The 71,623-nt window shown below is 39.7% G+C and overlaps 5 protein-coding genes across 6 annotated transcripts in view; 4 read left to right on the top strand and 1 right to left on the bottom strand.

Moving 5' to 3' along the window:
- Window positions 1-12,720: 12,720 nt before the first annotated feature.
- Window positions 12,721-25,111, top strand: hao2 (hydroxyacid oxidase 2 (long chain)). Its single transcript, XM_078262517.1, has 9 exons — window positions 12,721-12,768; window positions 15,262-15,317; window positions 17,729-17,881; window positions 18,945-19,096; window positions 19,825-20,108; window positions 21,277-21,498; window positions 23,994-24,152; window positions 24,492-24,561; window positions 24,684-25,111. The coding sequence occupies exons 2-9, from the start codon at window positions 15,301-15,303 to the stop codon at window positions 24,737-24,739; spliced, it is 1,113 nt and encodes a 370-aa protein (XP_078118643.1). The 5' UTR covers window positions 12,721-12,768; window positions 15,262-15,300; the 3' UTR covers window positions 24,740-25,111.
- Window positions 25,112-26,263: 1,152 nt separating this feature from the next.
- On the top strand, window positions 26,264-40,998 carry LOC144525566 (kelch-like protein 9). The gene is made up of 11 exons (XM_078262516.1): window positions 26,264-26,354; window positions 27,942-27,998; window positions 30,356-30,498; window positions 30,803-30,990; window positions 31,502-31,634; window positions 32,496-32,692; window positions 32,975-33,050; window positions 33,329-33,886; window positions 34,249-34,428; window positions 35,048-35,161; window positions 39,882-40,998. Exons 2-11 carry the CDS (start codon window positions 27,994-27,996, stop codon window positions 40,376-40,378), a joined length of 2,091 nt encoding a protein of 696 aa, XP_078118642.1. The 5' UTR covers window positions 26,264-26,354; window positions 27,942-27,993; the 3' UTR covers window positions 40,379-40,998.
- Window positions 40,999-44,323: 3,325 nt separating this feature from the next.
- On the top strand, window positions 44,324-48,615 carry hsd3b1 (hydroxy-delta-5-steroid dehydrogenase, 3 beta- and steroid delta-isomerase 1). Its single transcript, XM_078262879.1, has 3 exons — window positions 44,324-44,646; window positions 46,069-46,233; window positions 47,567-48,615. The coding sequence occupies exons 1-3, from the start codon at window positions 44,496-44,498 to the stop codon at window positions 48,373-48,375; spliced, it is 1,125 nt and encodes a 374-aa protein (XP_078119005.1). The 5' UTR covers window positions 44,324-44,495; the 3' UTR covers window positions 48,376-48,615.
- A 1,814-nt stretch (window positions 48,616-50,429) lies between these two features.
- On the top strand, window positions 50,430-59,749 carry pla1a (phospholipase A1 member A). The gene is made up of 11 exons (XM_078262878.1): window positions 50,430-50,496; window positions 51,184-51,409; window positions 51,985-52,162; window positions 52,269-52,377; window positions 54,921-55,022; window positions 55,485-55,577; window positions 56,084-56,266; window positions 57,417-57,506; window positions 58,261-58,366; window positions 58,605-58,760; window positions 59,333-59,749. The coding sequence occupies exons 1-11, from the start codon at window positions 50,430-50,432 to the stop codon at window positions 59,421-59,423; spliced, it is 1,401 nt and encodes a 466-aa protein (XP_078119004.1). The 3' UTR covers window positions 59,424-59,749.
- Window positions 59,750-60,246: 497 nt separating this feature from the next.
- popdc2 (popeye domain cAMP effector 2) overlaps window positions 60,247-71,623 on the bottom strand; it is a 13,136-nt gene continuing 1,759 nt past the window's right edge. Inside the window, exons 1-4 of one of the 2 annotated variants that reach the window (XM_078262515.1) lie at window positions 71,441-71,623; window positions 66,969-67,077; window positions 64,584-65,025; window positions 60,247-61,605 (exon numbers count right to left, since the gene is read on the bottom strand). The exon at window positions 71,441-71,623 is cut by the window's right edge and continues 1,759 nt beyond it. In XM_078262515.1, the coding sequence (XP_078118641.1) occupies window positions 61,523-61,605; window positions 64,584-65,025; window positions 66,969-67,077; window positions 71,441-71,623 (817 nt within the window). In that variant the 3' untranslated portion in view covers window positions 60,247-61,522. Of the gene's footprint in view, window positions 61,606-64,444; window positions 65,026-66,968; window positions 67,078-71,440 lie in introns of both variants that reach the window. The other variant, XM_078262513.1, reaches the window with a different exon arrangement.

Genomic DNA, 71,623 nt, shown 5'->3' with positions numbered 1-71,623 from the left:
GCTGTGTCTGCCTGGTTCAGCTCTGAGATTTTCTCACATTGCCCAGCCCTAGCTGCCAAAGCTCCGCTGCTTTCTTCAACCCTCTCCGTCTCTGGTCCTGCGCTCTGCTCGGTCAGTGTGCAGTGCGAGAGGGGGAGTGGCCAGCGGTTAGGGCAAAAGCCAATGTGTGCTTCTTTTACCAATATATATTTAACAATATCTTTTGCATTTCTAATCCACACAACGTCAAACTTGGCACTGCACTTACTTGGACCCGTAGCAAGACACCTGTCAAGTTTGAAATCCATCGGACTAACGGTTCGAGAGATATGCGCATAACACACACACAGACAGACAGACAGATGTTCCTGCAATTTATAGATAGATGTTAAAGCTATAGTGCGTAGTTTCTGTCGCCCCCATGAGGAATTCTAACTAATGACAACAAAACTTTTGGCGTGTCCACATGATACAAGCCTTGCGTGATCGAGCACCACCCCCACGCAGTTGCTAGTAGCCAAGGAGGACATGGAGGATTAAAAAAAAACATGATGGACTCTTCAGAAGAGGTAATTATCTTCACCCAATTTTCTACGCACGAAAGTTGCCGGACGACACCAGTTTCTGAACATAGCGATACTGAGAAATACAGAGAAAGTTTTGTGGAGCTGATAGTCTTAATTAGCTTTGTATCAACTCATTTGGCAATGGCTTGAATGTAACGGGCGTTCATTAATATAAAAAAGTTACACACTTAAAGCTTTAAACCAATGATTTAACTGTGATTTTGAAATAAATGTGTCACACTGCGGCTATTTGAACAGTCATTCTCACACTGTCAGTGGCTGTTGCCGTGTTGCTGTCAGGCCAGGGCTGCTGGAACAGGTTAGGGGTTAAGTGCTGCGCTCAGAGGCACATTGGAGCCGTATTAGTGCAGGACATTCTGCTTTGATTTCTGTGTTTGTGGCGAAATAAAAGGCTTAACGAAAAGTATGGGTCAAGTTAGGATGATTGGCTTGTTGACAAGTGCATTGATTAGAGCTTTTACTGTGGTAAAGTAGTGATGATTTGTGATTTTTTTTTTTTTAAACAGCAGTTTGTGGGTAAGGAGTGTTGACTGTTCAATTTCCAGAAAAATGTTGACTTGGGGGAAAAAAATGTCAGAATTACAAAATCCCGCATTTAAAGATGGACTGTGTAGTGTGTGAGAAAGAATGCAAAGTGCCCAAACCATTCTTCTCCATGATTATAGGCCATAGGGTTTAGACTGGAGATAAGTCTATATCCACGACGTTCCACTTCCAGGATTGCTCCGGTGCTGCCGGAAAGTCCACCGGATCACGCTCTTTTCGCTGAGACCATCTGTATATCAATCTCAATTTTCCGTTGCACAACTAAAACAACCTTTAAACCTACACGTTCCAACAAAACAAGTTCCTTCCTGAGGTTATTTTGCGATTGGTTTGAAGAAATGCCAATAAACCATCCCAGAAAGCTGTGTGGACTAGCCAGACCTGCAGCGCTGTGGAGGAAGGTCTGGCAATGCAAGACTAGACTGGAGATAATCTACTATCTTTCACTGTCATACCTTTATCCTTTTTATTTTGAATTCTTTTGAAACCTTGATTCAACAGGATGGTCTCTTGAGAGTAAAATTTCAGGTGAGTCCTGGACAAAATTTAGCTGAGCATGTGGTATGTTTTGTTACCTCAATACCTTTCACATTCATATATTTATTTTAACAGTGCAGTCTTCCCCCTCAGCAGCTCCACTACATCCACCTTGCTCCTGCACATCTCTGGTAATTGCTGACTGGGCATGGAGGATGAGGAATTCTGCAATTTTCCCCAATGTGGGCAGGGAGAAAGGGATTCCTAAAGAGATGTTTACCAGGAAGCCACAGGGCTTAAACAGCCTGTCGGAGGATTACTGCAGGATCTCCTTAGAGCAGGGCTGACAGAGAAATATGGCTTCCAACACATCCATGCTTCTTTTATCAACCATGGCAAGTAAGACGGGCATGTGGGGCTTTTTTTTTCCTCATTTCTTTCTTTCTCTCTTTTTTATGGAAGAAGGGGAAGGAAAGGAGGTGAGGAGAGGCGGAGGGCAGCGTTCCTTCTTTCCATCAGAGATGCGGAGCTGAGGACTTCTGCCAGCAAGCAGAGCTTTGAAAGTGAAACGTAAGAATGGCAGATCAGAGAGGCCAAAGAAAAATGATATTCTCTTCGTTACAACTCCCCCGGCCAGGGCCTTTGTTGTGGGGGCTTCTGCTTTTAACTGGAAACAGGTCCAGGCGCCTCCTGTGTTTCTGCAGTGTCCCACACTCACACACACACGTGTGCTTCGGTGTACAGTACGTTCGGGCACGCACGCACATTACAACTCTCCATCATTTCACCATCCCCTAAAGCCTGGTGACAGCTTGTTAAACCTGATGCCATGTGCAGAGCCTCGCTCTCTGCAGGATCTTTGTCCTCACCTGTCAGTGAAGACACCGGGTGGCCAGGTGGGGGCGTCCTACCGTAGATGGCAGGTGGAAACCAAAGGCCACGTTGCAGGTATGATAGCAGAATTCAGTGCAGAAGGAGAGGAGCCTCTAACATCCCTCATGTATAAATAAATCTGTCAACACCATCCTGTTCTCGCTTTCTATCTCCTCCGACATAATATTTCACAACCTGAGATCTGAGTCCATGTGAACTGGTCACTGAAATGTTTCTTTTTGAGATTTGTTGCCAGATATTGTGAAGAGAAGTGTGATGTGGGAATGAAAAAATAAAAACCCACCAGTATCTATTTTGCCCTTTATCTGGAATGATAATAAAGATTAAGATCAAAAGATAATTTGAGCAAACTTACTAACATACTGTACATGTGTCCCGTGTCCCACTGGAAATAAAGTGTTCTGGGGACGATGGGATACAGTGGTGCCTTCATTCTCTCTGCTTTATTTACACACTTGGAGCTGCTGGTTCCCACAGAGTCAAAGCGATTGGCACTGGAGCAGACTTTGTAGTAGAGTCTGAGCCGGTATTCCTGGTTTGGATGTTTTCCTCACTCTGCAAAAGACACAAACCATGTGAACAAAACATTTAGTCTCATGGTAAAACTTGAAATTGTATTTTATCTCATTATGCCAAGAGGAGAGACAATTCCACTTTATTTCAGCACAGTTTTACCTGTTATATCAGATCAGATCGCTTCACAAAATAAGACTTATAAAAAGCTGTTCTGCATCAGAAATAGATTTTCTTTTTCTTCAATAAAGTGAGATTGCAGGTCTCTGTAATGGATTAAATGACTTCTTAAAATGGATACTTCATGTTTTTTTTTTGCAGCGCTTAAATGAAACACCCCAGAGCCAAGTACAGCACAACATCTCACTTCATCCTTCGAGGGGTACCCCCCCGCCCACACACATATACACACACACACACACACACACACACACACACACACACACACACACAAACACACGCACACACACACGCACATGCACAATAACATTCATGCTTTCCATTTGCTATCTGATATGGCAGATTTTTGTGGATTTAATGCTTTGTTGAATCGAACAGAAAAAGTGTAAAACTAATGTGGCGCCACTTTTCATTTGGTAAATATGCTTTGTGTGCCCGGCGCCCTGGTTCCATATTTTGGGGCGGGCAGCAGACCAACGCGCTTCAGAGGCAGTGCCAAAGCCTGTGGCGAGGTGGGCGTTGCTTTAGCATGTGAGCACTCATCTTTTTGGAATTAAAAGAGGAGGTGATTGACAACGTTAAGTGATGGCCGGAGGGGAGATTCAGAGACTTTATTTTGATTCAGTCATTGCATGCTTACACACAGAAACAAACGCGTCCACATGAATACCGTTCCCGAGCCAACTGGTCCTGAGAAAAGCGCACAATTTGTCCAGATTTTATCAGAGTAGAAAATGAATGCTTAGCATATTGTCTGTAATGCATAACAAATCCTTAGCCCCCTCTGCCAAACCATACAATCAAGGCCCGGATTTGACCAAAACAACTAGTCTTTTTGATGTTAAACCCAGTTATTTGCCCCAGTAAAACACATTTAACCTTTTACCTCTTTAATGGTAACTTAAACGTCTGCTATTGCCTCTCACTGGTTTCATATTGGCAGTCACAGAGTCGGTCAGTAAAGTGATTCCCATGTCTCTCGCCTCCATCTAGTTCCACATCTGCTGCATATCATTAAATGGAAAAATCCAGTAAAAAAAAATATATTTACTTCTCGCTCGGCTCTTTGAGCTAAATATACTTTTCCAGTTGTGTTCGGATTGATTAAGCTCTGAGAAATGGTGATGGTCTTTCTTGTGCAGCTGTCACAAATCAGGTGTTTGATTTTCATCCTGTGATAGATTAGTGTTGCACAGCAGAAAGCTTGGACCAATGTAGAGACTGAGGCCTTCTGCCATTTACTTCCAGAGACACAAACAGACTTTTTTTTTTTTCTTAACTATTTTTGCTCATTTTAACATATTACATGCTATCCTCAACCCATCTATCCTGTTCTTCTTGACATGCTGTCCATATTACAATCTCGCTTTCTGCAGAGAAAATGTCACTTTCACTATTTTTCACTCATTCCTCCAAAGTTCCAAATGAGTCTCCTAAATGAGGCATGTTACTCCTCCATCACTTTGGTAATACGGAGGATACGGTTTCTTTTTTTCCCTCTGAATTAACTCGGCATAACACATTTCCAAAGTAGCCTAACGTTGTGTGCGATTCCAAGGAACAAATTATGCTAAGTGTATTCACAGCTGCAATATTTATTTGGTTTCTGCTTTTACATCAAAAGATAATTTGTTACAGCATTAAGGTTTTTAATAGATGTGCATAGCATTCTGCTGGAACTAATACTCCCAAAAGCGAGGGTAGTTAGGAAGGAAAGTGTATTACAAATAATATAAACACAATTCAAATTTTAATACAAACAATCTGCAACTGATACCACATACTTCGGTTGAAACAATATCTCAACTTCTCAAAGATTCAGCTAATATTTAAGTAACAAAAGTACCAGATTTTGGTAAGTGTCTTCACTGGCTGCCCATTTGTTTTGATATGTTTCAGTGTTTCAAAGACTTTAAGTCATGTGCAAGAGCGTAGGTATTATTTGCATGTGTATGCATGTTGCCATGGGTGTATGCATGTATGTGTCCACCACAAATGAGCGTACCTGGCTGTCTCTATTCAACACCATCCAGTTTTCAGCCGAGTGAAAACGTGAAGATCAGACCCTCCGCTCAACTAGCAGATGTAGACAAGAACAACCAATTTGAATACTGGCAATGCAGCGTCTTGCTATATCCCACAGTCATGTACAATATGTATCGGTTGTGGCCCCTTTCTCCCCTCAAGAGGGAAACAAAAAAGCACTGGGAACGAGCAAGGTTTTGACTTTGGTTTGATTCTAATTGGTCAGGTTATTACTTTGTGATTTGCATAATTTTTACGAAGGGAAAGGCTCGGAGAGAGCTGATTAGAGAAAATGTCACTGTGGATTCACATTTCAGCAGCAACTGATTGGATATGAAGCTTTCCAAATGAGCCTCGAGGACATAGGAAAAGTCTTTAGATGATGAGAAAAAAAAGAAAAGAAAAGACTTGGAAGAAAGAAAAGAAAGCGGGCGAAGAGGGCAAGCTGGAGAGTGTTGTTATCCCATTCTTATTTCATGGAGGCATTCAATCAAGGCTTGCTGGATGTTCAATGATCAGAAAGAATCATTTCAAACTATTTATTGCTTATCATGACGAAGAAGCGCTGCAGTCCATGAGTTTTATGTGTCTTTTTATTTTCATACAAGTCTTTGTGTTCCAAAGTCAGGTTCAAGTATTCACCCCAGTAAAAGGGTTCACACAGCCAGGCATGAGGACACAAAGTTTCAAGCGGGTTATTAGACAAGTCGAGCTTTTGCTCCCCCCTCAAACTTCAAAGGGTTTCTTTTTTAATATGGAACATTATTTCCTCGAGGAGAAAATAAGTGATTGATCTGCAGTGTTTTGCTGAAAGACAGAGAGAAGCAGAATGACAAGAGCAGACACACTAACAGTCTCTGAAGCTGCTGGCAGGCACTTTCCTCATCTGTGCCCACACTGCAAACACCAAGTTATCAGTCACGTTACTTTCAACAGTGATTTAATGTGTAATCTGTCACTCCACACTGCTAAAAGAAAGTAGGAAATCGTCTGATTTGCCCTAAATAGGCAAGAAAGTTGCAATATTAAAGTATGGTTGTTGCTGCATCTCAGATACCTAAATCTATGCTCACCTCACAAAATCCATCATTTTACTGGCTGTTCTGATTCATTTAATTATAAATATTTATGCCAGCCTTAATTGTTAGGTTTACCATTCTCTGAAGAACAAATTACAGTAGATTAAACCCAGCTACATCCCAGCTTACAACTATTAATCAATATTTTATTTTTATTTGTTTATATATTGTTCTTGTTTTATCCCCTAACATAAAATGCAAACTCCTGCAGGTAGGACCAGAACCAGTACTCACTTAAATAATTTAAATTTAAAATAATAGCGTATATATATATATATATATATATACATGGATGTTGATATATATACATATAATCAACATCCAAAATGCAAAAGCAAGGATCTCTTGTTAACGTTGTTAACTTGTCCACTTGTCTACTATAAAAGTATTCTTAAATTATGAAATTAGCCCCATCATTAAAGGTCCCATATTGTAAAAAGTGAGATTTCCATGTATTTCTTGATTATAAACAAGTCAAAGTGCCACAGAAATACTGTGAAAGTATTAAAATACTCAATCCACAGCGAAATGCACACAGCCTGTTTTTAGAAACTGTGCCTTTAAACGAGCCGTTAGGACTTCTGTACGGTTGTGATGTCCCAACTATACTACATGTATATGTAGGCAGAAAAAGGATGCTACAGGGCCGGTAAAACAGGAGTGTGCTTAAACAACAGATTCTCACTCCCATCTCGTAAATTACGGACGCTTGGTCAGGTGCCTTTGTCGTTGTTATTGACGCTAAAAGTCTCCTTTAGCGTCATATCTAAACGCGCTTTATCTAAACGCGCTTGGTCGGGACTATTGGCATCACTTTTGACACAGTTAGGTTAAGGAAAAGGTTGTGGGTGGGCTTACGTTTCCATGACACACAGGAAGAACGGGACGGTTGGGTTTAGGAAAAGAAGAACGGGATGGTTGGGTTTAGGAAAAGAAGAACGGGACGGTTGGGTTTAGTAAAAAAGCGACGGTTGGGTTTAGGAAACGTGACATGCGGGACACGATCCCCGGTCTCCTGGATGAAAGTCCTGTGTTGTTTGACCCATCCACCACCCCAACCAACCTCTATGCGGATTTTCGGCCTTTCATACTACTCGGTACCGCAGTCGCTCTTAGTGCTACGTCATCTTCAAACCCCGTGTAGCTGCTGCTCTCCCTGGTGTGTTCTACAAACACACTGAAGGGCGCTTTTTTCGTTGCTTTAGACGCTGACAGCCACTGTCCAAGTGAGTGAGAACAGGTTGGCTTAAATAGTACATTTCAGAAAAAAAGTGGGTTTTTTTTTTACTTTAAAGCATGTAAACCCAAATGTTCTAGTATAAACCCAAAATACAAGCAAGAACCTGAAAATGAGCATAATATGGGACCTTAAAAACTGTGACTAACATGTCTCAACCAGATCTGGTCCTCATCAGGACTTTCAGTACTTTCAAATCAGATGTCTAGCAGATCCACATTTACATTTTTGGATGCTGATATTCTACTACTTACAAATATCAATGTGTGTGCTGGATTTGTTCCCTTAAATGACCTAAAGTTGCATTTTTTTACAAAACAGACTGGCGGAGATACTTGATTGGAGAAGTGTTTGAAGCAGAGGTGAGGAAGTAGTGTTTCTCTTCTTCGTCCTTAGTTGCTGTCAGTCAAAAAAGACACTGAAGAAGTAGAGCTGCTCAACGCAGCCATCTGTGGTGGACAGCTACAGTATGAAGTATCACACACACACTTTCCTTCAGGCCATTTCTGCATGTTCTAATGCAGCGTTCAGATTAGTAATAAATGAAAAACTAGATATCATTGAGTGTTAATAAGAGATGACAGTAAATTATAACAACACAAAGACCTGCCAACTGTCTTGAGTTTCAGCCTCCTGTCGCCACAGATTTACAAACTAGATGACAAAACTCTGCTCCTCTTAAGACTAAAACTACAGAACTAAACCCTCTGATGACATGCAGGGTATTGGAAAAGTCCCAGTATTGCATTCTGGGATTTTCCTATAAAAACATTTGGTTGATAATTGGTCTGATGCTGCACTTTATGAGTTGATGGTTAAACCACCTTTAAAGTGGATTCACCCTGTATCCATCACAATGGATAAAACAAACAAGTGTGATTCCACATACGTACACACACAATTCTGTGTGCACCAGCATGTGTAAACAATAATGATAATAATAATAATACTTGTATTTATATAGCACTTTCAAGCATTAAGCACAAAGTGATTTCCAGATTACAAAATGTACAAGATATGACTTAGGATTCAGAAACCCACTTCATTAAACAGTGAAAGTGCATGAAAAATGAATGGTAATGCATCTAAATGATAATACAAATCAAGCATAATTTAAATACGTAATGACATTGAAATTCAAATAAAGCATAAAAGTCAAACAGTACACAGAATCAGGTCATTTAGCTAAGCTTTAGGTGTCTTAACTTTAAAATACATTATACTAACCCTTTCCTGGAAAACATTGACTTGTACTCTGACTACTCAGTTCCCTTTTACATAACTTCACAGGAAAGGGCTCCAAACAATCTCTGGGCACATGAATAAAGAGAACACTTCCCAAAGAAGCAAAACTTAGACAGTCTATCAAAAGGAGCAGTGAGGAGGAGGAAATGGCGTTTATGTGCAGCATGGAGACCAAAGTGAAAGTTAATGTCTTAATGCACTCGCAGAAGAGTTCACAGTCATCCCAGTAGCTTCAAGCACCTCAGGGAGGAATATACGTTCACACGAATAATACTTTCACACAAGACCACCACCCCTTTGTTAGATGTGAGCAAATCATCCGCTGCTGTATGGATTGAATCATAAGAGTCTGAAATGGCGTGACTGCAGACTGAGTTACGCCTCCCAGACATCAAATGCTCTGGACATCCATCACTCATCCGCTACATGACATTTACAGCCACTGATGTGTTTGCTTCTTTGCCTTTGCTTTGGCAACCTGGACAATGCTGCAGCTACTTACTTCCAGATATAAAAAGAAAGCTTTCTACATCAGCATCTCTATAAAAAAAAGAAAACTTTAAATTCTGTTAACTTATAATTCTAGCTTTTAGCCATTAAAAAAAGAGCCTAAACTTCTAACTCCTACTTTAATAAAATATACTATATAAAATACTGTTAATATTTTAGGTACATACTGTTTTAGTATAATGATCCCATATACATCAAGAAAGTCTAATATCCATCCATCTTGTAATAATAATACTGTGCAATTCCACTACTGTGCAATATCTGTATACTATGCAATATCATTACTCTCATTGTCCAATATCTATTACTCATTGAATATGATCACCACTATTGGGCAATATTCAAATAATGTGCAATAACCCTCACTGCATATCACACTGCATATAAAACCATACTTATTTTTTCATATGTATATAGTGTCTCAACTGTGCACCTTACTCCCTTCCCCCCCCTTTTAATCTCATTGTACATGTGTATAGTGACAATAAAATGCATTCAATTCTCTTCTATTCTATCCTGTCTTGTGTTCAGGTGAAACGATTGCTCTGTCTATAAGAGAAGCAGTTCATTTCCCACAACTATAAATAAAGAGACATTTTTAAAAAATACAATTACAAGATGTATTCTGGTTTTAGGCTAGAGAAGAAGAAATAAGAAAAAAAAATCAGTCAAAGGTATGATGATATTTCACATTGATTCCAACACAAATTTGTGTTTTAAGAATGTTTTACAAGCAATCTATTTTTTTTATCATCAAGGTGTTGACAATAATTTCCAGAAAATTCACAAAATAAGAAAAACTTAACTTAAAAGTTTCTTGATTAGGTTTGAAATTTCCGGTCTTTTAAAGTTATCCTTTTCAAGCAACAATACCACACAGACATAAGTAAGCCCAAATTAATATAATGTATTTCTAGCATGCATGTGACTAACTCAGTTATATTAAAATCTCAGCCTCACCAACTCATGTAACTCCAACACATGAAAATAAGTCAGAATACATTGCAGTCCCACACACACCAACAATTTATTTTGACAATCATTTTCAAAGACAATAAAAGACAATGACACCATCTGTTCCAATGACCTGAGACCCTGAATTTAGAAAATCGAAGGTCTGAGAACAGACGGTCTTATCATTTATACTTTCAACCTGTTACTTTTGTTGTTTGCTGTTGGTCTTGTCTATATTTATATTGCTCCTTTGTCCTAACTTGTGTGGGAAAGCAGGAAACATGGGGATAAAACGCTTTTATTGAGTCATTCCCACCGCACATAATGTCTTTAGCATATCTTTGCTCCTTTTCCCGCTAAAATAAAATTAAATACATGAATCAAATTTCCCCTTCTCTTGCCTGCATTTAAAATGTTAAAACCATGAAGGGCAGCCATTGGGTTTAGGCCTTCCTGCAGGAGAAATTTGCTGCATGAATTTGCGGCCCATGTCCGCAGACTCTGCTGTATTTAGTCTGATAATAAACCTGGGAGAGACAGAGGTGGAGGAGCCGAGAGCCTCGCCAGGGCATGATAACACCTTGACAATTCAACACACATGTGCCGCGGCGTGCTGGGCCGCAGCCTGGGGGCAGAGCCTCAACCAGCATGTGGAAGAGGTTTTCCACTCAGCTGAACGTCCATTACCTCCAGTACAGCGGCCCCGGAGCCAGAGCTCACTCTACAGTATTAAGCATCGAGGCCAGCTGTGGATTAACACAATTTGCACCTTTTCTCGGTGCAGGTAACACCCGCACATCCACATGGAGGTCCAAGTCGTCCGATTTGGCCTTTGCCTCCACCTTCACAGCCTTTTGTGTTAAAGCCAAAATAAAAAACACAAATTCAGATAAACACTGAAAGACGGACGTCTCTCAAGGAGCCAGGTTTTGTAAACCGAAGATATTATATTTACAAAGAGTGAATTCAATTCAAAAGCTGTAATGAAATAATGCGAGAGAATCTAATTTAACATCACTGCACCCCACTGCTGTTTTAAAATGCTTGAACAACTTCTCGGGGCGTTTTGTTTCGTCCGCGGTGAACTGAGACACTGTGGCATTCATACCATTTTCTCTCACATCCTGCCATCGATCCATCACTTACGGGTGGGGACCCTAACATAACAAGCTCATGATATCAAAGGTTGGGACATCTGTGTTTTATATGTAAAGACCCTCAAAACACCTGTCAAAGTCCACACTCCACTTGACAAGTTTGACATCTCCAGAAAGAGCCCTGGCACCTCACAGAAGATGTTTGTTTTTTAGCCGTTGTCTCTTACAGTATGTTTGATCAAAGTTGGATTAAGTCTATTAGGCTACTCCCAGACTCCTTAATCTATCTGTGAGGGACATATGGCTAACTAAAACGTACATTTTAGTCATTCACACTTGACGAGCTCTAAGGAAACAGATCTAATGACTTATCAAAATAAAAACTGCTGTTTATTTAGCTGTTTTCGTTTCCTTGCGCAATGAAGATAACTGTAACTAGGAAGAGTTCAGTTAACTTTGGTACAATCATTTCTCAAAGACACACTAGGGATGGTAATAAATAACTGTTTAACCGTTATCTGACATTAGGAATTGCTATCAGTTTAACATTTCTAACATTAAACAGTTAAAAACAGGGGGGAGAAACCCAAATTTGAGTGTCTCTGCCAAATAACTTTAGGCTAACTGACTTTTTAGCTAGCTAGCAAACAATGTAATGTTTTGTTTTGTTTAGGAATAGCTGCAGGAGTCACTGACTTTTAGCTAGCAAGCAAACAATGAAAGGTTTTGTTAAGGAATAGCTACAGGCTAACTAACTGTTTTTTAGCAAGCTAGCAAACAATGAAATACAGTATTTTGTTAAGGGGGTTAAATATTTTGTTCATTTTGTTAAGGACTCTTATATAAAAAAAAAAGACATTTAGTAATTTTAAAAAACACAAGAAGGACGAGAAGTTTGCAGGAAGAGAAGGAGACAAGAAAGGGGGAAAGGGAGAGAAAAGAAGAGTGACAGAAAGGGAGGAAAGAATTTAAAGAGGAAAAAGAAAAGGAAGAAAATCAAAGGAAGGGATTGGAGGAAAGGAAAGAAGGAAGGAATGATGGATGAGCAGACCAAGTGAGGGAGAAAAGAAAAAAAAGTGAGGAAAGATGACGCAAGGGAGGGAATGAAGGAGGATGAAAAATGAGAGAAGGAAGGAAAGATGATTGAAGGGAGAAGAGATAACGGAAAGTGTTTGTTGCTGCTACATACAGTTGACCTGGTCGAGCTTTTGGTGTTTTTCGGCACACAGAGAGGCCGGGGCTCAGAGTGCTGACGAGAGGCTTAGCCGGTTTAGCCGGTCTGGTTGAGCCACAATGGGCGGAGCATCACACTGTGAGAGGGGAGATGGGTGGGATGGGGGAGGTCGGATGGGAGGGGGGGGAAGGGGGCTGGCCTGCCCTCTGACACGACCCTGTCATATGAGAGGGGAACCAACACGTAGGCCTGCCAAAAAGCTCAGGTGAAGGTAAGATACTTATTTTATTCACTTCAGTAACTATTTATTCGCACTGTGTGCACTTGGGATTCTACTTTTTTCAATTGTTTATCTTAATGTTGACACCAAGTGTGTTTCCACCAGATAAATTAATAATAGCAACAAAGCGTCAGGACATGTTTCTCTGCTGGTGATGAGCAGCACACCTTACCAGTGTGACAAAAACAAAATAATCTCTAACAGAAGCTGGTTAAATCTTCAGCTTGTTTAGCATTGCACACTAAATATGATACACTAGGTATTCTAGAAATTCACCTGGACAATGTGCTCTCAGCAGCCATTCAGTCGGTCTGAATGACCCGACACCTCTCACAGCCTACACAGGACAGAGGCTGACATTCATCACACACAGCCACACTGAAAACCTACACTCAATAATAAAAAAAAATGATATTCCGCTGAGAAAAATAATAAATCATAGCAGTACTACCTAAACATCATAAACATGTAGTGTATTTAATATTTCATGAATTTAAAGTGAGAGATAAAAAATAGTGTTTCCAACAAAATGTTTTAGTAAAACTATTATTTAACATAACTTTTTTATCATTATAACTATTTTCAAAGACTCACAAAGGCCTTATTTTAAAGGATTTTTCTTTTAAAAATCTAAGCTCAGTAAAACTAAGGTTTTAAATATATCTCAAACACATTCTAGTTTAACCTTAAAAAGCCCACACGAATCAGAAAGCAGGTATGTATGTACAGTATAGTGTTGTACAGTGTGTACGTAGTGTAACATTGTTTACTACTGTAACACGTGTGACATCAGAGGTCATAGTTTTTCTTTAGAGACACTGAGTGTGTATTGTGCAGTACTAACATTAAATGAAAGTCTGTTTGTGTTAACCTGCTTTACAAATGTTGAATGGAGCTTTAAGAATGAACTTTCATTCAGTATTGCACTGCCCTCAAGTGTTCACAGTTGAAAGCTTATACACTGTTCTTAACTAGAAAAATATTACAGTATAAAGGTATCTGTATGTACTGTAGTACTACGTCTAATAAAGGGATGTTTTGTTTAGTCTAAAAAGAAACAAACACAAATGTCCAGGTATAAATGAATACATGAATGAAGTACACACTATGACTATGTCTGTCTCCACTGTTTTACTCCTAGTAACAGTAGTTGTGACTGTAAAACTACAAATAGTTTCAGTAAAAGTTATAGTAAACATAATAAATATAAATGATAAAGTGTATTTATAGAGCACTTGTCATAATCAGCAATTACAAAGTGATTTAGAAAGGTAAGGCAATAAAATAAAAACTGAAAAAAGTTGATCAAATAGTGAGAACAAAAGACAAAATCAAATACAAAATACACATATCGTCCCTGTCAGGCAGAAAACCTTGTAGCTTCATATTTTATTATCTTAACATCTTTTCATAAATCCATGCTATTGGTCACCCTTTGTGTCGGTCTGTGGGTTTTACAAATATTTAAACAGTGACGAGGCAATTTCATCTGACTTCGTCTGAGATAATTACCCCAATACAATTTTTTTTAAATTAGCCTTTTCTTCATTTCCTGAAAAGCAACAGTTTTGGACATACAAGGTTTTCGCCCAACAGCTATGGTACCGGTATATATGTACACATCCACTCTGCCATATACTGCATAACATATGCACAGAGACATCAGGCGCAGAAACAACTTGCCAGATGTTTTCTTATCATTATTATTCTTCTGTTTGTATAAAATCTAAATATTAAAAATATATTCCAACACATCTTCTGCACTGTGGTACACTTTATAGTAGTACTAATAATAGTAGTAGAAATGATAACAGCAGGTTTGGTGGTTTGAATATTAATAAACTGAAGGTAGTACTGACAGTGGTTCTTGTTGCAGTAGGCACAGTAATAACAGTAGTTTCTAGCAGTACCAAAAGGTACGCCCAAGGCCGATCATTTTGTATTTGCCCTGATGTATGATGGGATAGGCTGCTCTGCCTAAAGATTAGGTTTAAAAAAAAATTGTATACATGTTTCTGCTTGTTTATTGCTATTTTGTCCTTATATTGTGTTTGACTTTTGATGTGAGATTTCCTCTGCTTACAATGGTCTGTCATGTGACTTTACCTGTTTGCACTAATCATGTTACTTCTTATATGCTTATTGACCATCTTATCACTTGCCAAAAGTTATAAAAGACAGCCCAAAGGTGATCAGTTTGTACTTGCCCTGATGAAGGCCTTAATGGCTGAAATGCGTAGGCATGTTTAAATGACTTAGCCAAGAAGACATGAAAGGCTTTTTAAACTTTACCCTCTCGAGTGCCTCAGTTTCCTTCAACCCGTTTAATATTTAAGGTTGTTGTATCATCAGTTTGTACAGCAGCAGTGTTGTAGTCGTAGTTGTATTGGTATCACCATTTGTGAAATAGGATTTGTGGTAGTAGTAGTAGTAGTAGTAGTAGTAGTAACAGTGCTTTCTGTTTTGGTTGTGGATTGTTCACAGGTTATGAGTATGTCAGGAGAGAAGTTCTGCTGAGAAAGAATGAACATTTGTAATCGGTGAGTAAACTTTACGGAGGTTAACAATCACCTCCTTGATTCCCTGTTTACACATTGCACTGTCCATATATGCTCAAACAGAAAAAAATGAAAAACGGCTGAAAACTATGGACACAACAGGATGTTTTTTTTCTCTCACTTATCTAGAAAAATTGTTACTGACTTAACTATGTAGTTTAGGATGTAGTTTTAGATCAATCAATTTACAAAATTCTATCTATCTAATCTATTAACTCATGTGTTTATTATTAATTATTTATCACTCAGTTGATTGTTGAGTGGTAAAAGATTTTAAACCCTGAAATTGAAACATAACACTTAAAAGGTGATAGATATCTTAGTAAACACTAGGTTCACAGCAAAATATGTCTACTAACTATATTACTATATTATTCCCTTTAAGACCACCTAAATTCATGAAACACAGCTAGCACACTACACATGTGGACTGTCACAGGAATAGGTTTGCACCTGTACTGTCTCTTAATTTAATAATGTTTGTTGTTTTTCAAGTCACTCATGCATTCAACCGGAAGGTGCTTCCTCAGGAAATCCTCTGTACAGTTTATACACAAACCCTCCATCTGATTAGGGTAGGCAGTGAAGTAAAGATCGGAATAGAGCTATACTTTCTATTCTAAAGGCGTCATGCCTGAGTCCAACACCCTGCATAGGTGCTTCTTCAGTTTACTTAAGACGAAGACATGTGCAGCTAATTTTAATTCTAAAATCATTTTTTCATTACATGAAAATGTACATCAAAAGCATAAGGTGACATACTTAAATAAACGGTTTAATCCAAACCCACCCAACTATTCAAATTACAATGATGATATCAAGCAGAAGAAAATGAGTAATTTATCTTACTGCTAAATTACTTAAATGAAGTTGACTAATCAACTAATCATGCCAGCACTACCTTGGCAATCCAACATTGCACTGACATCCTGTTTGACCTGCTAAGAGAATATGTTCATCAATTTGTGTGTATTCAGAACAATCACACTTAGAATTACTCAAAACTCAATTTATAGGACGCACACATCATGGTTGGGGTGGAAAAGAATGAACAAAAGGAGTAAGGCTGTACAAACAGCCTCTGATGAGTATGAGGGTGATTGATTAAACCTGAAGGGAAGGGGGCGTTTGATAGTACCTTTCCTGACTCAGGAGTGGTCATGTGGCCTCTGCTTAGGGACTTTTAACAACTCCAAACATGCATTTGACAGATAGTTAATACTTAATAATATGCATATAGACCTGAGTACTTATTCCAAGTCTAGGTAGTCTTCATGTTCTCCAGCTGTTGTGTGTGAGTACATCTGCATAAGACAAAGTGTGGTTGTTGTTGATGATGGTTATCTTTTTATTTATTCCTCAATGAGGATATTAATCAGATTGAACTCATTGTTTTATAACAGCATTCTATAAAAGTGATTATTTTTAGTAGTTACCAATGTGAAGATTACTAAAAGAGGAGTTTTCCTATGAGTATCCCATGTATGCATGTGTTAGCATGTAGGCCTGCGTACACAGCATGTAAATGTGTATGCTCGTATGTACTACTGTGTGTACCATCTGGACCACAGAGCACTGTGTTAGAGACTCCTCTTGTCCTCACTATAGTTGGAGTCACCATCAGCACATTTCCAGCTTGTGTAAACACAATAAGAGCAAGGGTCACTCTCTGGTCACATACACTGTTAGTGGCTTTCACAGTGGCTCTATGAAAGTTTGAGTCTGTCTGACACAAAAGCAACACTGTGGACATAAGGATTCATCTCTGTTTTAAACCATAAAGAAAAACTAAAAAGTAAAAGAGTCCTTTTACTTGCTCAGATGTCAAAGTGTGGAAACTTGACTGGTGAGTTGTGATGACGTGATTGCGCTATATTTGCTGATACAAGGTCAGAATTAGTTTGCGGGGCTGATGTTGCAACTTCAGTGCTTCATGGTGGCACTGTCATGTGAGGGTGGGGGATTTTGTTTATGAAAGATCCATTTTTGTGGTAAGTCTTGAAGCTGAAAGTTCTTGCATTTAGAGAAGTTTTCATTTTGAAGTTGAAGTGTCTATTTGTTTGTTGGAGCCTGCAGCTATTTGTCTCAACTGCAAGGAGCAAATCGATTTTCCAGATGACACATGGTTTAAAATATGAGAATGATGTGACTGTACATGAATTATGCTTAACAAAACCAGCAGTACAGCATTGAGTAAATATATATTTTGAATGCTGAAGTTCATAAGCATATGGTGAAATGACTTCTCTTGACATGTGTTTTATGATTATTCAATAGGAAGTAATAATTTATATTGATTGTGGATTATCTCCTTCCTTTCCTGCATGTTTTATTGTGCATGACGATATCACTAAGCATCATATTGAACACAGATTGTCTCTGTTTGCACATAGAGAGGGAGGCCGCTGTGCAGAGATGGCTATGGTATGCCTGACGGACTTTGAGGAGTATGCTAAGGAGCATCTCTCAAAGGCCACCTGGGATTATTATGCAGCTGGAGCAGACGAATGCTGCACCAGGGACGACAATCTACTGGCTTACAAAAGGTGCAGTGGGAAAAATAAAGTTTACCCAGATGTTCAAGCTCACCACAGATACACTAAAGACCTTTTTCACGGCAGACATTTGACATGTCATTGTAGGAAAAGCACAGGTGTATTCAAAACCATTAATGACGGCTGCATTCCACTTAGGAGAGGCCCTGCTGACTCACTGAAATAGCTTACTGGGACACTTGATGGAATTGAGCTGTGAGTTCTTTTCCTACTATGACAAGTCAAAATGTCTGCTGTGAAAAAGATCCATTTAACTCAAATCACATTTATGTGTATTTATGTGCTGAATAACATAACGATTCACCATTGGGGTTGAGATCATTTATTTTAAGATAGTTTTGATACTAAAACTGAAGGACACAGCCTGTACCTTCCATGGACTTTAGACTGCTGTTAATGATTTCTGTATATAGGCTACATTATGTGAATGGGATGCCTTATAATCATTAACAGGCAGTTAAACTTTACCGAGTACCATTGTGTAGTTAATAAGGAACTGTTTTGAAAGTTGCATTAATCAATGGTTAACTGGACTTTTTTTTTTATCATGTCAGAACTCTTCCTTCGTGCATTCCTCTCAGCCTGTTTTTGCTACAACAATCCTGTTGCTAAGGATTTGTTTGCTGGTGCATTTGGGGTCAGGTTAGACATTTCCCCCCCTGCAGGAATAAAGGCTGGGCTGTGTCTTGTAAAGATGATCTCAAGTAGCTTTGGGAAAAACAGAATCCCAGGAAAGAAATATGACTAGTCCAGTGAAAAACAGCATGTTGTCATTCCCTGAATTTCTTTATTTGACAATAGTGGTTATAAACATTTTGCAACAGGTTGGTTTGGTTCCATGAAAAGATGTGCCTTTTTAACAGTTTTCTAACAATACAATGTAAAGTAAAGCTCCCAATAGGGTGGGGTAATATGACCCTACATACTGTGAAACATTATATATTGGTCCACCATCACAGATTTTTGTCTGGGGGGGTCTTATGAATCTTTGCTCATTTTTCAGGGATTTACATTTGGTGTTATTGTTGCATGTTCATCTGTACTTCACACTCAGGATCCGTCTGAGGCCTCGTATCCTGCGTGATGTGTCGGTTAGTGACACACGGACCACAGTGCAGGGGACAGAAATCAGCTTTCCAGTTGGTATCGCACCTACTGCCTTTCACTGCCTGGCCTGGCACGAAGGAGAGGTGGCCACCGCTCGGGGTGAGGACTGTGTCATAAAGTCTTTAAGTCTCATAAACCCATAAAACCCTTTCTCAAATGGGGCGACTCAGAAGAGATCATGTTGTTTTTTTAAAGGGGAACTATGCAGTTTTTTTTAGCTTAATTTACCTTAACTGAACAGCTTTGGAGTCATTGGAATGGTTATATGACTTTTTTCAGGTTGAATGGTGGTCGTCTCGCTCCCCCCCTAGCGCGGCAAAAAAGAAGCAGAAAGCTAGGAAAGCATTGTCGGAGGAACAGAGAAAGAGGAAACGGTAGACTGACCGAGCGAGGAGTCAGACACAAGTAAACATAGGAGCTGTCAAATATCTATTACGAAGCTGTAGGGGGAGCTCTATAGAGAAACCTGCGAGCAAAAAGTGAGAAAACAGCTAAGAAATGGCCAAAACTGCATAGCGCCCCTTTAAGACACACGTTTTTATCCAATAACATTGTTAGTATACATTTCCAACACTAGATGGGAGCATAAGATTGTGATAATCTTGTGTTGTCAGGAATATACTGTAGGCTAGTGTATTATTATTTTCTCTTTGATCTGTACAAACAATAATGCAGCCAATAACACTTTTCTTTCATTTCTGAGAGTCTGAGGTGCACGAGTATCTAAAAAATGTCATAGCTTACTGTGACACTGAACTCCTCAAATCTAAATGTAAATTCCATCTTCAATGACTACAGTAATAACTTCTCAACTTTCCGTCTCACAGCCACTGAGGCGCTCAACACTTGCTACATCACCAGCACTTACTCCACCTGCTCAGTGGAGGAGATTGTGGCAGCAGCACCAAATGGTTACCGCTGGTTCCAGCTGTACGTGTACCGAGATCGGAAGCTGTCCGAACAGATTGTGCACCGCGTAGAGGCTCTGGGCTACAAGGCCCTGGTCCTCACGGTCGATGTCCCCTACACCGGGAAGCGCCGCAACGACATCCGCAACCAGTTCAAGCTGCCGCCACACCTTAAGGTCAAGAATTTTGATGGAGTGTTCCAGGTAACTGGTTTTTTTTGTGTGTGTTTTTTTTCCAACATATTCAAGATACCTTTAAAAAATTTTAAAACATAGCAGAAAAAGACATTTAAGAGACAAAACCAAGATAAGACAACAGACAACAAGGTCCAACTAAACAAGAGCTGCTTGATTCACTACTTCACTGATGTAATATTGCATTCTTATTTTACTTATGTTTGTATTGTTACATCAGATTAAAAATTCTAGATGTCTTGTTCATAATCATCAGTGGTGGAATGTAACTAAGTACATCTACTCAAGTACTACTACTACCTGTACTTTACTTGAGTCTTTTCTTTTCATGCTTCTTTCTACTTCTACTCTGCTACATTTCAGAGAGAAATATTGTGCTTTTTACTCCACTACATTAATCTGACAGCTTTACTTTACTTTACACATTAAGATGATAGTTTATAAAATACAATGTTTTATTATAAATTAAACTACCCAACAATATACAGGCCTACAACTAGGCCTACATCTGAATTGATTGGACCATTTAAGTGACTTTGAGTTCGTGAAAAGCGCTATATAAATTCAATTTATTATTATTATTATTATTATTATTATTATTATTATTATTATTATTATTATTAAACAATTAGTTGATTGACAGAACTGTTTTGATTGTTTCCAGTTTCTAAAATGTAAAGGATTTTTCTGCATTGAGTACTTTTAATACTTTCAGTACATTTTCCTGAGGATACTTACATACTTTTACTTAAGGACCATTTTCAATGCAGGACTTTAACGAGTATTTTTACAATGTGGTATTAGTACTTTTACTTAAGTAAATGATCTAAATACTTCTTCCACCAATGCATTTTTTTATTTCTAGATTGTCAACTTCAGATACAATTATTGCTCATCTAAGTACTTTGTCACTAATATAACTGCTGATTACACACGACTACTACGTGTCTTGTGAAAGGTCCTTGTGACCGAAACGTTGACCGACCAAATAAATCAATGCAGCGGCATTTCTTTGGAAATAAAAGTCATATATACCAAACATCCAACCTCCATGTACCAGCAGGGCCATAGTTGCCCCATAACAATAATTTAGGCATTATCAGTTAAAAATGCAAGCAGTAGCAGTCTAGAGCACATTTGCATATGAAGTTATGCTTTTTATCACATGCACTATAAGCAGGAGACGGCAGCCCCAGAGGAGTATGGGATCCCAGCCAACACCTTGGATCCCTCCATCAGCTGGAAGGATGTGTACTGGCTGCAGTCCATCACCCGTCTGCCTATTATCATCAAGGGAATCCTGACCAAGGAGGACGCCGAGCTGGCTGTGGAGCATGGTGTCCAGGGCATCATTGTGTCAAACCATGGGGGGAGACAGCTGGATGGAGGCCCAGCTTCGGTACTTACAGTACTGACCATGTTACTTCTTAAGTTAGATAAAGATTAAAAAAAAAAAAATGTTTATAAAGGGGATGCAAATATAATGTTAGTAGTTGTAGTAGTAGAATAAGAGGTAGTACTAGTAATAAATACAGAAGTGAGCAGCCAAAGCAGTAGTAGCAGTAGTGGTGTGGCTTTAATAGTGGTAGTAGCAGAAAAATAACAAGTTGTAGTTTTATGTTTTTCCGGAAGCAATTATCTCCAGGGAGTCACTGTACTGAGTGAAATAGAGAGGCAAAGTCCCTCCCTTTCCTGTGGACCTCATGGGACCTTATTTCGGGGGGAAAATATGTATGGTAGTGAACGGGGATAGACTAATTATTTTTCGATCACGTTTGAATTGAGCCATGAATTATACATTCGATGGTCGTCAGTTTAAAAGATAATTTTGCAACTGCAAAAAGTCTTCAGTTTGTTGTAGAATTGCTGTAGTACCACTTACTTTTGTGTAAAACCGCTCAGTGAACTAGCTACATATCTCATCTCCCACAATTTACATCACCTTGCTTGATGCTCGGCTTGCCCGCTAGCTAGCTAGCTTAGCTATGTTCCACAACACATGTAAAGTTATCTTACCTGATGTGTTTAATCCAGCGAAGTTTTATTAGTTTAGATGTGAAATCCCGAGCAAGATAAGTTGCTTGTGTGAGTAATGCCCCTGACACCGACTTGAGCATGTAATACGTCTCCATAACAGCATAACAGCATATTGTCGCATATTGTCGCCCAAAAAATGAAAAACGGCAGCTGATTGGATGAGCGCGTCACGTGGGTCTGGCTGCTCCCGGATTTTTCAACCGGGCATAATGACGGCTCATTCAGAATACAATCTCATATTTTACGAAGATAGTTCACCGAAACATGTTTCTGAAAACATTTTAAGCAAGAAATAGGCCATGCAGTCTTCATTTCAGATTGACAAAGGTCCGTTTAAAAGATTTTCGTCAGATTTTGAGAGGCTTAGTCACGCTTATCCCGCTTGTCATTTCCAGGTTAGCACTCCACCAATCAGATTGGTCATGGAGTCCGACTGCCCGCCCTCCGACGCAACAAGTCAGGTCGGCCAAAATGAAGGCCGACAGCTCCTCGGACGGACGACGTCACGGAACACACAGAACAGACTCGAGTCACTGACCTCGCCAGACTCTCTGACGGCCGATTATCGGGTTGGTGTGTCACTGCCTTAACGTTACACACAGACATCGACGCTTCAGAGAGACATCATCCATGCGACTTTGAAGTCTTTCTAACTACGTATTTTCATAGTCTTATACAGTACTTCAACAGTTTTATGACAAACTGAGACTTTCTTGACTTGCAAAATTAATCGAACATCATATGTGTAATCCATGGCTCAATGCTAACGGAATCAAAAAAAGAATTTGCCTTTCTTCACCAGAGAATTTTCCGAATTACAATAATATCCCACGGTGGTCCACCGGCAGGGGAGGGACTTCTATATATTGCCTCTCTATATTCCGCCCCATAAACCCTTTTTAAGAGAGTAGTTTTTATTTTAATTTTTTACAGATAATACAAGCAAGATAGAAAGTGTTAATTTCTGAGTTTTGGGGGGTGCTGTGCTGGTACTGTGCTGCCAGTAATCATTAATCAGTGTGGATGCTCAAATCTTTGTCGTTGTAGTTATCATTTTTGGTGTGGATGGCCGTAACATTAGGCCCATATGGTCAGCCTATGGAGAGGGTGTCTCTATGAATTTAAGTAGGCCTACCTGTGTCTATGGCTAAATAGCAAATCTACAAAGTACATATCAAACACACTAAACTAAATGCAAAAAAGTCATGAATCTATTACAAACTGTGGCCGGATGCAACTGGGGGGCAAACAAACACGCAAAACACAAACACGCAAAGTGATATATATATATATATATACACACATTTTATGTATAGGAGCTATTAAGTCAACCCCCATTAATGCAGTTGGCTTATAGATGCAGGAGAGACACAGCTGGAGTTAAGAAGAGAGAAACCACTGCTTGCATACTGTGTTTTTCACTTTGATCGTTTCTGTATTTGCAACGTTTTTCTCTTGGGTGGTTTCATCTAACTCTTGTCAAGAAAGCAAATAAGGGGATTTACCAAAGTATCAAACAATTTACCATCACCATTAGTTACAGTAGTGCTAGTTGTTATACTATATTTGACAGTGAGTTGTAGATAGTATAAGCGTGTTCTGGTTTTGAGGTAGCCACAGTTAAGTAAAAGAAGTCAAACTTAAAAAAAAAAACAGCACGTTAGTGCTCACATAATAATCTTTCAAAAAAAAAAAAAAAAGAAATGTAGCCTGTGTTACGTAACATACAGGGTCCAACCTACAGTGTGAAGTGTAGTACGAAAAGCCAGTCGGAAACACATCTACACTTACCAGCCTGTGCACTGGATCTTTAAAGTAAGCTGGCCTTGTTACATCTTTCACCTCTGCTGCTAACAGATTGACGCACTGTCGGAGATCGTGGACACAGTTCAGGGCAGGATCGAGATCTATGTGGACGGAGGTATCAGGACAGGAAGTGATGTATTGAAAGCGCTAGCCTTGGGAGCCAAGTGTGTTTTCATTGGCCGTCCAGCAGTGTGGGGCCTTGCATACAAGGTACAAACAGCAGTGTGTGTGTGTGTGTGTGTGTGTGTGTGTGTGTGTGTGTGTGTGTGTGTGTGTGTGTGTGTGTGTGTGTGTGTGTGTGTGTGTGTGTGTGTGTGTGTGTTCTTGGTGTTTCTTTTCATTGAAATATTATTTCTGACAACTATATGGCTCTCTCCACTTATTTTCTCGACAAATGACGAATAAATGACCATTGAAATGAAAGTTTCTCTGTAAAGAACAATCACATCTTTAAAACGAAAGACGACATGCACTGATGTTGATTTTGATTATAGGATCACAGATGATTGTGTGTCTTATAGTAATTACGGGTCCTGTGTGATCTTTCAGGGTGAGGAAGGATTGAGGGAAGTGCTGCAAATCTTAAATGATGAGTTCCGTCTGTCCATGGCTTTATCAGGTGAGAGACGTGAGGTCAAGTCACTACAACTGAGAAGTGCTGTTACATGTTGTGCCAAAATGAGCAATAAGCAATATCCTGTCTGAACTAAAACAACGGGGTTTTTTATGTATTCGATCCAGGTTGCAGGAACGTGGCAGAAATCAACCGGAACCTCATTCAGTGCTCTAAACTCTAACAGACCAGCAGAGGGCAGCACTGACCATAACGCCACCCACTGGACAGGATTCTACAGGACTGAACCAAACCTACAGTGATGAACAAGAGCCTGAGACATAAAGAAACTGAAATATGTTCACCTCAGAACTCATAACTTTATCATTTTAGAAAAACCGTTTCATGCAAGAGTGGACGAGTGAGAAAGTTGAGGGTCGGCGGCATATTTAGCATGTGAATAATGAAAGTGTTTTCTTCTTTTTTTGGCTTTTGGATTGAAATGGGTGGAGGCACTTTTCATGAAAACAACAAACTTCTTTTGGTTTTGTTGTAATAAATGTAACTGATAATGACACACACTACCGTTTGAGATGCTGACGGTGAATAAACGTCTGCTGAGGTGATGAAGATCTGTTGGCCTTTTTTTGGATCTATTATACATGTAAGCATGCGATAACAGACGTATAGCCGTGTAGCAGAAATCTGACTTTTCTTTTTGTTTCACAACTTTATACTTTACATGGACATTCTGTTTTAATGCAGGGGAGATACAGGTGCAGTGTTTAAAAACAAAACAAAAAAAACACTCCATTCTGTGTTTTAAAGGGACAGTTCACCCTAAAATCAAAAATTTACATTTTTCATTTTACCTGTAGTGCTATTTATCAATCTAGATTTGTGTTGGTGTGAGTTGCCCTGTGTTGGAGATGTCTGGCACGCAGAACAGGAAGCATCCTCATGGACGAGACAGAGCAAGATGTAAACAGGAGATTAGTTTATAGCTAACCGATACGTCTAGCTCCCCTGAGCTGAGCTGTCACAAACACAAGCCTCTCATCCATGATATCTGGAAAGAGACATTGCTGTTGAGTTTTTCAAATGTATTTCTTGGCGCTTTGAGCACCACAAGCCGAGTGCCATCTAGTTCCATTACATTGGAAGGATGGCAGACATCTCTATGGCGATATCTCCAACACTGGACAACTCACAACAAAGCAATCTAGATTGAAAAATAAAACTAGTACGAGGAAAAAATATGTATTTTTGATTTTGGGGTGAACTGTCCCTTTAAATCTCTAGTAAAACTAACTGGTCAGTGTATTATTTCAGCTACAGGTTAGATTTATTTAGCTTAAAGTTAAGACCTTTTTTGTATACCGTCTTTGCATGGGATTGTGATGTTTTCAACTTTCATCCAGCAAAATACATCAAAATACCAAGAAATATAAGAATGACAATTTCAGACGATTCATTCCTCCATTTGGGTTATCATGCTTATCTATGTAGGCAAAAGAAGGCCTGCTAGTGTGCCTATATGTTCAACGCGAAACCTTAAAAAACAGCTTGTGAAACCTTTTGCTGATTATTTCACTAACAGTATCACAAGTGTGTCACAGTGGGGTTGGGAGATGCAAGAAGGCGCAGACAGCGAGAAAGAGAAGTAGCACAGGAAGTGACTGAGGTCTCGGTTTAAGGCAAAGAAACGTTGATGCTCACCCAGACGCTTCAATTATCCAAACCAGCTGGCGCAGTGCAGCAGGCACTTTCCTCTGTGTTCCTCTCGGAGATCTGGTTGGTTAGACGAACAGGCTGGAGGGAGGCCTAAGGTCCAGTCTGCTGAGGAGAATTTCTTCCAGGTAGGTCACCCACAGGTGTTTGTACATGTTTCAGATCCAGCTCCATGCGAGGCCCCAGCAGAGAACAATAAAGTCTCACAAATTCATATGTGTGTATACACTTGGCTCAGCTGTACAGGAAGGTGCATTTAGGGTGCAGTGATGCATTTCGTTTCACTCATTTTAAATCTGTTTTGAAAGTATTTGTGACACTTAGCTACTTTGTCTTTTCGTTATCACAGTTGAGAAAGAGCTTGAGTGTGGTCACTGTGTGTCCCTTTGTTTAATGTAAGAGGTGATCTAAAGTTGGTAAAAGCCAAATTCGGAAAGCCCTACCTAGATGCCTTTATATCTTTTTTTTGTATTTTTTTTTTTTTATCCAATGCTTTTAGGTTATGACGCAATGCAAAGACGCAACATTAAGTGGTTTTACAGTAAATTACATTTCATGAAAGTCCTTGCGCCAGTACGGTGGGAGGGTGGGAGGTGAAGATGACAGAAGTCAGAGTTCAGTTAGTTACACTAAAAAACAGTAAAACATCAATAACGACATTTTCTTTATCCGAAATCCCTCTTTTTGTACTGTGTATTATTAAAAACGATCACACAGTTAGTTACACATTTGTCAGTGTGTGTAATGTGTGGGAGGCAGTAACTGTCACCTTTTTTATTGTGTGCAAACAACTGTTCAAACAAATAAGAGCATGACAAATATGATCACCGAAATGTAAAGATATACATCAATACACTGCAGTTATAGTAACTGTAACAGTCTTTATGTAAAGCGTCCTTGGGTCCCCTGAAAGGTGCTATAAAAATCTAAGATATTACTAGTATTATATTTAGTGGAAACTGAAAAGACAAATAACTATAGATTAAAGATAATTATGGAGCGTGAAGAAGATGACTATTTGTTACCCTGTTTTTATCTGTGTTTTTAAAAGGAGCCATGCTCGTTATTTCGTTGGTGCTTTACATTTCTGTGTTTTGCTGAATGACGATAAAAGGAATCTTGAATCTTGAATGACGAGGATGTAATGCCATACAAGTACATACTGGTATACCACCGGACAGTACAGGTGTTTGCTGTACATTACAAGTTACACCAAACATCGCTGCAGCTGATTTAAAAGAACAACAACAAAGGCTGATTTTGTCTAATGATAAGCACTCAAGAGGATGTAAAGTATTGCTTTCCTGTCCAGTAAACAGTAAATAAAACCTCCTCGAACTGTTATTGCCCATAGAATTTGGCATATTAAGACATTAATACTGTTGGCAGGGAAAGACAAAGGTCTGAGGTCAATTTCAAACACGTGTAATTAATCAGCTGTGAAAAAGAGAACATCACAACAGGATGAATAACTCCATACAGAGGAAACTTTATGACAAATCTGACTAAACCGTTGAGAGAGACACAACCAATATTGTCAAAGATGAGTCATCTTACAGAAGAAGTAAAAACATTTAGCATGGATGTACATTTCCTGTAGATGTTTTCTTCTGGGGTTAAAACAGCCCACTCGACACACTCTACTACCAAACAATCCTGAGTAGATTAAAAAGTAATGTTGTGTCCACTGAAGCTTTTATTTTGTCTCCATGTAGGAAGTCTCACCAGCGCAACAACCAGCGTCCTGAACCACAGGAGGCCAATGAAATGGGGTAAGGTGTTTTTCATCGTGAGGTGTTTCTCAATATTTCTCCTCTCGATTTTGCACAGTTTTTGCAATAATTCAACATGCTTGTATAATATACAACAGTGTTAATAGTTAAGGGTGTTGTTGGATTCATCACTTACTGGAGTACTGAGCTTTGAAACAACATCACAGAATATTAAAGTGTTGGATTTCCCTTTTTTTCTTCTTAAGTTTCTGCCTACATCCATTTTGCAGCATCCATTTGGAACCATACTACTGTGTTTAATGCTCAGAGTGACAGGAACACATACTGTGTTTATTAAAGATGATATTTTTTAAGCATTTAAAAGTAGGTTTAAGTAAATATTTAAGCCTTTGGATTCCTGCACACTTATAATTCTCAAGACTGAACAATGAATAAAGCTATTAATAACTGCCTAGAATTTAAATAGTGTAGAAACACACTTAAAAAGCATCAAAAATTCAGATAATTTTAGTTGTTTTCCAGTGGGGTTCTGTGTATTACGAGACCTGTCAATCAATTTAAGAATGACAGCAGGTTCCAATCCTATGTTTTCAATATTTTGGTGGTGGACTAGGCCCCATATAATGCTTTTCATGTATATTTCAATTCAAAAAGTTAATAGAAAAAGAGAAAATGCTTTACCTTCTTTCTCTGAATTAAAAAAATTAAACATTTAAACACATTCTTGCCTCTGTTTTACATAATGTATTTACATACATATTTGTTTTCTTTCTCTGAGTATTTTCTTTATTTGACCCGGACTTAGCTTGTCAGGAAACAGTTTCAAGAGAACAAGAGGTTCACTTGAACGTGATTCACTGGTTCCTCCTTTTTAGATCACAGGACAAGCAGTACAAAACAGATACAGTAAGGCACTTTAGTAAGCTGCAGTGCTTCTTCCAGGAAATTTCATAAATCAAATGATTCAGATTAGAGATGGTTAGAGTTATAGGCTTTGGGCCATGTTTGTAGTTAGGGTCTGCCAAGTCAACTGAAGGAAGTGGTATTTGTACACAACCTAAGAGGAAGTAAAAAATCTCAGAGAATAAGAGTCGAAACTGCCAAAACACTTAATGAAAAAGTTTGGTAAGCTTACTGTTACTGCTCTAGTTTTACTAATACTGTATCTGAAGTCTCTTTTATATAGACCTTAGTGGTCCCCTAATACTGTATCTGAAGTCTCTTTTTATATAGGCCTTAGTGGTCCCCTAATACTGTATCTGAAGTATCTTTTATATAGGCCTTAGTGGTCCCTTAATACTGTATCTGAAGTATCTTTTATATAGGCCTTAGTGGTCCCCTAATACTGTATCTGAAGTCGCTTTTATATAGACCTTAGTGGTCCCCTAATACTGTATCTGAAGTCTCTTTCCCGATATTCAGCCTTGGTGCAGAATTACAGCCACTAGAGTCAGTCCCACAATGAGCTTTCCTTAGGATGTGCCATTTCTGTGTCTGTAGCTTTAAATGCTATTGAGGAGAAGAGAGGGGGGGCAAGGTGGAGGGTGAGGGTGTGGCCTTGACCAACTGCCACTTTGCTTGTTTTCAAGCCATGATGTCTCTCTCTTTCTCATGGGCGGGCAAATTTCTCTGGCTGGGGGAACTCATATTAATATTAAAAAACATCATAAAGTGACATTTTCATGCCATGGGACCTTTAAATGTATTGCACATAATGGGTTTACAATATAAAGACCATGAAGCTTGTCATAGAATTTTTCCTTCTTGTTCTCTTAAAAAGTGCAGAGTCGCTTGGTGTGATGAATCAAAACCTTTATTACGTGTGCACGGGAGAAGACACCAGTGTTCTTTCCCGTCCCTTCAGAAGATCTGTCCTTATAAACAATCTATAAGGCACCAAAAGGACAATAGCTCCTCTCCTCAGACAGGAGATGCTTGAGCCAGGCATATTACATACATATATAACATACATAACATACTTATTTCATACTTATACTTATTTCATTACATATTTCCTTCTTCCTTTTAGTTTCAATTTTAAAATTCACAAGTCATGTTAGTGTACCTCACACATCCCTTTGTTGTGTAGAAGAACTGCCCCCCTGGTGTCATATCCTAACCATTTATCAGGAAAACATGTTCCTTTAAGACTTATGTCTCTCAGTTGACTTTTAATACATATCTGACAAACCTTACACTTCATCAAACTCAAAATATGAAATTATCTTAAATCTTTCTCTCTTCTAAGTTATGGATGCAGGCTCAACATCATACTTCTTGAAAGCCTGATGCCTCTGAAAGAAATCAGATTGCACTGCAAGGAGTGTGTTAAGGATGCAAAATGATGTGAATGAAGTACAAGCTGGTCTTGAAAGTGTCCTCCTCCTCCTCTGTAGGGGAAGTGGAGATGACAGCGGGCCAGGGAGGCTGAGCCGCAGATTGTCTCGCCTGGGCAGCAGGCATCAGTCTAGGGATCCTCCGAGACCCCCTGCTCAGCCGGAGAGACTTCCTGCTCCACCTGACGGACCTGTTCAACAAGGTGTGTGTGTATTCTCACTGGCTCTCTGTAGCTTCGATTTCTATTACAAATTATTGATTCCATCTGATACAAGGAAGAGAAGAAATTTACACAAGGTTTGTGTCCAAAGTGTTCAATGCAAACGGACCAAATATAGGAACAGTGGTGGAAAGTTTACTTTTGATACTTTAAGTACATTTTGTTTCTAATATGTTTACTAGTAACAATACGTTTTAGTAGTTTAGCAGTGCCATGCACCTGCAGCAACAACAGCATCATGACTTTCCTCATCTTTCAATATCTGTTCTCTATTTGGGTTTGATAGATGACAGGCCTTCTCCACCAGCCCCTGCTCCAACTCCACCACCAGCTCCGGCTCCTGCTCCAGCTCCGCTGCCCTCACCCGTGGAAATGCCACCTAAACGCCCAGACAAATCCACAAAGCCCAAACTTTCCCCTCAGCCGCTGTCCAAGGTGTTCAGCAGCACTGACCATGGAGCAGCTGTTTTGCAGGTATTGTTTCTTATTAACAACAACTTATTTGAGGGCACAAAAATGGAAGAAAGCAACAAGTTCTGTACAGTAATTAAATCCCTGGAATTAGTGTGAGGTTTTCACTAGTGCCTATAACACAGGAAAGGTACTTTATGTAGCTTTTAACCTCAATTTATCATTTTAATCATCAATTCATTTGACTATAGTCTATTTTTCTTCTAAATAAGAACTACATTAGATTAAAACATAATACCTTCTGTTATGAAGTGGATTTTATTTTATTTAAATAATTTGTCTTACACTAAACTGAAGGTAAAAGCATCTTTAAAATAATCTGGTCCTCCTACTGTTGCGTACTGTATGTGATATTACCCACCAAAGCCAACACTATTAAAGAGACAAAGAGGAAAAGAATCTAGTAGGAGCATCAATCCTCTCAGCAGTTCCCTAACATTATCATGATAGTGATTACTGATGTAAAAATGCAACATGTCAAGCCCATTCATGAGAAGTATTGTTTTTCCTCCAGGGCTTTGATGCTTTTCGAGCAGATGACACTCTCTGTGATGTCGTCTTGGTTCCCGGGGACAGCACAGACACTTTCCCAGTCCACAGAGTCATCATGGCTTCATGCAGTGACTATTTCAAGGCAATGTTCACAGGTGAGATGTCCTGGTTTTATTGTGTTGAAAGCGGACAACGTAAGACACTTTGGCTTTTGAGTTCAAGACATGGTGAAATACACACAGTGTCAAGTGCATTAGTATGTGACAAAAACATTACATTTGGATGGACAGAACATTAGAAACACAGGAATACACCACAGACCACAGTATCAACAAGATTCTACAGCCATGCTAGCTGCTCTGAGAGGCTGTTCTTCCATTAAGCTAAATGCAAACATGCTCCCACTAAAATGCTGTTGATATTTAGCAGGTATAATGTTAATCATTTTACCATATTGTTTAGTAGGCTAGCATGCTAACATTTGCTAATTATCACCACACATAAAGGTCATGTTCTTACATACAGTTAAGGTTAAAAACATCTAAGACTTGTCGGGCTATTATTAGCATGCTCACGTGCTAACTTTAGCATGTGCTATCCCTACAGCCACTACTTGTTTTGCTAAAATATACTGCTACTACTACTACTCTACCCTGTGACTCATTTGTAATTTGATATTTTCAATGAAGGTAAATATAAAATACCAACTTATTTATTGTTTTCAGAGCGCCACTCATACTTTCATTTTTAGCATTCACAAATAGTAAAGTAAAGACACTTTGCATTTCATTTCCTTTCAGTTTGAGCTTCACAGAAGGAATCTGCATTTAACAGCATAATTAACTACAGTGCTTTAATTATCCTCACCCGTACTGTGTGAGCAGCCAGGCTTTACAGTGTCAGAGATGTCTTTGTGTCTTGCTGAATGTGCACTTTGGCATCCTCCCTGCACAAGACAGATCTTCTGAAACGATGGATTCACCTTGTCTTTGTCTCTTTGTTTTGTCCTTGTTCAGGAGGCATGAGAGAGAAGGAGATGAAAGAGATCAAGCTGCATGGGGTTACTAAATCGGGTTTAAAGAACATTATAGACTTCATTTACACATCCAAAGTCAGCCTCGACATGGGTAATCTCCAGGACACGCTGGAAGCCGCAAACTTCTTGCAGATCATGCCTGTCCTGAGCTTCTGTAATCAGCTTCTGAGCAGTGAGGTGAGGGAATTTATTATAATTAAATTCAGCTTCATCTACATTAGAGGTCGAGCTCATTAAGCTGCCAGATCTCCCCGGGTGCTTCACTGCCCCCTCTCTCTCTCTCTCTCTCTCTCTCTCAGTGTGTCAATTATACAGCAAAATAAAAGACATTTATGAGTGACCTTTGTGATTGTTAATAGTTGCAGCTGCAAAATAGGGAAATTCAATGTAGTGCTAATAATTGTTTTTTTACTCACATGAATTCAATGTATTCCCTTTAAATGATGTTCTTCAATGCAGATCACTATTGATAATTGTGTGGAGGTGGAGCACATCGCCACAGAGCTGCTTCTGGAGGATGTTCAGCTGAATATAGGTGAGCGTTCATGAAACTTATCTAAGAGCACAGCAATGAAAGTGCAGTCTTTCTTAAATCTGTATTAATATGTAGATAAGTTGGAAGATGTGATTGGAGCTTCTGTATTGGAGTTTTTCAACATTTCAGATCTTCAGCAATCCCCAAAATGGTCCATTATTTATACCCAATTTTCATACATACAGTAAGAAAACTAAAGATTGTTTCGGTTAAAAAAATAAAATAAACTGGAGGATCATTATTATCAATGTTGATCCTCTTTGTTGTATCAAACCTAGGTGAGTTTGTGAGCCAGAACCTCTCAGCGTTGGTGGAGAGTAGCCGCTACCTCCAGCTCTCTGAAACCAGCATGGCCAACGCTCTGTCCAGCAACTCCCTGAAGGGTTTCTCTGAGATGGAGCTCTACCACATCGCCAAAGGATGGCTTCAACACAATTCCCCCAGTCGCCGCTCCTCTGTCTATGCCTTGATGCACCATATTCGCTTCCCACTGATGAGCCCCAACGAGCTGATTCAGATCTCCCAGGAAGAAGAAGAGGGAGGAGACTCCATGATGCGCTCTGAGACGGCCTCTGTGAACCTCCTGCTGGAGGCCAGCAACTACCAGATGATGCCTTTCATGCAGCCAGCTCTGCAGACTGAACGCACACAAATACGCTCAAACGACACCCACATCCTGGCTCTGGGCGGTGTGATGCGGCAGCAGCTGGTGGTGAGCCGGGAGCTGAGGCTGTATGATGAAAAGACGGGCTATTGGAGGGCCCTGAAGCCCATGGAGGTGCCGCGTTACCAGCATGGAGTGGCTCTTCTAGGCGGCTTCCTCTTTATTGTTGGAGGTCAGAACACCTACAGTTCACACCACACACTCTCAAAAATACACCAAATAGAGGGCGCAAATGTCAAAATGTCAATCATGGTCCATTCAAATAATAGATAGTAAATAATAGTTCTCCATTCTTGAAAATCCTAGCGTACAGAAACATACTGTGACCAAGCCCTTGCTGGCGAATAGGAACTGTGGACCAAGACTTTTAATTTTTTTTAATTTATAAGTTAAATCCTTTAAAAGTCATGGTACATCGTGCATCATCATGATTCACAGTATGACAAAATTATATTAAGAAATATAAATAAATGCTTTTATAAAAATGTATCCCCCATCCACTCTGATTAACTCAGATTCTTGTTGACTTCACAGGCCAGAGCACTTATGACACCAAGGGTAAGACGGCCATTGACAGCGCCTACCGCTACGACCCGCGCTTCGACAAGTGGCTGCAGATTGCTTCACTCAACGAGAAGAGGACTTTCTTCCACCTGAGCGCTCTGAAGGGTAAACTGTTTGCAGTTGGAGGAAGGAATGCCTCAGGAGAGATTGGTAATTATTGTTCTACTGCAGTCAGTACTGCTTTCAGTACTGACATTTATTTGAAGTTCTGTTTCTGGCCATGAATGTGAATGATGAATGTACAGTGTTCACTTTTTTTTAGCTCTGTTTCTGGTCTCCACAAACTCCTGAGGAAAATACCTGACCCTTAAGCTGCTAAATGCTCCACTATGTTCACTAGCTAGTCTCTAACTCTAAGACTGCCTGCTGTTTGGGGCGTAGTAGGTAGTGTACAGTGGGTTGTTAAAGCTTGCAGCAGACTGCTGCAGCTGAAAATTACACTATGAGAGCGGTAAGAGTGAAACAAAACAGTACAGTTGTTGGCCCGGACAGCTAAACAATGAAATGAAACTTAATGTAAAGCTCCGTAAAGCTGAGGGGAGCTGCAGATTCAAGTGATTCAGAAGGCTGATCACTACGAGCGACCCCTCTCACATTGTTTAGTTGTATAAAAATATAGATTATAGCCTTTAAAACTAGCATATCAACAACATGTTTTAAGAAAAGTACTAAAACCAAAACGTATACTTATAATGCTGCTGCTATGACTGCACTCACTACTAATAGAGCTTTTTATACTGGACAAACATCTCTCTGTCACTTTGATCAGACACGGTGGAGTGCTACAACCTGAAGAAAAATGAGTGGACATTTGTGAACAATATGGTGGAGCCTCACTATGGACACGCTGGCACAGTTCATGGGGACCTCATGTACATCTCAGGTAAGTTAACACTGTTCAACACACACGCAGGGTTTATCTTAAAGCTATAGTGCGTAGTTTCTGTCGCCCCCATGAGGAATTCTAAGTAATGACAACAACACTGCCAGTGCATCCACATGATACAAACCTTCCATGATCGGGCACCCCCCACCCCTCCTCCACGCAGTTGCTAGTAGCCAAGGAGGACACAGAGGATTAAAAAAACATGATGGACTCTTCAGGAGAGGTAATTATAGTCACTTGAGTTTCTGCGCGCGAAAGTCGCCGGACGACACCAGTTTCTGAACATAGCCATACTGAGAAATACAGAGAGATTTTTGTAGAACTGATAGTCTTAATTAGCTTTTTAGCAACTCATTTGGCAATGGCTTGAATGTAACGGACGTTCGTTAATATCAAAAAGTTACGCACTAAAGCTTTAATGTCATAAAGTGTTTTATTTATGAAATAGATTTATAAATCCCTGGTAGTGCAATAAGTGCAAATGTTTTGGATGCACCTTTGCATCACTTGCGTTTTTCCATTGACTATGTATATAATAGTCAATTATGAAATATAACAATTTGTTTCACGTTGTCTGAAAACACTTTTGTTGAGCTAACTTCTGTTTTCATAGCACAGTGATAAGTAAAGTACCAAGGAGCTAAAAGAGCAAATCAAATTCACAATTTCTAAAATAAACTAAGGTTTCAGTGGTTCAAAGTAAACATAATGTTTTCAAACAGCACACGAGCACACAGCTAATCTTGCTTATTTAATAAGACAGACCCAAAGCTACTTCGGAATGTGTTAAAAGGCACAATGGATGATGAACAACTGTGTGAAGTCCTCATACCTAAATAAGAAGTCAGTGTCTCCCTAATCTACCCCTACGACTGTTTCAGAAATGACTCTCATGGCCATTTTCTGTTCTGCTATCTCTAAGGTTAAGGTCTGGTTTTAGTTTAGCAAGAACTACGTGGTTAGGAAAACATCACGGCCATGGTTGGAGTAAAAGAAAGGTTGCCTTTGTGGTAAAAAGAAACCAACATTGAATATTTATATGAGATCGCAACTTTGACACCCAGGCATGACACGACATGCTTAGCACACTCACATACAGCTAAACTTACTTTCTCAATACAGTTTCTCACAGCTGCATGCAACTTGACAGTCATCATTCATACAATGGATAACACCTAAAAAAAACAACAAATTACCTGGTGAAGACATCAATCAGGTCCTTCAAGGTAGCCTACCAATAAACATTCACATATTGTCCAGTGTCAGGTGTACAAAGGAACTCCTCAGGTAGAATACAATGATGTACAATACTTTTGCAGCGAGCTTTATGCTACGTTTACACGTGGCCGGCTATTTTCATAAACGCACATTTCAACCTCTACATTTTCAAAAATAACATTGTGCACAGCTGTCAGTTTTCAGAAATGTGTTCGTGTCCTTACTTCCTCGGCTGCCTAAACCTCCGTTTGTCTCAGTTTACATGCAAACGTGCAAATGAAGATTTCAAAAATCTCCACTCTGGCCCATAGACTGTTAATATTAATGGACAGAGCATGTGTGACGTCACCCATTGGTTTGAGGAGATCTGCTATGAGTCGTCGAGTTTGCCGTTACGGACGCAGCCATCCTGGTTGCGGATGTGACGATTTTAGATGAGAGGGAGGAGTGAGGGAGGAGCCACGTTACGTTACACACTTTCACTGGCAATCACATCATAGCCACGCCCTAAAACACCCCCTGCTTTATCGCCGATTTTAAAATCAACGAGACCATAATTAAAAAAATATACATCATTCTGTGTTGCAGAAGACTTAAAACTAGCGATTGAGACCACAAACTCATTATGAAAATGTTTACTGAGGTAATAAATCAAGTGAGAAGTGGGTCACTTTCTCTTAGACTTCTACAGAAACCAACCTCCTTTTGCAACCGCCCTCTGCTGGAATTAAGATAGAATGCAGGTTTAAGGCACTTACACATTTGCAGCACTTCGCCGAACCGGATGCATTGTCTATTAATATTTACAGTCAATGCTCTGGCCGGAGGTTTTAGAAAGACTCGTTTTCAGAGGCAAATTCTTTCAGGGCCTTAGTGCTGCCTGTGCATTTGGGTGGATACCTGTCACAGTCTGTCCCTCTGTCCCTCCCCTCCAGCCACATTTCCTGTATTCCGCAGGCCCCTTCATTGTTGCCATTTCCTATTCATCCACCAAATGCCCACGCACTTTCCCTTCTTTTCCCATCACCTGACTGCCCCACCCATCTACAAACCTGTTCCCACTTTGGTCATCAGCCCTGCAGATATTTGATATTTTTTACTCACTCAAGGCCAGTTTGTTGAGGTTGCAACGTTGCTTTCTTGCCTCGTGCTTTTGCTTTTTCCTTTTGAGCTTCTGTTGCCTGTATCTGTCTGTCTCTAAGCCTAAATATACAGTATATATACCTTCACTTTGGCATTAAATCATTTTACTGATCCTGTCTGTCTGCTTTTCTGCATTTGGGTCCTGCATTTCCTGAGTCGTGACAGATACCGTCTCTGTAAAAAAAAAAGTCTTTACACTACTACACTAAGTGTTTAAAATTGTTGATAAAAACTGAATTAAATTTCACACAAACAGAAGAGGACATGATGTGAACACTTAAAAGCTTTAAAAAAGAGCTCTAACCCTGCAGGCCAAATGGGAATTGAAACAAAACTAGAAACCATAACTCTGGACTTACTTACCTTACTAATATATTAGTAATCGGGCACAGTGTGTGTGCACCGGACAAACACTATCAAACTGTTCAATGGCACTACTAGAGGTAAAAAAAAAAAAACTCCACAGGATACCTTTCAAATGAATGATGATGCTTCTTCCTGATGGGAGTGCTATAAAATAATCACAAACCCTCTGGAATGAATACTGGACCTTTACACAGGACAGACTGAGGATTTAGGTCCTTGACAGTGAAATCACCCAAAACCATCCTGCAGGGGAACTCACTCAGCCCTGACATCCGTTTGGGACTCTAACAGTCCAGCAGCTCGTAGGACTCAGACCACATTGGAGCTCTGACTGGATCCTTCAGTACAGAATGTTTTATTTCACATCTAAAACTGTAAACTGCAAAATTGTCTATGAGACAAAAAGCGTCCATTTTGACGAGATGAATTATTGACAAAGTTTGGGTGGCAGGTCAATTTAAAACCACTTCCTGTTTAGCAGCAGACTCTCACAAGCTGCTCTCTTTTCTGTTTCTTAGCAACCTTGGACAGGAAACCAGATTCTTAGGTTGAGAGCCGAAACATAAGTTCACACGTAGGACTGAGCAGCATGCGGGAAACACAACAAGACTGTGGTTGAAGTGTGTTTACAAATGTAAAACCCATGGCTCTCATAAGCTATAATGTGTTGGTAATATTTACCAGAATACACAACTTACTGTATTTACATCACAGATTAATTTCATTCATGAGTTGAAACTCAGGGGGTCTTAGTATTAAGTTAAAAAAAAGATACAAAGTAAAAGGTTTAAAGTTGAAGGACAATTGATTTGAAAGTACATTTTGCCACATCTATACAAAGGTATACACGTAATGTGCTGTGCGACTGTGGACCACTACCAGAGAGAAAGATTCAGAATACAAACCAGTGAACATTTAGCTAGTGTTATGTCTATCAGCTCAACATGAGCATTCCTATGAAAGAAGAAGAGAAATCTTATCTCTTATCTGTTTTGTCTTTTTCACTAAAAACAAGAAGTGGTCACCACTTCTTTTATATTTTTTCATTTTTAAAGGGTAACTATCGTTTTTTTCAACCTGGACCCTATTTTCCTATGTTTTTGTGACTGATGGGGACAACAATCTTTGACATTGGTCCAGTATTAAGCAAGATCTCTGCAGTCGGCAGAGGCAAAACAAGCTACAATGTAAGTTAATAGGACAATTGTGCAGCAATATTCTGTAATGTGTATTCTAACAACAGAGTGAACACATTGTAATTTCCCTTGCGAGATTAATAAAGTATAAATTAATATTATTAATTATTGTTAAAGTTACAATCTCAAAGATCTTCATTCTGTGCTCTTTGGCGGCACCTATGGCAATAAGCGGTAGTTGCAGGTGTGTTTTTGGAGTTTTATCCAAGTTTCATCATCCGTAGTCATCGCTCTTTTCTTTGTTCGTTCAGCCATAGTAACCGTTTACTCGCAATGCCAGAAGAGACCAGAAAAAAACATTCCGCTGCTTTACACATGCAGGTGAGTTGACAAGCGAGTCTGTTGCGTCTGCCTACCCTCACTGGCAAACAAACCACTGCTGGTTGATGGAGAACGCGTCATTAGCTGTGCATCCCTTGTGATTTTTCCCAGGAATGTTTCCACAGACACCCAGGTCCTAATACTGCAAATGCAAGAGCTTTCATCAGCGGGCCATAGGCTCAATCTCCATCATGTTACCTCATTCGGCGGTAGATAGTGACTGAACAGACATTTATTCAAATAAAAATACTTTCATTTATCATACTAAATAATTAATTAATTGAAAAAATCCATCAACTTAATCAGCAATAAAATTGATAATTAGCTGCAGCTCTAAAATCAACCACATTTTCCCCCTAGAAAATTGTTATGCTCACTGCCACATAGGCTACTGATAAGTGTAAAAGTCTGTCATACCCCGACCATTTCATTAACATACTGTAACATTTGTTGGATTCTCTATTGTCACACAGGGGGCATCACCCGTGACATGTTCCAGAAGGAGCTTTGGTGTTACGATCCCGTCGCCGACACGTGGAGTCGTCGAGCCGACATGATGGAGCTCCGCGGCCTGCACTGCATGTGCACCGTAGGAGACAGACTCTACGTCATGGGCGGGAATCACTTCCGAGGCAGCAGCGACTACGACGACGTCCTGGGCTGCGAATGCTACAGCCCGCAGACAGACCAGTGGACGGTGGTGGCACCGATGTCACGGGGCCAGAGCGATGTCGGCGTGACAGTGTTCAATGGGCAGATCTACGTGGTGGGAGGGTATTCCTGGAACAGCAGATGCATGGTTGACATTGTGCAGCGCTACGATCCAGAGCAGGATGTGTGGGACCGGGTGTTCAATGTGCTGGAGCCTCTGGGGGGGATTCGTGCCTGTACAATGACAGTTCATCTGCCAGAGGGGTCAGTGGATGAAGCTCAGATACAGGATTGCCCGCTGCCAACAGCGAAGAGCTGATCGTGCACCACAGAAAGGTGGGGGGTTTCCAACTCTGTCAGACCAGAATTGGCTAGAAAAAAATTACCTGCATGCTTTGAACAAAAGAAGGCAAAACAGGAAACAGCGTGGGTTGCAAACACGAGCAGGCATGGCTAGCTACATAACATTAGCATTCAACAGATAGAAAATTATACACTTCTCTACTTTACTCTTATCTTTAGTGCAATTTGCTGTCCTTGCATTTAGTGTCAGCCATGTAGCATCCGTCCTGCTCTGTCTGCTTGTGTTCCTTTACTCTGCAGTGTCAGTATGTTAACCCTTTGAGGTCTAAGGGCATTTTTAAATATATTCTTATATTCTCCATTTAAGGGTATCTGCATATAACATTATCCCATGTGCTTCATGTTAAAATGTTCAGAACAAACTCAGCATTCTGTATATAGTGACATCTAAAATTGTTCCAGAGCAATGTATAAATAGATAATTTGGGCCTAAAGCGGAAATATTTCTCAAATCTCTTGTGAAAAACATACCTACACTCAATTGTTTTGGTGCTTCAAATGAGTTTACAAAAGTCTTGGGTTTACAAAAGTAGTGTAATATCTGAATAAAATAATAAATAAATGTCTAAAATAAAATTTTGTAATATCACTTTTTGGGTAGGAGTTGTGTCAAACATCGCTTGGACTCACAGGTGCATCTTTTGTCCTCAGAGGGCTAAAGGAAACTATACATCGTTAATGAAAGGTCAAACCCACCCTCCATCTCAAAATGTCTGAAAATTGATTCATTGGACATTGAGACTCGCTGTTTCACCTGTCAAAGTGATTAAAAGTGATCAGATTGACCTCTGAAAGAAATTAAATAACCAGAGTTATATATGGTGTAAGCCTCCGACTTAAAGCATAAAGATGGCATTATTTTATCTTTTCATCACTCTCTAAAAATCTCATATATAGACCAAAAACAACCCTGACTCAATCCTGCTAACAAGCGCTGTCTGTGTAACTGATGACACACTTTGAGAGGGATCAGCTGATCTGTCTGGATCATAATAAAGTATGAAGGAATGTGTCAAAAGCCACAATGTGGCTTATCGATCTCAAAGACAGCCTGATGTTTCGTTTATAGACTATTTGTGGGTGGCTGTTTGCTGTTTGACCCGTCAATTCCTGTCGATAAAGTATAATAGGGTAAATCCTGTATAGTGCATACACTTGTAGCTGTTATGTGTCTTTGTAAGTCATTGTAAGTAGCAAGTGCACGATCATCATGTCACACTAAGAACTGTCAGAGAAGACCTATTAGCCATTAAGACAACAAGAAAAGCTGTTATTTAGTTCTGCAACAGCTACAGTTACACAAGCATACGACACACACAGACTCTTTGGCGCATCTGATGCAAGTGAATGACGATGAAACTACCCTTGAGACTTCATCCTTCACCTTCCAGATAAGACAACAGACAGCTGTGGTATCAACTTCTACACCAAGGACTACAAATACTAAAAAGCAGACAGCTTCTATACATAGAAAAGATGCCCAAAGCAATCCCTTTTCCTAATTTGATCGTACTCTCTTGCACACTTTATTCAAATAAATAATCATAGAAAAGAACTTGGAAATGAGCCTGTAGCTCAACATGAAGAGACTGAATGTTTTAGGCTTCTGCTTAAAAACTGAAGAGTAGAAAATGTTATGATTACGATCACAATACTGGCTAGAGAGGGGAAAAAAAAAAACTGCAGTTACCACCACACAGCTGAACGACCCAGTTTGCCAATTACTGAGCAAACCATGGCCAACCATAATTTATCACAGTGCGAGGGAAAACATACTTGGCCATCTGGCCAACACATGTCACCTTGACATGTTGAATCTTGTTTTATTTGGCTGATCTAGCCTTGTACCATCCTCAGGAGTGGAAGGTATTTAATTAATGCACTGGAGTACATATCTGATTTACTCGTCTTACCTTTTAAAGGATTCTCGTAAAACTGTTCCTCTGAGATTCTAAACAAAGCAAATGGTCCATGCTTGTAAAGCGAATGTCTCCCTTTTGACTTCTGCTGATGAGAAGCACTTTGAAGACAAAGGTTTAAAATATACAAAGGAATCAGCAATGTTACGTAACGCTGAGTTTTGTTCAAACACTCCACAGTGTGCAGGTTTAAACAGTGAAGAGACTCTGCTTCAAATGGAAGAAAATTAAATACATTAGCAGCCAACTAGAACATAAATGGTCCCAAAAACCTTTTTTTCTGCACAGTAGCAACATTACAAGCAAACCTGCAAGTGTGTATAAAAAATCATCCCGGCATGTCACATGTAAAATCCAACAACGACGCCTTCCCAAGGAGATCAGTTCATCAGCAGTGGTGGAAGAAGTAGCCTACTCAGGTCCTTAATTACTTAATTGAAGTAGGCTAGTTAAACCCCAGTGTAAAAGAACACAAGTTACAAGTAAAAGTCCAGCATATGAAATCTCACTTAAAATGTGTTTTTCTTATGTTTATGTCCCCTGATTTCCGTGTAAGGAGGTTGGGGTGCTGGATGTGTCAAACAATCTTTCACCCAGGAGACCGGGGTTCGTGTCCCGTTTGAAAATATAAGTAAATGGTGAGTTTTTGTTTTAACTTCATGGACCAATGGAGCCATGCCACGTTCTGTGCCACATGCTAGTAAAGTAAAGTAACATCTGATTTGAACCCAAACCCCAATCTTTTTTCCAAACATAACCAAGTAGTTTTTGTGCCTAAAATCGCAACCTTTACGTTCAAAACAGCAACCAACGTTCTCTGGTTTAGATATTAGGGTTGTATTTCCACCACCACTAGGGGCGCTAATTTATAAAACGCTCCTGTGGGTCGTATTTGAGGGTAGGAATCATAGACAGTAAAATGAATGGACAAAGCAACGCCGTAGACTTCGACGGGAGAGCAGTGAAGTCTATTATGGCGTTTTTCCACTACATGGTACCTGCAATGGACAAATAGAGTCTTTAAACGCTTCAGATGTAAAGTTATTCGCTGTCAAAGTGAAGCCAAAATGAATGGCAGTCAATGGAATGCTAACAGCAGGTAAGTGCTAGGTAGCATCAAAAAGTCTCCATAGGAGGTACGCTTTGCGGATGTTCGCTTACCCCCTTGGTAGGAATAAATGTCCCATGTCGTCCTAATAGTTTAAAGGACTTATTGAGACAGACAAAAACAGAAACACAAAATATATTGTTGTTATCATTTATGTTAGCCAATGATTTACTTTACAAGAAAGGAGCAGTGAAATGTCACTAAGTACATTTTTACAATTTTTAAATATTTGTACTCTAGTTAAGTATTTCCATTTTATGATCATTTATCTTTCTACTTCACTGCATTTCAGAGGGAAATATTGTACTCCACAACATTTATCTTACAGCTATAATTAGTTCAAATTTGTATATGCATAACATTTATAAATATCTAAAATGTATAAAATGTGCTTTGTTCTATACATTTTATAAACGATGCATTGTTAGATTATAGATTAAATAGGTTAGATTTTACTTTTTAAAACACTTTGCTGCCAATACTTGAAATTGAATGCAATACTTTTACATGTAATGGAGCATTTTTTTCATTGTGGTATTGTTACCTTTACTTAAAATATCTCAGCACTTCTTCCATCAGTTATTTCATCTTAGGGAATCATGTTTTTAAATGTAGAAGGACCCATTACTCCTCAGCTATGTACCATGTTCTTTCTCCACCTGTAACAGAGTGCTATTTCCACTTGAATAAAAGAATACTACACACTTTCCTTGTCATGTAAAAAGTTCCAGCCCCCAATTTTGTCAAGCTCCAATTAAAAGCATCACATTCCACCCTGAAGTAGTCCATCCCCTTTTTTCACACTGCCTTGGAGCAAATAATTAGTTGTTTTTTTTCTTGAAGTTTCTGGGTTTACATAAAATGAAAGGGCTGAGTCTGGGAGGGCAGAAGGTGCTGTCGCTCTTCCACAAACAGAACAAGAAACATCCACGAACACAAACGTTTTTGTCATTTTACTTGGAGCTTTTTCTTCTGAGAAGCTTCTTCAAAAGTTCCCTTGGAAGAGAAGTGTTTTTGTCCCCATACAAAGGGAGATTTGAACTGCGATGTCTCTGAGAGGTGAAGTGTGTGTGGTGACGGGAGCCGGTGGATTCCTGGGAAAGAGGCTGGTGAGGCTGCTGCTGGAGGAAGAGAAAATGGCTGAGATTCGACTGCTGGACAAACAAGTACAGCCACAACTTCTATACTCTCTGGAGGGTAAAATCTGTCTATTTACAATTAAAATATTCATCGTTTTTTTCCTCTGAAGCACACATGAAATACATTAAAAGTACAGGGAGAAGTTTGTCTTTATAGTGTGCTGTATACATCCATTTCACATTGGAAAAACTTGAATACTAAAGTATAAATATGAATGTAGTATTTACTCTTAATATTATCAGGGATTAAAACTAACAATGCTTATATCATGGGAACCCTTTGTCATTCAAGCAGTTCAATTCAATTTTATTTTTATTATTTTATCTTTGTTTTTCAAGAGCAAAATTAGGCAGCTGCAGATTGTTACATCCCGGTGTTGAATCCTCTACAGTAAAACAGTCAAACTTTACACCGTTTAGCGTTAGCTGTCAGCATTTTAACCGTGTTTAATCCAGCTACCAGCTAGCGGTAGGCTAACGTTAGCTTCTGTTGAGTATTGTGTTAACTAGCGTCACGTGCAGCGGGGTTTGTGTTTCCTGTAACGTCCGTTTCAGACCATCAGAGAGAAGAACAGACATATCAGTGGCACCAGATTTTCGTCTGTATGCAAACGTCAATATGGAATGGATTAATCTGCGTTAATTTTTTTAATGCGTTATTTTTTCTCAGATTAATTAATCGAAATTAACGCATTATTTTGACAGCCCTATTAAAAATGCAAAAAAGTGAAACCACCCTTAAAAACGCTCCACCGTCGCGTTCCTGTAAAAAAGGGTAAAAACGACTGCTGCGTGTGTATGTGTGTGTGCCGCGTGTGTGTCTGTGTGTGCATTGTTTGGAGCAACAACTCCACCTCCTCGTTTGTCCAGACAAAATTGTCAGCTTTTGTTGTTCGCTTCGCGCTACAAGGGAGAGGAGAGGGAGAGAGGAGGAGAGGGAGAGAAGTAGAAGGAAGACGCAGATTTCCCCCCATAGCGCTCGTCTAAACGTGGAATAAAAAGTGAGAACGCAACACCACTTTTGCGTTTTCTCTTCAGATCGTTTCCGTCTAAACATAGCCTTATCTTGGGTTCTCTTGTTTCAGTGTCATGTCTGAGTTTGTTCTTGGTTCTCTGTCTATCTTTCTAGTTTTTGTTTTTCTAGTGTTTCTGGATTTCTTTTGTTGCCTGCCTGTTTTTGGATTCAGCTTTCTGTTATTAAAGCTCGCTTCTCGTTCTATCAACCTGCCTACTGGTCTCCTGCATTTGGGTTTTCATTTGAGTTCATAAACCATGACAAAGATATATAAGATAGAAGTCCACTTTAAGGCTTTTATATTTTGACTACTTTACAGCTTTTCATGTGATGGCAGCATTACATCTACTTAAGTTTAAAAGACAAGAAAATACAAATACTGTAGACATAATTTTACATATCAAAAAAACAAACCTTATACTGTGTAAATTGATGAAAGTTTGTCGTTTATTTCATGTGTTTCAGAATGTAGAGGCGACACAAAGTTGACTGTTTTCGAGGGCGACATCAGAGACGGGGATTTCCTGAGAAAAAGCTGTCGAGGTGCATCGATCGTCTTCCACATCGCATCCATCATTGACGTTTATGACTCAGTGGAGTACAGTGAGATATACGGGGTCAATGTCAAAGGTAAGGCCGTCGCTTTAATGCACTGAAAGATGAAGCAGATCTCTTTTGATTGCTTACACCTCCACTGACTTTGAGTGCTTATGCATCTACTGACTTTTCAAACTGCTTTCCTGACTTGCTTTGGTTGACATTTCAGCTGCTGGTTCCGCCTCAAAGGAAATTACAAACTGCTCTCATTGGTTACTTTGACACTTCAGCTGCTTTGTCTGCTCACATTTCAACTGCCATTAACTTTTTTTAAGCGTTTACACTTCAACTGACACTTCAGTTCCTTTTTAAGCAGTTTTAAGGCCGTTACAGACCAACCAGAGGCAGTTGGGCTGATCAGTCTCCCCGAGTTGGTCAAAAAAGTGCCTCGGAACACACCAAAGCGACAAGACGTAATACGTCTCCATAACAGCAGGCGACGCTAATCTGTATTGTCGCAAAAAAAATTAAAACCGGCAGCTGATTGGACGAACGCGTCATGTGGGTCTGGCTGCTGCTTCCAGATTTTGGATTTTTCAACCGGCCATTAATGGCGACTCATTCAGAATACGATCTCATATTGTACTAAAATAGTTCACCGAAACGTGTTTCTGAAAACATTTTAAGCGAGAAATATGCCATGCAGTTGCTGAATCTGTCTTCATTTCAGATCGACAAAAGTCAGTTTAAAAGATTTGTCAGATTTTGAAAGACTTAGTCACGCTCATCCTGCTTGCCATTTCCGGGTGAGTCCCGACTGCCCTGTCTCCGACTGAGCATGTCAGGTCGGCTAAAATGAAGGCAGACAGCTCCTCCAACGGACGACAGCACGGAACACACCGAACAGATTCGAGTCACTGACCTCGCCAGACTGTCCAACGGCCGACAATCGGCCCGGTGTGTAGCTGCCTTTACTTGAACTGACTTTTCAACGTCTCATTGCTTGAACTTTATTCAGCATTTACACTTAAACTAAAACTTGAACTCATAACACTTTCACTGTAACAGCCTTCGACTTCAACGTCACACTATTTTTGTCGTACAGATTGAAATGCATTGAATTATTTTAATTTCTTGACTTTTTTAATTTTAACTTTATTTTAATTTCATGATCTTGAAATGATATACAGTACAGTATGCATTCACCGATGGTATATATAGACACATGAAGCAGAACTCTTGATTGCAACTAACTCTTTCTTTAGAGTTTCAACTTCAGCCATTCCTGCCATTAAAAAAAGTTTAGCCGCAGCTTTTATTTAATTTAATCTATTTGCTTTCCTGTTGCCCTCATCTAAGATAAGATAAACAGTGATTAAAATCTCTTTGAACTCAACTCAACTCAACTCGCACCTTTCCTTTGCAGGAACGCAGCTGCTTCTGGAGGCTTGTATTCAAGAGAACGTGGTGTCCTTCATCTACACCAGTACCATCGAGGTGATGGGACCAAACTCTAAAGGTGAACCCATAATCAATGGCAGCGAGGACACAGTTTACAACTGCGCTCTGAAGTTTGCCTACAGCAAGACCAAAAAGGAAGCTGAGCAGAGAACCCTGCAGGCCCACGGCGAGGTGCTCAATAACGGAGGCCGGCTGGCCACCTGCGCCCTCAGACCTATGTACATCTACGGGGAGGGCTGCCGCTTCCTGCTGGGCCACATGAGCAAAGGAATACAAAACAAGGGCATTTTGTTTCGTATGTCCCAACCGGAGGCTCGAGTGAATCCTGTGTATGTTGGCAACGTGGCTGCAGCCCACCTCCAAGCAGCCCGCAGCCTCAAGGATCCACAAAAAAGAAATGCTATCGGAGGAAAGTTTTACTTAATTTCTGATGACACGCCACTTGGAAGTTATTCAGACTTCAACCACGTCATGATGTCCCCTCTGGGCTTCAACATTCAAGAGAAGCTCATGTACCCGCTCCGCCTCCTCTACGTGGTCTGCTTCTTAATGGAGATGCTGTGCATGATGGTGCGACCTTTCGTACGCATCGTCCCGCCCCTGAACCGGCAGCTCGTCACCATGTTGAACACGCCGTTCAGCTTTTCCTATCAGAAGGCTAAGAGGGACCTGGGATACGTCCCCAGATACACCTGGGAGGAAGCACGCAAACGCACCATTGAATGGCTCGCGTCAGAGCTGCCAAAGGAGAGGGAAAGAATAAATGCTAAATAATTCATAAAAAGTTGTTAGTACTAATAAGTGTTTGAATAACACCATCTTCCTGCAGCAACTGTAAAAACAAAAGTTAAGTGAAAGGAATGGGAAGCACACATTCAAAAACATGATGATCATCACTGTTGATGTTTTTGCAAAGGCACTAAGTGTGGATTTTTTTTACAATGTGGCACTTTTGTTATTATTCTGATTAGTTTAGTAAAGGTTTTAGTTTGTTTTTTTTGACTGATATTTCCAGCAGGAGTCGCCAAAGATTCCTTCACATATGATGTTTATTCGTAGGCTACATAAGCTCCACTTTACTCTGTTTCTTAAAATTGTTTGGCTTTTTAGATAATTGCCTCAACCTCAGGAGAGATGATGATGATACAAAAGTTTATATCTTGTAGCTTTGATTCATGTCCATATCACCTGATGTTCATGTACTGTCCTGGCAATATGTTCCTACTATTAAAGTTTATGGTGAGAAAAAAACCTTACTCATTGTACATTTTCATTTAAGCATGGTTTATATATTTATTTACTGTGCGTTCATCAGTTCATTTAACTTTAAAGGAAACTTTGCCTTACAGCACTTTTCTTTTAGATTTGAAGCAAGCAGACATTTGGATAAGTATACTTCCAGCAGCTTATGGTTGGTTAAAGTAAAGAGCTCTTAATTATAATTAAGCTCCACTATTTGATTAACACAAAATGACTGAAATGCAAAACTTAGGCAACCCTTGACCATATAGGTTCTGTCTTCTCTCTAGCATCTGTCTCCATTTTAGCGCCTGTCTCTTTAAGCCCCCCTCCCGAAAAAGCCCAGTCTGCTCTGATTGGTCAGCTTTTCCGGATCCTTTTTCACATCTGCACTTTCGGAGTCTAAGCACCGTCATTGCAGCCAGGGGATGACTGTAACGGCACTGTAGCAGCACTTTCTATATATATGTTAAAGACATTACAACTGCACGTAAGTCTCGATGGCTCCTTTAAAGGCACAGTGTCTTAATACGGGCTGTGTGCATTTCTCTGGTTTGAGTGTTTTCACATACTGTATTTACATAGCACCTCAACCTGTTTTATTCAAAACAAGACATTTTACAATATGGGACCTTTAATGACCACTAGACTACTACATATTAACTATTACTATTTAGCTAGATGTTTGGCTGACTGCCACGTAATATTCTCAACATCATGAAACTATTCATGAAGTCTGTCTGACATTTGATCGTGTGGTCAGTTATAGTGGACTAATGTATGTAAACTTGCCAACATAGGAACAGTGATTACATAACTTTTTAAACGATCTACAATTTAACCGTGCGTGTGCATGCGTTATAGGTGCGCAGCTCTCCAGCACTAAAGCAAATAGCATGTAATGCATGTAATAACTACCTTAAAACCAAAGGCAAGATCCAGTCAACCCTACTATGAAATTATAACCATCTAAATATCCACAATAATCCAGTAAGAAAACAGTGAACTGGTTAAGGCACTGGAATTCCTCTGAATAGTTTTCAGCATGTTTACAAAGAGCATTGATCAACTTAAAAGAGCATTGAAAGTGAAACAATCAATCAGTTAATTATTGATTTCCCTCAGACCCAACAGGGTGACCAACTCCTTATTTTCTGTGACACACACACACACACACACACACACACACACACACAAACCAGTGCAGCCAGGACAGAGTCCAGCATTTCAAACAAACAGCTATTGAACACCAATGAGGTCATGGCTTCACCGCCTGGCAAAGAGCTGCAACCACTTGTCGGCCCAGTACAAACCCAGTCTGGGAAAATAAGAATAAAAAATAAAACACCCACTGACTACTGTGACGACTGAGTAAAAAGGACTTTCCTGTTAAAAGTGGAGCTTTACAAGACTGCTCATGAGTGGTTGTTCCAGAGTTACAACACTGCACAGAGCCGGGATTTTCTCGAGCCGAAAGCTGATCTCTATTCAGCAATCTGGGAGCTAAACAGAGCAGCTGATCGTCGTTAAGCACTACCTAAAGCTCCCAGGCAGCTACTCTCCCCATTCACTTCTGTCTTTCAACAGAAATGCCTCGTGAACTCAAACTGATCCTCCTCTGCGTCTTCACAGTCTGCATTACATCCCTGGTGGTGGGTAAGTGAAGAAGCTCATGATAGAGATTGTCTTTCTTATAATAATAATAATAATTTGGAAAATGTGTCATGATTTTTAACTGCACAAAGGGATGAATTTTGTAGTTTCAGCTGGACATTAAGCGCATTAAGTGCATTTTTTACATTGCACCACAAATACACTAAATCACAACCTTCTAATCTAAAATAAGATTTTATATATTTATGGTCAAATAATGATACACAGAGTATTTGTAAAAAATAAGAATCTGTCACAAATTACTTGAAAATCACTTGTTTCCTCACAAAAAAAACATAATTTGACTATCCTGTGTCAGTTGCAGTTTCTTTTGACATGTATATTTTAATGTGGTGTTGTATATTATTAGAGACAGAAGGAAGATATTTCAAAATGAACATTTTGTTGTGTCGTCGTCTGGTGTTAAATACACAACGTGTCACGTTCTATCAGAATGGGGATTATTACCAATAAGGTTTTCACATGCAAGAAATAAAATCCTATTCTGATAAAACATGACATGTTGTGTATTTGACACCAGATAACGACACAACAAAAATAATCTATAATAATCAGCAAGGTGTGTTATTGTCTGAATTCAACATGTTTGCTGCTGTGTGATGCATGGGACCAAAACCCATTCAACATTCAAGCCCAGTCAACACGACAATATTACATTGTTCTTCTCAGGTGTGGAGGAAATTCAGAGCGATGAAGAGTGCGCTGACCTCAGCAACACCACCTGGCTGGAGTACCGGCAGCAGAGAGTCAAGCTGCAGGTGCAGTACCTGCTGCTCACGAGGAGGAACATGGACTGTGCCCAAATGTTCAACCAGGAGTCTCTCACCGAAACACAGAAGCAGCCGTCCTACTTCAACATCTCCCACCCGACAAAAGTCATCATCCACGGTTACAGGTGAGGACAGGATTTATTTTTTTTTTTTTTTCTTTTAATGAGCCTCTGACTGAGCGACCGGTTTCTACACGATCACTCAAACTTTTTACAACCCTTTTGGTTATTTCCCCCAAACAGAGTTTTTTTAATTTTTTTTTATTTCTTTATTTAAAAGGGACAATGCACATTAATCAACATGAGCACAGAGTCCAACATGTAAATGAGCCAGATTTAGCCATGCAGGCTAATTTTCATCTGCAGTCCCTAGCTGGTTGGTGGCTTAAAACAATAGATAAGCTACAACAATACAACACACAAACCTAAAACAAGAACACGTAGGCATAGACAAGTAAAATGACACAACCACTAGTCCACATCATGACAGCTGGCAGGTTGATGGCATGAGAAAAACCTAACACAAGTAGCATATACAGTAGATGGGTAAAAGTGCATAGACACACATTAAAAAAACACATCAACAACACAGAAGCACACACAGAGACACACTACTATAGCATAGTATGACATAGTTGATCTTTGATCGTTTATGGTGTACAAGTCAACGCCACCGTCTGGCCTTTCCTACATCCCCCCAGGATCCTGGGCAGTAAGCCGTCCTGGGTGAAGCAGCTGGCCCAGGCCGTGCTCAGGGCGCAAAATGTCAACGTGCTGGTGGTGGACTGGGTCTACGGCGCCTCCTTCGCCTACAACCTGGCAGTGGAGAATTACAAGGAGGTAGCTTTGCAGATCTCTGTCCTCATCAACCAGCTGCAGGTGAGAGACAACACATTAGGGGGTGATTTAATAAACTCATAGCTCCCACAGAAACAGCTGCAGGTGAAAATAAAAAAATGAGTGCTGCAACTGTCTTGTCCAACAGAAACACGGATGCAAGCTAGAGTCCTTCCACTTCATCGGGGTCAGTCTTGGGGCGCACGTCGCTGGTTTCGTGGGGACTCTTTTCGAGGGGAAGATAGGACGAATCACAGGTGAGTCCAAACCACCTCCATAATGTCCAGACATATTGGTGCATAAGGAACATAAAAGCCTTCTTCTCTAAGCAGTTGAATTGAAAACACGTCACTATTATCTGATTATAGATTTTTCTTCTGCATTTTTCTTCTTGTGAGTCGTGAAGAAGAAAAAAACATTTAGATGCCATAATTCAAAGTTTTAAAGTCCTGCTACACCTGTGTTCCACTTCAAAACCTTGAGGGAGAACTTCTACAATACTGTTGAAATGGTGAATATAAAAATAAAAGGTGCCAGCTGCTGTTGTTCTGCTGCAGAACAGGCCAGACAGTGAAGTCTCTCACAGAGCCTCTCGGCTGTGAATGTGTTTCAGTGTGACCCTGGAAGACCAGCCGGGCTCTTCAAAAGACAACAGCACTTTGATAAGAGCCTCTCTGAAGCTGTGTGGAGACGCTTGTCCCCAAAAAACACCAGCCAACACAATGCGCCACTGTTCACTGGTTTATATCGGGTCTTTTTGTCTGAGTGGAGAGGCTGGTGCAAATTTGAATGTAAGCGCAGGTTAAGATGACACAGCTGCTGATGGGAATCTGGTCATTAATAAATAAATGGTAATAACAAATATTGTGCAAAATCAATATGACCAAACCATCACCAGCTTTAAAAAACAATTCATTTTGGCTGCTAGTAGAGGTCAGCAAAGCTCTTTTTGGGGCCCAAAATGCTGGACCCCACAAGGTTAAAGGGCTGTTTGAGGGTTAAGACTTGGTTTTAGGATTAGGGTTATAATTGGGTTATGGTGAGGGTAAGGGTTAAGGTTAGGCATTTAGTTGTGATGGTTAGGGTAAGGGGCTGGGGAATGCATTATGTCAATGACGGGTCCCCACAAAGATAGTGAAACGTGTGTGTGCAGATGAATCCATTGTTCAATCCTTATTTTAGTAATGTGTGAATATGATTTTCAGTTTCGATTCCTTGTGTTTCTGACTGAATCTAAAATAATCTTTGAAACAATTTAGGGACCGTTCGGTATTTATGGAATGGACCACCAAAGGAAAATAGGGGAGGGTCATGTCTTTTTATTCTTTGTTGATGGGAGGGTCATCCCATTTTTTTTTTTGTCTAAGAGGGAGGGTCACCCAACTTTTGTATTCATGAGAAGAGCAAAATTTCAAAGTGGCTTGTTTGGTGCATATTTATCTATGTAGCTCTCTCAGTCTCGGCCCCTATAGCTAGCAGATGGGTCCCTCCCTGTTTAGTCAGCCAGACAATTTGAGCTGTAGCTTTAGAGACCGTGGGATTTCCCAAACTGAATAAATCCCGCTCGCTAACTAAGACATCTGCTGAAAAAATAATTTTATTCATTAGCATCGTTGCCGTACTGTTAAAACATCCAAAACACGGTACAAAAACATACCAGACGCAAGCTTTTATTTTGAAAAGTCGAAGCTCGGGGACTTCACCAGCCAGGAGGGCATGAGATGGGAGGTCTCCAGGCTGTAGCCATACCCGACTCAAATATCCCAGTGATTATTTGTGAAATTGTGCAAACTACAGCCTTTTCAAGGCATTTGAGAAGGAAGGAGTGGTAGCATGCAAAATCCAAACTGACGCATGTCTGAGAAATGGAGTTTTAGATAATCAGCTTCGGCAAGCTTACCTGTGCTAAAATATACAATGGCTGGGGAAGATTAGTGACGAGTCCATAGCAACTAGTGTTGAATTTGTTATTTCCCAGTGTCCTTTTGTTGAATGGTCTCAATGTTTTATTTCATGTGAATACTAGTTTACTAGATGAGTAACTTAGTATTTGAAGTAATGCAGGAAGTGCGCATTTAGTTTCCATGCTTATTGTTTCCACAACTATGTTAGTGAGTAAATCTACTGAAATGGCCACCACGCCATAACAGGAGTGTGATGCGTAAGATGAGAATGCAGAGGTTTAATCACACAGTCAAGTCATGGCTGTAAAAAAACAATGTCTCTGTATGTCTTTGCCAAGTGCAAACCAGTACAGAATGCATCAATAAGTTGTTGGGGAGGGTCATCCTTTTTTTTTCCACATCATTTTGGAGGGTCATTGAAAATGTATTGCTGGTGAAGGGAGGGTCAGGTCTATTTTGATAAAAGATCCCAAAACTCCTCCGGTGGCCCCTGAAATAAATAACGAACAGTCCCTTACTTACTCACTGTATCTCCATTTTCTTTTGTTTTAATAGTTGTCTTGCTGCTGTCATGCATCTCTGTTTTCTAAAATCAGCAGCTTTTATTCTCACAAAGTAATGTTTAGTCCTGTAAAACCTTTGTTTGTTAACAACATCAGCCACAGAGACTTTTTGGACTACAACCTACGACATAAAACTGGGCTCCTTGAATTAAAAATGCTACTAAAGTTCTCTTGTTATGGGGGAGGGGGATGCTTTTACTTGAACTACAACAAACCACTGTACTTAAAGGCCATTACATTTTCAGTGGGGTAATGCAGAGTAAACTTTCATTATCTGAGTACTGATGGGAAATAATTGCCAAAGAAGTTGCTTCACTTTTCCTTGTCGCCCAGCTCTTGACCCTGCAGGACCCATGTTTAAAGGAGCCGACACCTTTGACCGGCTGGACCCATCTGACGCTCAGTTTGTTGACGCCATCCACACAGACGCTGACTGTGAGACAACTTTATTTTAAATACCATAAAGCTTTAAAACAATGCTGATTTCTTTCCATTTCCATCTAAATACTAGTTGTGTTTACAATGGAAGCTTTGGAAAGTGTATTTTCCTCTGTTTACAAAAGGTCAACAGTAGGTAAAAGTACTAAAAACACTGGAACTCTAACATCACACTGAGGCATAATAAGTATTTTGTCATCACAGGCCATCATGTTTGAAAAATAAAGGGAAAATCCAATGTGCAATTGTGTTTTCATGGGGTAATGTGGTCGGAGCGTAGACATGTGATATCTGCATAATGACCAGCACTAAAAACAAAGCTATCTAAGTCTGTAGACATTTACTGTCCAAATTATGTTTTTCCTATCATCCCAGGGTTGTGTTTACAGTAAAGAGTAAAAAAGCCCCACTGTGGCAACAAAATGGCAATAGCTTTAATGAGGTTTTCTTCTGCATCAGATTTTGGGATTTCCATCCCTGTTGGTCATGTGGACTTCTTCCTGAACGGAGGAAAAGACCAGACTGGATGCGCTCGCTCTAGGTTTGCTTCAAGTAAGTTTACAGTGTAGAGTAACTTAGTACTTTTACTCGAGTACTTGAGCACAATTTTGAGATACTTGTTCTTTACTTGAGTATTTCCATTTTTCTGCTACTTTATAATTCTCCTCTCTACACCTCAGTAGAGAGAACCCCTAGGTTCATTTTGCACATGTTGATGCTAATACTTTTGTGCTTTTAATTAAGTAGCATTTTGAATGCAGGACTTGTATACTTGTACCCAAGTATTTCAACACTGTAGCTAGTAGGCTAGTGCTACTTTTACTTAACCACAAGATCTGAGTACTTCCTTCTTCTAGCACTCACTAAAACCTGAAAGGTGGAGATGAACAGCAAGACAGCACAGCTGTGTTTGTTGTTTTTAAACTTGGCTGCTGTGTCCTCTAAAGTATAGCTCAGGTTGCTTTCTTTTTCCTGGAAGTTATGAATACAAAATCAAATTATACGTGAATAGATTTCTACAGTTCTAGGCACCCCTTAGTTTTTCTGTGTGTTGTCAGTTCTTGTCTACTTCCCAGTGTATGGCTATGTGATATGTGACCACATGAGGGCGCTGCATGTCTACATGAGCGCGCTGAACGGCTCGTGCTCGTTAATGGGGATCCCATGCTTCAGCTATGAGGACTTCATGGAGGGACGCTGCATGGACTGTGATGTCTTCAAGGGGACATGTCCAACTATAGGTAAGAAAACCCAAGTACTACAGTACTTAAATTAAAGGTGCTGTAGGTAGGATTGCGAATATCCAGGATTTAGCGACAACTTCTCAGTCCCCCGTTCTCTAAAGCCCAAAACGGTCTCCTAAGCCCCTCTCCCCACAAGGGAGAATGAATGCGTGTGCATGAGCAGTGATTGACATGCAGTTAGACACACCCCCTGGCCCTGATTGGTGCATCTGAACAGGGAGCGGTGGATTTTTGCAAATCGCACTACAGGCTGTAGGTGGTGCCAGAGGAGCCGGATTTTTTTTAAATAACCAGCTTCATGTAGTTCTACTGGAACACAGGGTCAGTTTCAGCAAATATGACAGAGTCAGTTTTAAAAGTCTTACCTACTGCACCTTTTATTGCATAAAATCCTTATTTTCTGCATTATTATCAATATTTAGTATTATCTGAAGTGCACTCCTCAAACATGATGCTTGTGACTAAGTTGTTCATGTCTCTTTTTACAATAAAATCATTACACATATATAAATATGATATTGGAAAAGTAAAGGCCTCCTGTACAACTAGGTACGTGGTTCTCACAGGACAGCGACGCTACAAATGTAAAATGATTTTTTAGTATATGATGCATTGCTGTAGATTAAACTACCCAACAGTATATAAAGGAGTTAAAATGAGCACAACCTTAAACATCTACAGCAGTAAAATACAACATACACATTAATGCAGCAGGGATATTAATCCACAAACATCATATATAATAGGAAAACACTGACAGGGAACATTTTACTGCACAATGAGTATTTTTAACTTTAAGTACATTTTGCTGAAGGTTTTGAATGCAGGACTTAGTAAAAGACACAGTCGCAGTAGTCTAATAGATGTTTTATCAGGGTGGGGAGGCGCAGACACGCGGGGTAACATCCAATCATTGAAAGAATAAAAATATAAATTAGGTATCTTTGTTCCGTTCTCTGTTAAGTCTCAGTATCACCAGTAGATTTTACATCAGGCTGCACTCAGGCAGCAGGTCTGCTCTCGTCACACGGCGGCTTTTGGCAGCTTCTTATCATTTTGACCCCCCGATACACCAACACACGCTGATACAGGGACACAGTCAACGTACATGGAGCCCTTTTGACGTGTGTGTGTGTGTGTGTTACAGGTTTATCAGAAAACAGTGGGATAGCCATGTCTCCAGTTCCCAGAGAGCAGAAGCTCTTCCTCCTCACAACTGCTTCGCCACCTTTTTGCTGTGAGTGTGCAACAGTCCTTTCTGTGGGGAAATGTTCACGTTGATTATTACGTAATTTAAACACACTGATTTTTGCATTCTCTCAAAGTTTGGTATTTTACTAGTTCAGGTTCAAAGGTGGCTAATTAAGAACTAAGGAAGTTGCATGTTTACAAAAACAAAGATTAGAATAAATGCAACACAAAGATGTATAACAGTCAAAGGAGTTAATTCAAAAGGGTAAGTGTTATAAGCTACACCTTTTTGGTCAGCATGAAGTTGCTTTGGTTTGTCACCACTTTAAAAGTAATATGTATATATATATATATATATATATATATATATATATATATATATATATATATATATATATATATATATATATATATATATATATATATATGAGGATGAATTTAGGTATCTTTGTTCTGTTAAGTCTCAGTATCACCAGTAAAAGTAATGTGTATATATACATATATATATATATATATATATATATATATATATATATATATATATATATATATATATATATATATATATATATATATATATAGGATGAATTTAGGTATCTTTGTTCTGTTAAGTCTCAGTATCACCAGTATAAATGCAACACAAAGATATAATTATTTATTATAATTTTTTTTTTTTATAAGTTGGAAAAGACAAATGAAGTAAACTAAATTACTTTGTTATTGTGTTGTACTTTGATGCCGATAATCAAGAGTTTTTATATGTTGTAGGTTAGTAAATACATGTTTCCTGTTCTGCTCAGCTCATCACTTCCTGCTGCAGCTTGAGGTTTCTCCTCTGGTTAAGAGCGCTGAGGTGGAGGTGACACTGAAGACTCAGAACCTGGGAACAGCGCTGCGGCTCAGGCTGTAAGTAGATGGCGCTCTTGGTTTAAAGAAAAAGGCTTAAGGAATGGCATTCGGTGTGCTAGTGGCCTCAGAAAATAAAGAAAATGGTTCATGAAGCTTCATTCGGCCATCACTAGGCCTACTAAAATGTATGCTCCTTCTTTTTTTACCTGCCAGCCCCCCTCTCCCTCCCCTAGCAGAGAGTGCAGGGGCAGAGGGGTTGTTAAGTTTAATGTTAGTCTAACTGTGTGTGTTGCAGTCAGACAGATACGACAGTGTACAGGAAGGTGTTGTCTCACCCTGCCACCCTGTGTGAGATCGACTCCATCGAGCTGAAGAACACCGGAGCTCGCTTCTACAGACAGGGAGACATCCACGTCAAGTCTGTCTGCCTCTCCGAGTTCCCCGCTGTCGGGTGCGTAATACCTAAAACGTTGACGTGCACCCACATACTGTTCTGTTCAAGCTCCCACGCCTCCTCCTGCTGGATTTTATTCTTTTATATTCTATAAATCATTGACAGCTTCCAGGCCTGTTTCTGTTGAGCCATCACAGAAGGAGATGAAATATTAACGCAGTAAATCAGAGACAGTTTGCCATTTTGGTTCTTGACTGAAATACAGGTGCAATGTTAAAACGATAAAAGGGATACACCAGCACCTCTGGGCTGAAAGGTGGCACTCAAAAGTTTGTACTAGCTCCTTATGAAATATCAGATGTCAATTAAATTCCAGCCAGGGACCCTTTGTTTCCTCTCTCTCTCTCTGTCTGTGTTTTCTTTTATCAATAATAAAAGTCAAAATGTGAAAAATAATCATCTTAAAAGTCAAGGGACAAGAGAGACAATTGCAATACTAATATAATGGTTAAACAACTTTGGTGCAGTTCCATTTTCTCTGTAGATGTCTTATCTGTAATTAAAAATTTATTTTCCCCCCACTTTTAGGAAAAAGTTAAACATTTAAATCTCATTTACATTTGTTTCAGGCGAGAGGAGCCGCTGTGCGTGAACAACATCAATATCAGACGAGGAGCTCCGTGGACACATGACTTCGTGCAGGTGTGTGGCATCCTCTGAAGAAATGAGGCCTACCCTGAAAACACCCAGTGCATCTACAGTGAATCCATTAAACATGAAGTCAGTTTCACATTTTGACCATCTTGTTAAATGATCAGGGAGCCAAAGAGCCACATTTTATTCTGGAGACGAAGCTAATAGGATGGAGACTATCGCAGTTAACTGAAAACATGCAGCCTAGTCATACTTTATTGCCAGAGTTGTGTTTTTTTTTTTTTTTGGGTTTGCAGCTCTGAAAGATTTTAGGATGTTCCAGGTTTCTGTATTTTTTGACTTGTGGTTTTAATTGTACTGACTTCATATTTGTACTGAGTTTTTTTTCTTTTTAAAGCCACACAATAAACTAGTAACTGCTTTTCTCTGTTGTTCTTTGGGGGTTAAATAATGACGTGTGTTAGATATTGGAATGGAAACAAATATAATCAGCACTGCAGAATCAAAACTGCAGCTCATCTAAAACAGGAGAAACTGTCATTAGAAGAACCTTTTTGTATATTATTCTGTAATCAAAGATTAGCACAATTGGAAATTTTCTCATCTTACGCATTAATAATGGGGGCTATAACCGCAGTGTTGAGTGGTCTTGTGACAGATAGCAGGGGTGTCGGACTTGGGGGGGGGGGAAGGGGACTGAGTACCCAGGGCCCTCATGTGAGGAGGACCCAAAAAGATGCTAGAATGAAGAGCTGTGGATGCGGGGAGGGGCCCATAGAAAATGTCTTTCTACAGGGCCCAGAATTTTGTGCTACGCCCCTGACAGACAGGAAGTAGACACAGAAAACAAACTACATTTTCACTGCACACACAGAGCTTTATGGAGAAATCTTGGCCCATGAAAATACTGACTTCATCATTTTAGTCCCATCTTGTATTTTAGCAAAGCAGTAACGGGACAAATAATGCAATTCACAGTATACATGTGTGTATTCAATTCTCAGTTACAAAGGAAAATTAAAAAAAAAACAGGCATTTTAAGGCATCCGATATATCGCCAAAGATCAAGTATGAGGTTGTCCTCCAAATGAAATTGGCATCAATGGTGCATTCAGATAAATAAACTAAACATGAAAGTAAGATCTAAACTGCCAAGTTGCAGGTTTTGTACATTTTGTAAGTGTTCATACACATCTGGAAAGTTCTCAGGAAGTATGCAAAACAAAATATTTTCCAGATCTTGAAAGGATTAAGAATTGGGTATAATGCAGGTCTGTTCAAATCCAGAAAATGTGTAATCGTACTAAGTTAAATCAATACTCTCTGTAACACTGAGTATGGGTTGTGAAAAAAACAAACATCAAAAATGAGCATTCAATCACGTGAAGTCCAACTCAAACATCAAATATAAGTGAGATGAAAACCAATTTCATCTGTTTCAGTATCACGGAATCCATCTTTATTACATAATACCATTTTATAGACATTTAATGTGCTGGTAAGGTGAAGGCTGTCGCTCTGTCTGTAGTGTTTCAGTGCCACTTAAGATCATGGTGTAATTAGGATTTAATTCAGATTGTGGACAGTTTATTAAATGTTGGATACAGTTTATCTGCAAGTCAGCATGTCCTTCTTTAATGATTCCCTGCAGCTAAATAAACACACAATATCAATGTTCTTTGAGCATTTTATTGGTTCGCTCAGTTGTTGAATTATAGATATTGTAAATGCCATGTTCGTTGAAATGCTAAAACATCTACAAGTTTTACTAAAGTTGAATAAATGTGGTGGGTCCCCCTGTCTTTAGGATTTTAAGGCAGATTTGGGGGCATGAATGCTGCTTCAGAGACTTTAAATCTTGACACGAAAACTTTTAGGCAACACAAAGCACTTGTAATTTGTGGGCGTTCAATGAATTGAAGTTATTATGATGATAAATATCGGCCCCAACAGTATTGATTGTTGAAAGATATCAATATTAGCTGTCTCATCACTCAAACTGCAAAATAAAACAGAACGAAGAGAGTCTTCATGCTCAGGACTAAAGATGAGCGAAGTGAGGTGAGAACAGGGACAGAGAGCGAGGAGGAGACATAACAATTGATCTGTGACACATTCATACTGCTATACAGTAGATAAAATACGGTTTCCAAGAGAGACTGTTCTCACAGTTTGGGAGTGTCGGTGGGAGCCAGCGGCGCTCTGCCCCTCTGGAATCGAGGTGGTAGATCCCCGTCACTATCACCTCCTGCAGAGTCAACATCGAAGCTTCGGTTAGGGTTCTCATGATCACACACACAACAAACCCTACTGACATCCTGATAACATGACAGACAGTGGAAACATGTTGTGCTGCTGTGTGTCACATCAAAACTACAGAGAAACTGCAACATGTGGCAAATTAAAGCTACTGTAGCTTCAGTGCTGTTTCTCCTCCACAGAGAGAAATGATCAAACAAATAGGGGAACAAATAAGTTGTAATTTATTCAAACAACTTGAGAAACAAATGTCAGTTCACAGATTTGTTGCTTGGTAATAATTGTGTTATGTAAAGGTTAGAAACAAAGCTCGTTTGTCAGTTAAATATATGAATCCAACGGGTTTAAAAAACAAACAAAAAAACTAACTTGATGCAACATCTGCAGTGACGTCTTTGCATTAGGGGCCGGGCCCCACCAGATGGCACTGTGGAGCAGTGCATGACATGATCAATAAATCAATGTAACTAATAATATATAATTTATATGTATATTCTTTGTAACTAACATTGTTGCTCGTTTTATTACATATAACAAAGGTAGCGCTGTCCAATACATTCCAAATATCTTCCTATGGGCGCTCTACCTAAGGTCAGTAGTCTGCTACTTCTAGCAATGTTTACGGGCCCTAATTGAGACCTCTGACCCTATGTTTTAGAAAACTATTTAAGAATATTTATAATGTAAACATAATTTCAAAAGTATTACAACGTGACATAGAGATCCCTCAAGATAAGATAAAATGCAGGAGCCGCCTTAAAGGGGAATTTTGATATTTCTTTAACCTGAACACTATTTTCCCATGCATTTGTGTCTAAGTCATCGATCTTCAACAGGCGGTCCGGGACCCTAGGGGGTCCTCAGAGTCAATGCAGGGGGGCCTCAAAATTAGGCCTATTCTACATTTTTTGTAAGTTTTTTCAAAAGTCTAAAAGTCTTAACATGAATCCAACATATTATTAGCAAATATAAATCCCCAATGCTTACTGGTCTATATGTAAGGTTAAGGTTAATCCTAAGGATTCACTCTGCCACAAGTATGTTTAACATTAAAACATGATTTATAAAATTACACCAACAATTATTAGGCTATTTTAATAGCTTAGTATTCTATGCACTAAAAAGGTATGGATAAAGGTTTTCGACTGCCATATACGTTATTGTAGGCCCAGTTTATTATGCAACTTCATTTTATACAATATATGTAGTAGGGGGTTCCTGCTCCGTCTCTATTTCAGTTAGGGGGTCCTTGGCTTAAAAAATGTTGAAGACCCCTGGTCTAAGTGACTAATGTGAACATTGAAATTGATCCAGTATTGAGCGAGAATGCTTTAACCGGCAGCCGCTAAGTGGGCAGCAATGTAATACTTTAGGATAAATGTGCACCTTCAATGTATGTCCACTAAAAGTGCTGTTTTTAACACTGACAGGCTCTCATTAATATTATAAAAGCTCTCCCAGACTCTGTATTTTTGGCACACATAATTGGATAGACACCATTTTGTGTTGGTAACCCCGCCTTGCTTGAATTGAAATGAATACTAAAGGTGGGTGTTTATCGTTGTCGCTACCCAATCACCACCCTGCATGCTTGCAGAGAGCCAGAAGCCTGTGTGTTCACATAATACATCTGTTCCACATGAGTGTGCGTGTGTTGAATGTTCTAGAAAGGCACCCTTTGCTCTTTAATTCTGACGGACTCATGCCAAAACCAGGCAGCTGTTACATATATATTTTATTTTGTAACAGCTGACACTTTGCTAGTCATTCACACACATGGACACAGACATGCAATAAATATCATAAGTTTCTGCATTTAACAGAGGACTTTTCTTCATATATGCAAGATTGTCATTGGGGCATACAGTATTAAGGAAAATTCTTGAATCATATTTAGCAGATTTTTGGCCTATATGTCCAAACTGAAGCTGTTTTACTACTGTCTGTGATAGATTTGACCTACTGCTTCACAGCCGCCCTGCAACCCAAACCCGACTCTGACACCACCCAGCTATGAAATGTGATCCTCCACCTGTGATTGAGGCGAAGGCTGCTTTTGGGATGGTGGGAAGGCATGCAGGGGGGGGGGGGAGTGAGCACTCTGGATTATTAGCATGGTACTGTATTTTTCCCCACGCACGCACGCACGCACGCAAGCACACACACACACACACACACACACACAGAGACAGTGGTGGAATGTAACTAAGTACATTTACTCCAATTTAGTCCAATCAATCGGACTATTTTAATCCTGTATGCATTTTGTCCAGTGCCGGAGGAAGTACTTCAGTAAAAACAAAACAATGACAATAAATAATATATAAAAAAATAAATAAAAAATACTCCATTAAAAAGTCAGACTTAAGTAAAAGTACAAAAGAATTTATCAGCAAATGTACTTAAGCTAGGTAAAAGTAGTCATTATGCAAAAATATAACACTTTTAAAGTGTTTTAGAGTTTGTACTTGATAATTTAATTCATATTAATCAATCATATTTTTATGTTAGTAATTGTGATATCTAAATCTGCATTGTAAATATAAAGTGAATGTTGTGGATTAAAAAAATTACATTAATTCCCTCTGAGATGTGAAAGCGGAAATGGAAATACTCAAAATAGAATGATGTTAAAAATGTAGGTTACTTAAGTACCCTACTTGAAGAAATGTACTTAGTAACTTTCCACCATTGCATTATCCATATTGTCCGAAATGCCCAGCCCTATACTGTGTCTGTGTAAAGCCAGGTTAGTAAGAATTGTGCACTGCAAGCCACCCATGCACACGCCTCCCCTACGCCACTCTCCGCCCAGGTGAGGTACTTACATGTAGCTTAAGTGGTGACCCAGTGTGTTAGCTCCAGCACCCTGCCTCTACCTCAAATAATCCCTCTCATTGCCATAATCAGTTAAGGAGCCCGCTACATCAGCAAAGTCCTCCAGGACCAGGCTGGTGGAGTCCTCACCAGTGGGCAGCTCGCCGTCTGACGCCCAGGGGTGCTGATAGCGGTCATGCTGGGGGGCCTGGTGTTCATCCAGAGTGGGGTGCCTTGGTCCCTGCAGGTGGGGTTGAAACTGGGCTGGATCGGACATCTGGTAGGCCGGTGCCGGGTCTTCACCCTGCGGATGCTCCTTGCCAACAGCCCCGTCACTGCCGCTACCGCTGCCGCCCTCGCTGCCCTGCGAGGAGGGGGCCAGCACGTGGTAGAGGCTGGGCAGGCGGATGTCCAACAGCACGCCGCTCTTGATGTAGAGCTTGTTGTTGAGGTTGTAGAGCTTCTCGGCAATGTCGTAGCCCAGCATGACGGAGAAGACACGGGCGATGTAACGCTCCTTTGACATCACCAAATAGAGGCGCCGGCGACGCCATGAGATGTAGCGGGAGTCTTCCTCTGCTGTCATGGTCACCTGGGGAGTATGAATGAAACCTAAATATTAAAGCTCCAGTGTGTAACGTTTGTAGTTCATTATCAGAATCTGTATTGCCCTTCAAAAACTTGTCCTTTTTCATGAATATTGACCACCACCTTCAATTCCAAGTATTCCTATTGGCCTATTGGCTTGGAATTTTACATTTGCGCTTGCATGAACTGGGGGTAGACGCTCCAGAAGGATGTGCCATCTTGAAATACGTTAGCCGGTAAGGGACATACAGGCTATACTGCTCCGCCTTTTCGCGTTTTCGTCGCTTCCTGGCCCCCGGCAAGTTTGAAGAAGGAAACATGGAGGACCACACGTAATCAAAATCCAAATTTCAGGAACAGGAGTCTTCTTCTTCGCCCAGAAAAAGAAAACAAATATTGAAAAGAGCAAGAGACCGGCATCATCAGAAAAAAAGAGTGAACGTTGGAGCTGCTTTGGACACTGCAGTCTCCTTTTCTTTCGCTCTCCTTTCCACTCGTGGTGTCAAGCGCGCGTCCGCGCCACTCTCCGACATGAACTCATCCATGAACTCCAACAACCACGGCTGATAGACGGCCTTTTGTACACCTTCGCTTTTTGAAGCGTGAAGGCTACCATAGCTGCAATACTGCGTGGCGAGAGAGAGTTGATTGCGATATATGATCTCAATGCTAGATGGGAGTAATTCTTGCACAATGTAGCTTTAAAGTGTTACACTTCGGTATGCGGACTGTTAGCGGAGCGGATGTTCCCCGGAATTTTTCCTTTAATTGGCTACACCTGCTGCGCACAAACGGCGTAGGATTGTGTGAGTCACAGGCTTCCATTTCTGGAGCTGGCACAGCGATGTAAACCGTCAATCTACTGTCAGCACTCAGCTGTTATCAAATGAGGAAAAAACGAAACTGCCAATACGCTCATTGACAGTCATTAAGTCATTTCGTGTATATCGGTACTTTAATTTAAAAGAAATAAAGAGACTTTATTAGCCATTTCTGTGTAAATAATTTTTTAAAAAGTAAAATATAAATAGAAGACTGTCCTATTTTTATGCTTGTAGAGCGGATCTCCGCGGTGCATACCACTTAGGCGCTGCTGTAATGCCCGGTGTAGCCAGTTTCATCGATTATAGTGGAAGCGTAGCATCCGCTGTGCATATGTTACACGTGCAATGTAGCCGGCCTGTTAGAGTTTGTGGACTATTGGGTATGGAGTAACGGCAAAAACAGCTTCTATTCCATTCTGAATACAAGTCATTTGTCAATAATTTTGGGAAATACACGTATTTGCCTTCTTGTCGAGAGTAAGATGAGATTTTTAAGTTAAAGATTGAAGGCAGGGGAAACAGCTAGCCTGGTTCTTTCAAAAGTTTTAAATCAGAAGGTGATTTATTAAAGTGAAAAGTGAAAGTGAAAGTGATATTAGAATCTTAATTTTTTTAAATACTATTTTTTAAAGTATTTTTTATTGTAATTCTTTCTATTTTATATGTGGGAACCAAAATGTGTATTTTTCTGTGTGGTTTATTATTTGTTTAGGCTGCACACATTCTTGGGGTTACTTTTCAGAAGATTAACAGAAGAAAAGAAGATTTATTAATTAATCGTTTGTTGCAGCTATATTTCTATTTGTGCAGCTCATTGATCAAAATATCCAGCACAGCCTTCCTGTTTGAAACCCTGTTCAGTCCTGGAGACAAACCTGTGAATGTCCAACATGTTTCTACTTTAACTGAACTAATCTAAAGCAACGGGATAGGCAATGTGAAAGAGAAGAGGGCAACTGCTTTGTTCAGCTTATCAGTCAGAGGCTGAGTCGGACAGAAGGGAAACAAAAGACAACTTGATATCCACGTCTTGGTTTCTTGTTCCAAATCCTTCAAGTTAATTTAACATTTTACTGCCCCACTTGGGACTTGGAGCCTCATGAATTAACTGCATGTACAGTACCTGGAACTTTCCCTCCTCGTTTGGTCTGAGAGACTCCCACTCTGGAGAGTCGAGGAACTGGTGGTGGTGGATGTAATGCAGGAACTGTCCCTCCAAAGATACATTGATCCTGAGAGAGAGAGAGAGAGAGAGAGAGAGAGAGAGAGAGAGAGATTAGGATAATGAGATCTTGAGGTAACTTTGCAACTAAATGTTAGCATGAATGTCTCTGCTAGGACAGACTGACTAGTTTCTTAAAAAGTACAGTGATGAAAAGAACTAAAATGTTTCCATTTTATGCTACTTTATACTTCTACTCTACTGCATTTTAGTTAATATTATACTTTTTACCCTAAAGACACTTCTAGTTACTTTTTACATGATAAAAAACAGATATGCTTACAGTATGTGATATGATGCAGTACTACACTAATCTATCCAGTAGTATACATAGTGATGTATCTAAAACTGGCTCCAAATTGACGTAGTACAACATCAAAATTTTCTGACATGTATTTGTTAGTAATAAAGACAGAATAATACAATATTCTACAGCAATATTACCAGGGTTGGTAGGGTTACTTAAAAAATGTATTCCGATACAATTACTAACTACCTGTTAAAAAATGTAGTCAAATGTCAGTAACCTAATCCAAGTATCATAATATTAAAGCCATAAATTGATTACTTTCCGTTACTTTTGGATTACTTTATTAGCTCAATACCAATTATGGGCAGAATTTGCATTGCCCTGTACTTTCACTGACATTAGAGGCCATGATAAAGAATTTGTTTCACTCGAGACCAGAGTGGTGGTGTGTGTTTGTGACTCGTGAAGTGTTGTTATGTCAGTATGTCGTTCTTTATTTTAAAATGTATTCTAAAATTGTAATCCTGCTAATCCCCATTTTTACTAAATGTAACTTTAATCTGATTACAGTTACATTTTTTGTATCCAAATTACGTAATGTTGTATTCTACTCAACCATGCCTGGATATAACAATGTGAAAGGAGCCATTCTGCACAATGAGTACTTTTACTTTTGATACATTTTGCTCATAATACGTTTGGATTTAAAGCTGTAAAAAAAGTTTTTTTTTAAAAAAAAAGCAGAATTTAAAGTAGAGTCAGACCTCGTCCTGTAGCTCTCCCCCTCCCCTCTCTTTCTGCATGTGCAGAATAGCCAATAGGAACTCTCTCTCTCTCTCTCTCTCTCTGAAATGACCTGTGATTGGCCAAAGTCTCCTGTCACGGGCTAGACTATCTAAAGCCTTAAAACAGAGCCAAGAGGAGGTGCAGTAGTCTAGTTTTCTCTCAGACAACTTGAATTACAATATGCTGTAATGTTATTACGGATTTTTTGTCCAACAACGTAAAAAATTTATGCCTACCCCAGCTTTAAGTAATATTTTGAATTCAGGACTTTTACTTGTGGAGTATTTTTAGACCATAGTATTTCTACTTAAATCAAGGATATGAGTACTTCTTTCACCACTCAAACATGTACATGGAACATCTTTAAGATAAATTAATAATACCAAGCTTCTTCTGCCAGGATTCCTTCCGAAATCATCTAACATCGGGACATTCCTCCCATAGAAGGAAGCTTTATTTAAGAAAAAGAATAACTTCCACAGGGTGAGATAATCCAGCACACTAAACATTAAACTTTCATTGGATTAAGTGAAAAGTTTCTGTTTTATCCTTATGTCAACTTGAATTGAATGTTATCACATCAGTGCTACAAACGATCTGCCTTATGTCAATCACCTGACATCTACTGAAAGAAATCATTACAAGTCAAAACAGTGGTGGAAGAAGTATTCAGATCTTTTAGTGAAAGTAAATGTGGACACTATCTTTAGTGTGCTTCCAACTTTGTGGCAACATTTCCAATGAACTTGTGCACAAAGCCAGGTGCAGAAAGAAATGTTTTTTTTAGGCTGCATTCAAAACCACAGAATATACTAGCACTGATTTGGCCAAAATGTAGCATGTAGTATGCAGTATGCAAACTCTGCAGAATGCCAAAAAATACCCAGATGTCATACTGATTTGGGTATGCAGCGGACCAGTGTACCATGCCTATTGTGTCCCACAATGCAAAGCACTTGAACGGTCACAACAACTTGTTTACTTCCAAAACCAGAAACGGACTAAGCCTTGCCAAGCATACTACAAAATAAATGGATTTAACAGTTTCATACTGCATACTACCAATACTGCATACTACCAATGGTAGACAGCTGACCTCGACCCCATCCAACACCTTTGAGATGAACTGGACCTTATCGCCGACATCAGTGGCCAAAATCACTAACGCTCTTGTGACTGATGGGGAGCAAATCGCTGCAGCCAGGTTCCAACATCTTGTGAAAAGTCTACAGCAGCAGATTATTTATGTTTTGGAATGAGATGAGAATGAGTCCCAGCAAGCACGTGTTTGTGTGTCCACATACTTTTGGCCATATAGTGGACATTAACAATCCAAACAGGAGACTGTTGATGAATGGAAATGTCTTAAGTAACACATTTAGTAGTAAAACACTAAAAACAGATGTTGATTACATATCAGTAATGCAAATCTTTAAATCTTAATGAAAGATTAAGGATGAACAAGAATATAAAATGACAAACATCATTATTAGATTTTTGTTTCTTTGTTTCTTTGTTTCTTGTTTTAGATTTGGCTCGTACTCATGAGCTGTTGGCAGAGTGACCAACATTTAATCTACAATGATGAATTTAAGAGGAGCCATCAGCGTCCACTCCTGTCCCAAAGTACAAAGATATCATTTAACCAGCTGGCAGAGTGCAGAAGGACGACACCCTGGTGAGTCACAGACAAAAATACTGTTTACTACATTTCTCTTGTGTAGGTTCCAGGACTGTGAAATTTAATGCAGGTCTACTTTGAGGATGTTTGGATGAAGAGGATACATTTCCTGTGACGGTTACACACTGCCAACAGCATGAAAGAGTCCGAAATAGGAATCCAGTTCTGCCCTAGTCAGTTAAAATAGGAGATTTCTTTCAAACAATGGGTGAATTGAGGAATTTAAATCAATAAATACTACAGTATATCTGTGGTATATATGGGTGAACACATTTTGTTTTAGTCTTTATTTCAGTGACACTGAATCTTGCAAACGTATTTATAATTATAATTAAAATGGAAAGAAGAACTACCTTTACCCTACTTGGTTGAGAAGGTTAAATATAATGTAAAATAACATGAACATCTGTACAATAATGTAAACTACCACTGTGGGAAGCTTTTTAGTATTCAGTTTTTGTAGAGAGTATCTCAAAACGAGTGTTAGTCGGTGGTTGAAAGTGAAATTTTGAGGTACTTGTACTTTGCTTAAATGTTTTTGATGCAAATTTACTGTTTAGGTTCATTTTCACCGCTCTCATCATTTGTCATCATTTCCAGACACAGAAGGCAGCGGTTATATAAATCTGTAAAAACTCACTGTGCACTATGTACCTGCTCAGTACCAAATGGCAGACAGACAAAATGATGCCGCTTTTCCAAAGCATGGTACGGCTTGACTCGACTCTACTTAACCTGCTCTTTTTTAGTTTTCAATTAGCAAAGGTTTTGGTTAGTACCCGGTGGCTTGTACTTTTTTTTGGTACCACCTTGGTTGAGGTTCCAAGCGAGCTGAGTCGATACTAAAAGGTGGAGTTAAAACACTGCAAACCACTGACTGATCAGAGAGAATCGTCACTAGCGCGACACGGGACATCCTGTACAAACCCACGGTTATTAAATAGCCAAGCTACCGTGAACAGCAACTGCAAGTTTTTTTATACCCTCGACCCAGATTTTTAAAAATGGCACAAAACCACTAACAAACTAAACAAACAAACATTCTTCTGTTTGGTTACCAATTAAAGGATTCAGCGAGTGTCACGTGCAATGGCGATCAGCTGAGAATCCCACCCTCACTGAGGGGTTTCTATCTGCAGTGGAAAATGAAAAGAGAAAAGTACTAGTACCAAAAAAGTGGGTTGAGTCAAGTTGAGCAGAGCCGTATCACACAGTGGAAACACGGCTTTAGAAAGCCGGTGAACATAGTGGAGCATTTAGCAGCTAAAGAGCCAGATATTTCCCTTAGATGTTGGTGGAGACCAAAAACAGAGCTAAAAGGAGAGTGAATATTGGACCTACATTCATCGACAGGCCTTAAACACGACTCCGAATTAATGCTAATGTTGCTGTTGTAAATAAGCAACTGTTTGCTATTATGTTTGCCATGTCAACTTCAAAGGTGATGATACTCTATGTGACATGTTTACTGCTTGTTTCCACTGCCTTCAAATGGCCAAAAAAAGGTTTTGTAGTTATTGTAGTTTTAAGAAAAGTTTTCAATGATTTACTTTACTCAAGTGTCTCGTATTGTTGTGGAGACGGTTCTGTTGTGTTGTGGTTTGCATTATGTAGTACAGGTGTGCAGATGTACACACACATGCACACATTCCCCACCTCCCAGACAGCAGAAAGGAGAGCCGGTCGATTGGCGTCTTGCCCTCCACAGCGTATGTCGCTCCTGCCTTCAGCTCCACCACCTTGTTCTCAAAGGCGCCGGCGATCTCCTTGAAAACCTGGACGGGCACGCCCAGCGGCAGGTACACCGCCTGGTAGAGGGCGGTCAGTTCTTCACTGCGT

Source organism: Sander vitreus, chromosome 11, assembly GCF_031162955.1.
Source record: "Sander vitreus isolate 19-12246 chromosome 11, sanVit1, whole genome shotgun sequence".
In the NCBI taxonomy this organism is placed as follows: Eukaryota; Metazoa; Chordata; class Actinopteri; order Perciformes; family Percidae; genus Sander; species Sander vitreus.
Note: the sequence above shows the minus strand (reverse complement) of the source record. Positions and strands in the feature narration are given on the sequence as shown.

Bases quoted from the DNA above. Each gene is read 5' to 3' on its own strand.
- hao2 (XM_078262517.1), top strand. The intron at 17,882-18,944 runs GTGCAGTGGGAA...CTTCACACTCAG, and splicing joins AATCTACTGGCTTACAAAAG to GATCCGTCTGAGGCCTCGTA. The intron at 24,562-24,683 runs GTGAGAGACGTG...TATTCGATCCAG, and splicing joins TCTGTCCATGGCTTTATCAG to GTTGCAGGAACGTGGCAGAA.
- LOC144525566 (XM_078262516.1), top strand. The intron at 30,499-30,802 runs GTGTGTGTGTAT...TGGGTTTGATAG, and splicing joins TGACGGACCTGTTCAACAAG to ATGACAGGCCTTCTCCACCA. The intron at 31,635-32,495 runs GTGAGATGTCCT...GTCCTTGTTCAG, and splicing joins TTTCAAGGCAATGTTCACAG to GAGGCATGAGAGAGAAGGAG.
- hsd3b1 (XM_078262879.1), top strand. From the start codon at position 44,496: ATGTCTCTGAGAGGTGAAGTGTGTGTGGTGACGGGAGCCGGTGGATTC. The intron at 44,647-46,068 runs GTAAAATCTGTC...CATGTGTTTCAG, and splicing joins ACTTCTATACTCTCTGGAGG to AATGTAGAGGCGACACAAAG. The intron at 46,234-47,566 runs GTAAGGCCGTCG...TTTCCTTTGCAG, and splicing joins ATACGGGGTCAATGTCAAAG to GAACGCAGCTGCTTCTGGAG.
- pla1a (XM_078262878.1), top strand. From the start codon at position 50,430: ATGCCTCGTGAACTCAAACTGATCCTCCTCTGCGTCTTCACAGTCTGC. The intron at 51,410-51,984 runs GTGAGGACAGGA...ACATCCCCCCAG, and splicing joins GTCATCATCCACGGTTACAG to GATCCTGGGCAGTAAGCCGT. The intron at 58,761-59,332 runs GTGCGTAATACC...CATTTGTTTCAG, and splicing joins TCCGAGTTCCCCGCTGTCGG to GCGAGAGGAGCCGCTGTGCG.